At 44.9% G+C, this 71,191-nt stretch overlaps 3 protein-coding genes across 10 annotated transcripts; 1 reads left to right on the top strand and 2 right to left on the bottom strand.

Moving 5' to 3' along the window:
• Window positions 1-17,972: 17,972 nt before the first annotated feature.
• Window positions 17,973-24,099, bottom strand: LOC311508238 (beta-1,3-galactosyl-O-glycosyl-glycoprotein beta-1,6-N-acetylglucosaminyltransferase 4-like). The gene is made up of 3 exons (XM_084572937.1): window positions 23,388-24,099; window positions 23,203-23,263; window positions 17,973-23,039 (listed from the first exon to the last, which is right to left on the bottom strand). Exon 3 carries the CDS (start codon window positions 23,036-23,038, stop codon window positions 21,737-21,739), a length of 1,302 nt encoding a protein of 433 aa, XP_084429063.1. The 5' UTR covers window position 23,039; window positions 23,203-23,263; window positions 23,388-24,099; the 3' UTR covers window positions 17,973-21,736.
• A 3,592-nt stretch (window positions 24,100-27,691) lies between these two features.
• On the top strand, window positions 27,692-37,479 carry LOC311507848 (3-hydroxy-3-methylglutaryl-coenzyme A reductase-like). Of its 3 annotated transcripts, none has more exons than XM_084572381.1 (20): window positions 27,692-27,798; window positions 28,193-28,396; window positions 28,537-28,648; window positions 28,808-28,895; window positions 29,562-29,646; window positions 29,769-29,874; window positions 29,986-30,092; window positions 30,192-30,311; window positions 30,402-30,535; window positions 33,111-33,397; window positions 33,522-33,646; window positions 33,728-33,922; window positions 34,040-34,198; window positions 34,305-34,462; window positions 35,222-35,327; window positions 35,592-35,762; window positions 35,851-35,991; window positions 36,087-36,245; window positions 36,511-36,659; window positions 36,755-37,479. In XM_084572381.1, the coding sequence occupies exons 2-20, from the start codon at window positions 28,235-28,237 to the stop codon at window positions 36,786-36,788; spliced, it is 2,598 nt and encodes an 865-aa protein (XP_084428507.1). In that variant the 5' UTR covers window positions 27,692-27,798; window positions 28,193-28,234; the 3' UTR covers window positions 36,789-37,479. The 3 variants fall into 3 exon arrangements, with proteins under 3 accessions (XP_084428507.1, XP_084428505.1, XP_084428506.1); XM_084572379.1 differs by having other exon boundaries at window positions 33,516-33,646; XM_084572380.1 differs by having other exon boundaries at window positions 27,712-27,839; window positions 33,516-33,646.
• A 56-nt stretch (window positions 37,480-37,535) lies between these two features.
• LOC311507849 (ceramide transfer protein-like) lies at window positions 37,536-60,496 on the bottom strand. 6 transcript variants are annotated; one of them, XR_014699742.1, is made up of 19 exons: window positions 59,800-60,496; window positions 56,745-56,879; window positions 51,021-51,137; window positions 50,819-50,884; window positions 47,470-47,577; window positions 47,196-47,334; window positions 46,418-46,507; window positions 46,097-46,254; window positions 45,906-45,998; window positions 45,728-45,814; window positions 44,340-44,432; window positions 41,715-41,810; window positions 41,502-41,634; window positions 41,346-41,416; window positions 41,111-41,239; window positions 40,861-40,990; window positions 40,546-40,684; window positions 38,899-39,024; window positions 37,536-37,794 (listed from the first exon to the last, which is right to left on the bottom strand). XR_014699742.1 is itself a non-coding variant. In XM_084572382.1 (18 exons), exons 1-17 carry the CDS (start codon window positions 59,908-59,910, stop codon window positions 40,557-40,559), a joined length of 1,884 nt encoding a protein of 627 aa, XP_084428508.1. In that variant the 5' UTR covers window positions 59,911-60,496; the 3' UTR covers window positions 37,536-39,024; window positions 40,546-40,556. The 6 variants fall into 6 exon arrangements, 5 of the variants coding, with proteins under 5 accessions (XP_084428508.1, XP_084428509.1, XP_084428512.1 ...); XM_084572382.1 differs by having other exon boundaries at window positions 37,536-39,024; XM_084572383.1 differs by having other exon boundaries at window positions 37,536-39,024; window positions 47,196-47,331.
• Between the last annotated feature and the right edge of the window lie 10,695 nt (window positions 60,497-71,191).

Here is a 71,191-nt window from a genome sequence, read left to right as displayed (position 1 = left end):
TTACTGCATGGGTGATTATCTTTCAGCTGGCAACAAGTTATTTAACCTCAACTGATGCAATGAGTAGCTTCTCAGTTCTTAAACAACCATGTCTAAAGACACATCCTGTGGTCGTGGTAAAGATGTTAGTCTGTTTGAGAAGAGTCAAATCATTGGCATGCATCAAGCAGAGAAAACATCTAAGGAGATTGTAGAAACTACTAAAACTGGGTTAAGAACTGTCCAACGCATTATTAAAAACTGGAAGGATAGTGGAGAACCATCGTAAATCGAAATCAAATAAAATCAAAGCAACAGCAGAACTCAGGACTATGTTTAATAGTGAACGTAAGAGCATTTCCACACGTACAATGTGAAGGGAACTCAAGGGATTGGGACTGAACAGCTGTGTAGCCTTAAGAAAACCACTAATCAGTGAGGCTAACTAAAGGCTTCAGTTAGCTAGGGAGCATAAAGATTGGACTCTGGAGCAATGGAAGAAGGTCATGTGGTCTGATGGGTCCAGATTTACCCTGTTCCAGAGTGATGGGGGCATCAGGGTAAGAAGAGAGGCAGATGAAGTGATGCACCCATCATGCCTAGTGTCTACTGTACAAGCCTGTGGGGGCAGTGCTATGATCTGGGGTTGCTGCAGTTGCTCAGGTCTAGGTTCAGCAACATTATGTTGCTCAAAGAATGAGGTCAGCTGACTACCTGAATATACTGAATGACCAGGTTATTCCATCAATGGATCATATTCCAAGATGACAATGTCAGGATTCATGGGGCTCAGATTGTGAAAGAGTGGTTCAGGGAGCATGAGAGATCATTGTCACACATGGATTGGCCACCACAGAGTCCAGACCTTAACCCCATTGAGAATCTTTGGGATGTGCTGGAGAAGGCTTTGTGCAGTGGTCAGACTCTTCCATCATCAATACAAGATCTTGGTGAAAAATGAATGCAACACTGGATGGAAATAAATCTGGAGACACTGGAGAAGCTTGTGGAAGCTAAAGGAGGTCCAGGCCACTTATTGTTTGCTTTGAAGGTTGCATGACAAATAATGCAACCCTAAGTAATCTCTCCTGGGGGAAATGTATGTCTCTCTTTAGTGGCTAACCAGTTAGCTTGTTGCTAACTTCGTCTCTCTGCTCTTTGGTGGTGTTTGCTCGTCCATGGTTTTGGAAAAAAATACACAAATAATTTGCAGATTGACAATAACAAAAAACGAACTCCAACCCCTCTTTAATCACATTTCTGGAAACATTTCTTTAGTCGTTGGAGCTACTTGCATTGTGTTTCTGTATTTTCCGGTGTGGACGAGGTTGCACAGGTTTTTATTATTATTATTATTTATTATTTGCATGTGTTATATTTATTTATTTATTTATTTGTTTTTAAGTTGCAGTGCACACCCGTGCAAAACGCCTGCCTGCTGCTGTAAAGGACACTGACGAGAGCTGTGAGAGTTATGCAGAGCAGTAAAGTAAAGTGGACCTGAGAGGATCTGCACAACGGTAAATACCAGACACATCCTACTCATTAAACAAGGCCATTTGATCCAGTGTTAGAATTAAATAATAAAAATTAAAAATAAAATAAAAAGATCACTGCTGCTTTAAGTTAATTTTGTAGTAAAGTTCCATCCCTTTGAACCTGAGAGCATTAGAGGAGGCCTTCAGGCTCCAGCACCAGAAATCCCCTACTCGCATGAAACTCCAGACCAGAGCCTTTGGGCAGCCCCATACCTCTCCAGGTCCCTTGACCCCCCTCCCTCCCCCTCCACCTCCTCATCCCCTTATCCTCCTCTTTATCCCCTCCTCTGGCTCCACGTCCCCTCCTCTCTCCGTGGGGCCAGGTGGGCAGACGGTGGCCCAGGTCTGCAGTAATTTTCCCCCTGACTGGTTTTAATGTAAAGGGTAATGTGAGAGGAGACAGGCCGCCTCTCTCTCTCTCTCTCTCTCTCTCTCTCTGTGTGCATGTGTGTGTGTTTGCATGTGTGCGTGCATGTGTGTGCACGAGGATGTGGACCTCGGCGTCCACCAGTCCATTACCAGGAAGCTCTACATCCTCTTTATTTATTTCTTCTTTGCTCCCTCTGTTTACTCTCTAGAGTATTTTCCTCAATTCCGTTTTTTATCACTCCATCTCCTCGGCTGCGTTTCTCCAGCAGAGCAAGACACACACACACACACACACAAACACACACAAACACACAAACACACACAAACACAAACACGAACAGAGGAGGAGGGGGGTGAAACTGGCAGTGTTCTGGAATTAGCCCACTCTGTGAAAGTCCAAAACAAATCGGCCGTGTGCCTATACACACATGCACCTACACTTACGCACAAACACGCACACACACATGCACACACACAACCGTGCACTATAAGACTCGTGCACCGGTAAACCTCCAACGAAAACACCCTCCTCGGTAACCTTCACCTCCTCTTCACCTGGTAGCATCCGGTTATCACTCTCCCCCTCTCTCTCTCTTTCTCTTGCACACAAACACACACACAAATATATATAAACATGCACACACACACTTGTGCAGCCTGGGTAGCGTGCACGCACACACACATACACACACACGCACAGAGCCCATTAACATCAGTACTTTTGTAATGGATGTGTTTGCGGCGCTGCTGTGGTGGGAGAGAGGAGAGACCTGAAGTAGCTGTTATAAATCACTCGCTTGTTCCCCCTCCCCCCTATCGCACAGACACACACACACATACACACACGCAAACACACACACACACACACAAAGAAGCCCTCTATTGGCATCACTACATGGGGCTCCCATTCACTAACTCTGCAGCAAACCCACACTCTCTCCCTCCGTCTCACATGTGCAGGGCTGTTTTCTAGCCCCCCCCTTCCCCATCCTACCACCCCTCCTCTACCGCCTGGGGTGGGGAAATCCTATTACCCTATGAAGAGGAGGAACACATCATTAATTACACTCACATACCCTCTTGCACACACACACACAAACATGCATGCATGCCAGATTTCGTTGCATCACTGCAGCTTTGGAAAAAAAAAAGAATCCCTCAAATGAGCTGCATCACGCTGCACTATTTTCTCCGTCAGCTGCATCTTGACAGGTGACATTAGGGCCGGTTTATCTGATGGAGCGCGCATATACACACACAAACACACAGGCCTCCGCTTCGGCGAGAAATGTGTCAGAACGCGAAGTTACGATCGCCGAGAGAGATTTCAGGCGACGCGGACAGGCGAGATCAGGGACTGTCAGAGTGTCACCCTCAGATTTATTCAGAGTCTCAACAGCCTTTTCAAGGTTTACCAGATAGATGGGTGCCACGGAGTGATGCATGCGGCGCCGTAAAAAAAAGGGAAAACGGCGGGGAGAGGCGAGCCATGCGTGGCCGTGAGGCGGAGTGTTTATGCACCCAGGTGGGCGCCCTTATAGGACGCATTAAGTCATGGCTGTCCAGGCCGAAGCAGAACTGGCATCTGTTTTAAGAAGGGAGACACACACACACACACACACACACACACTGCAGGACAGGCTGCGATAGTCACATTTTATTTTCCACATTTTAACTCCAAAATCCACACTGATCAGCCACAACATTATGACCAGAGGAGAAGTAAATAACATTTAAACCATCTTGTGATAATTCAGTGTTCTGCTGGGAAACATTTGGACCTGGGATTCATTGGTGTGGATGATACTTACTTTTAGAGCACTGGGAACTAGATGCCGCAACCTACACACGCAGAAAATTGCGGAGATGGAGAAGCAGTCAGAAATGCTAAAGCAAAAACACGCGACAACCAAGCGGACCAATCACAGCTCTTGCGCTCTGGGGAGGTGCACGCCAGTTACGGCGCTAGGCTCTGTGTTGTCGCCATAGCTTCTGCGTCAACATAACGCAGAAGTATAAACTGCCTATTAGACATGTAGCACCCACCTAAACCAGACCAGGTCCCCCCCACCACTCCATAGCAGTGACACTCCTTGATGGAGGCACACACACAAAAACGCTTTAGGAACAACTCAAAAAAGATGAAGAACAGCACAAGGTGTTGACCTGGCCTCCAAATTCACTAGATCCCAAACTGATCAAGTATCTGTGGGATGATCCACAGAGGCCCCTCCACTCAAAGGCCCCCCCCACTAACAATATTCTGTTACCAGACACCACAGGACACCCTCAGAAGGCCCATGTCCATTCTCTGATGAGTCACCACAAGGGAGACCTGCACAATATTCGGAAGGTGGTCATAATGTTATGCCAGATCAGTGTAGGCCTACTCATGCATGCATTCAGCACAGATACACATTGTGAGACGTGTGCATGCGTACAAACTGATTCACATGCCAGAAAATCGTCAACGAGATAAACAGGAAGTGATTTGTCATGTGCACAGTGTGACCAGAGAGCAGCCAGTTTATTAGATTATTGTTAATGCAATCTATCTGTTACGCATTTGTTTAATAGGAAGACTAAAGACGAAGAGGTGTCATTTACTTGAAAACATGCGATAAACGACAATAAACAAATACGCACATTTCAAAAGAAGTGTTAGTGCAACATGCGCAGGTGGAATTGGTGTCAATTTTAGAATCAGTTTTTTTTTTAAGCGTGACGCTTAAAGAAGCTCTTTCTCTTCACCTTTCTTTGCTTTGATTGTGTTCACAGTCAAAGTTGTGAGTGTAAAAACCTAGGAATGTGTCAGTTTGTGTCTGAACTAAGACAAAGCAGAGCATCTCTGCAGGCCTCCTCCTCCTCCTCTTCCTTCACACAGCCACAGCACCACCAAGTGGATCCGGACGGCAGCTGCACGGGACGCCGATCAGGCCTGACCCTTGAGCTCCGAGCCTGCACACTGTGGCTGAAGGAGGAGAGAACAGAGAACAAGGAGAGAGACGCAATCTGCATTTAGCATTTTATGTCTTCATTGTGGCACCAAGGCCAGAGAACGAAGGAAAAAACAAAAGCCACAGTACCAACACACAATATGAATGGTCTAAAGAGAGAGTAAAATAAAAGGATTTGACATAAAGCAAAATAAATAAAAAAAAGCTTTTCTTTCTGTTGATAAGCAGGACTTTTAACATTTATCTACCAGAGAGAGCTGTTTTATATTTTCAGGGTTCTGATCTTTAACTATAACCTAAAAAATGAGGGTTGATTGTTTTCTATATTCTGTTGAACAAATAGTTTTATTTCAGGCCTTACTGTGTCTTTAGTGTGCAGGCAAACAACTAAAGGATAGTTGTGAATGGGATTTTCCAGCATCAGCTCTATTAGGTTCAGTAATATTCACAGAGAGAAAAGAGGCTTCGCTGAGTGACATGCCGCCGCATAATCGCTGTGAATTAGGAGGCAGCATAAATTAAAACACTGCGTGTAAGTAAATGAACAACGAGGTGTTGAAGCAAGAGAAACAGGATTATTCGCCTGTTGGAGGAATTAGTCGAGTCTCGTGTCTGTAGGATTAATACGGAGCCACATCTTCAAGCAGGTTAGCTTAGCATAGCATGGAGCGTGGAATCCATAGACTGTATAAAGATGGACGGTGGAGCTGCTCCTCTAAAGTGAAGCCAAAGCAAGTAGAGCTCCCCCTGGTGGCTGGCTACAGTATAGGTGATAAGCTCCACCGCCTCCATGTTAGTGGGCGGGACTTGGGCCGAACTAAAACACTAAAATACACGTCAAATAATTCTTTTTCAAGGATGGTTTCAGTCATTTTAGGTAGTTAATATAATGTTGATGAATGTTCGAGTGTCCATCTTTTGGATACGTTTCGTTTTAGTTCGTTATTTGATGCTATAGAAACAGGATGTGACCACCAGTTGCCATGCAAATGCGCTCCGTAAAATGATCCCGTGGGGTTTTAAGAGTTATAAACAAAAAGAAAGAAAGAAATAAACAAGTACAGTGTATAATCCAGCATTTCCTTGTAACTGGTGGAGGTAGAGCAGAGCGCAGCATTAATTAAACGAAAACGCGAGTGAGTCTGGAGGAAGTGTGGTCGTGTCAACGATATTGCGGCTCCACACTTGATCAGACTCTGCCTCCAAAGTTGCAAACTAGCATCAGTTTGGCCAATGCAAGGAAGTGGCGACACATTGTCCATATTTATTTACAGTTTATGGTGGAATCAAAGGGAAACAGGTAGTCTGGCAGCTTCCAGCATTCATGCTAGGCTAAGCTAAGCTAAGCTCTGTGAGTGGGGGCATCCCTAAAAGTTGAAATATTCCATAAACGGTGCAACAATGCGGATGAATCAAGCAGAGGTATCTCGTGCAAATTTACTTGCTTTGTGATCCTGTACCTGCAACAGATTGCTGGGTTTGACATTGTTGTCTTGAACTGTTGAGGCACCAAATTTCAATCCAGTCCAGTTCAATTTTATGTATATAGCATCAATAACATTGCAAATTAGGGGACACACAGTAGTTAACATGCTCAACAGGTGAGGTTGGTGCAACCCAGTTAGCCAATCAGACTGCTGGTTAGGCAGCTAAATATAGATAAATATAAACCATTTAACACCTGTCTTGTTTTTTGATCTCATTTTTTTTTTAATCTGAATCTGAAAGTAGGTTTCATTTTTCAGCCTGAATAGATCCAGCTTAATTGACACGTCTTGTCCGGAGTAATTGACAACTCGAGTCAGATCAATTCCTCTGGAAACAGGAAATAACTCTATATAGTTTAATTATTAAGCTGTAAGACTGAGGACTGAGGTTAAACATGTGGCGTGGGGAGGAAAAGGGGGAAGTGGAAGAATTTGACTTCATTTCTAGTTTTAGATCTACTTCTGTTTTCGTTTGCGGCTGCTTCCTCAACCCTTGTGGAAAATGAACCTTTCACTTCCAGGAGTCTTGTGATGTATTGCTCCACTGTTAAACGGTCCATGATGTAGCATCTATATTCCCCTGATAAAACAGCAGCTACATACCTAGAGCGTTTATAACATGTGGAAATCCACTGGGCTACACCTTGAGGCGGAGGTGACACGGCCTTAAGTGACACGAAACGGCAAAAACAATCAAATGTACACGAGAAACTTCAAAAAGTATTTGACCATGGTGATTTTTGGAAATATTTTTTACGCCCCTCTCTCTGCGCGGCAGCATCCGGAGCCCAAGCCCCAACTATGACCACCTTTTATTGAGTTTTTTGGGCATTTTAAAAAGAATTTCCTGAGAGTCCAAACACTGCTGATTAATTTAATACCGCAGATCATACTCCGAATGCCAAAATATATTGCGAAGATTTTTCTTTTCTCTCAGCAGAGGTCGTCGCTGAAATGCTATTAAAGTACAACATGTTTGACCCTGGTGAGGATTCAAGGATTGCCCTGGTAAGCTTTTCTTTATCTTATCTTCTCAGGGTGGAATTCACCGTTAGACATGTTTTGCCCGCCCCCCCCCGGTCTATAATAAACCAATAATAAAGAACCATAAGTATCACTGCCTACTAGACCATCTTTATCTTATATTTCTTTTTTTTATCAATGTAATCGGATGCAGCGCTGGATTATGTACGTGCAGCTTTCACGCATGTTATGTCTGACTATAGAACTTTTCTTCTCAACAGATATGAAAATCTGCAAAAAACCTGACAGCACTTCTTACTTTTTAACACATTAGTCAGTTTGCAAAGCATTCCGAGGCTTTTTTCACCCCCTACAAATAATAATAATAAAAAAAGAAACGCTTCCATGGAGACAGACATAAACCGTTTAGATAAATGGCGTGCGCCCTGCCGAGCCATTAATCTGTTAAGTGCGCTATACTCCGCTGGAATTTGCATTTTGTCTGGAGGGTGTTTGTTCTGGAAACTGCAAACACTAATTCCATTTGTCCATATCAAACCTTTTTTTTTATTAATGCAAAGCCAATAAACTGGATCAACACACACACACTGACATACGCTGGGCTGGATCCAACTGTGTCCAGCCAAACAAACAGCTTATTCTGTTAGGAAGTTAGGAGGTAGGACGATCTGATGTGCATTTGCCAAAACAAACCACTTGGAAATATATTTTAAAATATGCATACATCAGTAGTGGACAAGTATACAATCAGACCGCTGGTTAGGCTGCTAAACATATATCAATATATATGTAGTTAACACCTGTCTCGTTTTTTTGATTCCATCGAAAGCCACCAAATTTGGAAAGCAATGAGGTGGACAGTTTTGGTCTCTTTAGCCTTTATCCCTTAAAGGGGAACTACTGTTTTTTACAACCTGGACCTTATTTCTGGCATAAAATATGATCATTTACTCACCCATATAACTTTTGTGTAATTTGTAGTCGTTTGGGAGATAGATTAGATCCGCGTATATCCATATAGTGGGAGTGAATGGGGCACCGAAACGTAGCCTCTAAATAACGCATTATCTGCCGCGAAACCTGTTCATTTCACCAATATTTTGTTATCGTACGCTAGTGCTATTCCCCGTTGAGTCCGGAGTTACCTGTTATTATCATCTGGGGTCTGTAGGTCAGCCTACAGATCCCGGATGATGTCTTCTGACCTGGATGATGTCATCTCTGAACGCTGCGCACACCCGCAACGGTCGGCTTGTTTACCTGTATTTTGCTAATGCTAGTTTTTTGCAACATGGCTGAATATTTTTCCGATTCTGAGGTTGTGGACGAACCATAGCAGTGGCAAATTACAGGTAAACAAGCCGACCGCGTGGGTGTGCGGTGCGAGCCGTGCTCAGAGATGACATCATCCAGGTCAGAGGTTAGTAGGTCAATCTACAGACCCCGGATGATGATAGCAGGTAACTCCGGACTCAACGAGGAATAGCACTAGCATATCATAACACAATATTGGTGAAATGAACGAGTTTCGTGGCAGATAATGCTTTATTTAGAGGCTGCATTTCGGTGCCCCATCCACTCCCACTATATGGATATACACAGATCTAAATATCTCCCAAACGACTACAAATTACACAAAAGTTATATGGATGAGTAAACGATACTATTTTATGCCAGAAATAAGGTCCAAGCTTGAAAAACCAGTAGTTCCCCTTTAACTGTTGCCTATTAACATTTGTCCACGTAGAGGGATGCACGCCTATACTAGAGGTCACTGGGCGAGGTCGCCAGTCCATCACAGGGCAAACTACCGACCCCACTCACTGCCACACCTTCGGACAATTTACGTCTTTGCACTGCGAGAAGAAGCCGGAGAACTTGCAGAAGGATGTTGCACAGATAAGATAAGAAGGTTTTATTCGTCACATGCACAGCGAAATGTGAGAACACACGTAGAACCTGCCATCCCAGCTGAATGGGGAAAGAAATTGTACGACTCACCCGTTTACAAAGTACACAAAGGATTAAAGCAGTGGTGGCAGCCCAATCCCGGAGTTAGCTAGCCTGACCCAGCCGGGAAAACTTTCAGGTCAGTGACTATGAGCACTACCCTTGGTTGACAGGCTCTGAAGAGAACTCTAAATAGTTTCTTAAGTTCTGATGAGTGAAATTAATTATATTTACATCTTTTATGTATATTTTTGTCGTTTTATTGGGTCAACATTGATGCTTCTGCTGGATTTGACTTGATTTGATTTGGCTGCAGTGTTCTGTGTTCTGAATGAAGTTGGGGGTCATTGAAGGCCTAGGTGGAAAATGCATGGCCTGCCACTGAGTTAAAGTTATGCATAATTAAGGGAGGCGGTTGCCATCTCAGGTTGCTCGAGCTGCAACCCACCTCAGCTCCACTCCAATCCACCTCCTTTGCCGTTGTTCAGTGGGAGTCGGGGACTTCCAAGATGCCGACGGCTGGAGACGCCGCACTGAGCTTCAAAACTACTCTTCAAGAAACCAAAGAGTGACGAAGGTTTTGTCCAACCTTGTATTCACCCAAACGTACCGCTCTATCTCTTTGAGGTCTAATACTTAATGACAGTGGTTCCCTTTTGTAGATAAGAATATTTTGCACGACAGTTTCTGAACAAATCAACTGGCATGTCCTCATGCTCTGGTTAAACTGTCACCAAGTTTGTGGCTTAACTTGTTCGGTTTCAAGATGTCAGTTAATATGTTTAGACACCCAACACACTGTGATTTCCCCTCTTTGCCCACTGAGGGTTATATATCTGAAACAAACAAGAAGCCCAGATTGTCAGTTGCAGAGGATGACCCAGTGCAGTGAAGTTTTCAATTACTAAACGCAACGAGAAACATTTCAGGCTCCTGAACAAAGTCTAGGTGACGTTTCAAGTCGTGCTATATTCTGAACAAGCTGAAAGTTGGAATCACCAAGCAAAGTTATCCATTTACACATTCAGCAAATAAGGAACAACATTAATGAACGCACAATATTTGTTTTCCTTTTAGCTCTAACTTTGTGTCAATGAACTCTTTGGGGAAGTATCTGACCCTTTATCAGAAACACAGTTCACCAACTTTACCCTAGTTCACCCAAAATGTGACACTTTGAGTTCCTCCTTTCCTCCATGTATTTATTACATTATTAACATTGAAATGCTGTTTCCAGTAAGTGTGCTGCCCTTAGCACAGGTATATTTGACATGTGGGTCATGACTCAGGTGGAGCTTTGATGGAGCCGCATTCAACCTTTACCACCGTACATGCTGTTAACACTAAATAGGCCACACTCTGCTGCTATCACCACCCTCATATAACAATAAACCACAGACCGTATATAAATATGTACGGCTTTACAGACATACAAACGAGCACTATCGTCTCAAAAATGGGTTAAATATCTTCTACCTTCAGTTGAGATCAGCTATGCAGGATCCCTGTACATCCTCTTTATATGTTATTACTCTCAACGGGATCAACGCGGGGAGTGGTTTCTAAACTCTACAAACTTATTTCTGAACCTCACAAGTCACTGCCAGCGAAAGCTACATGACATAGGGATCTTTCTGCAATAAATGAAGATATCTGCTGGGACAAAACATGTCTAAGAATCCAGACCATCTACTAATACACCACACATTTGTCCATAGGATGTACCTTACAGCTAAAAAGCAGCATTCTATGAAAATCATTTCATCTTCCAACTGTGAACTATGTTCATTTGGTGTCCCGGGGTACTTTATGCATATGCACTGGGAGTTAAGGCTCATTTAAGGTATTGGGACATAGACATTTATACTTGTGCGCTCGTCAGTCTGGCTCGTTTGTAAGAAGACCACCTAAACGCTAGTCAGTGCTGTGTCTTTTCCCCTCAGTCAACCTTTCCTCCATGTGTTCCATCTTTACTGATCCAAAACAATCAATTTGAAAATTGTGGACATGGAGAATCAGGTGGAAATACTAAACATGCGGATGGTGTTAGTGTCTGCGTGTGGTCTGGGCTGATGGCGTACCCTGACGTGCGCCTCAACAGAAATGTAACCATGCACAGCGGCAATGCAGCCCACAAGAGCTGTGATTGGTCCGCTTGGTAGTAATTAGACCATCAGACCGCTGGTTAGGCTGCTATATATATATATACATATATATATATCTCCTTTAACACCTGCCTCATTTTTTAATCTCGTTTTTTAAAAATTCCATTGAAAGCAACCAAATTTGGAAAGCAATGAGGAGCTTGGGCGGACAGTTTAGTCTCTTTAGCCTTTATCCCTTAACTGTTGCCTATTACCGTTTGTCCATGTAGAGGGTTGCATGAGGTCACTAGGCGAGGTCTCGAGTCCATCACAGGCAAACAACCAATTCACACTCACTGCCACATCTTCAGCCAATTTATGTCTTTGCGCTGTGGAGAGAAGCTGCAGAACTTGCAGAAAACCGTTGCAGGCACAGATAAAATAAGATAAGAAGGTTTCATTTGTCACATGTACAGTGAAATGTTGTTGACGCCGTAGCCCTGCGTGAACCTACGTGCTTCCACTTTAGTATTTCCGGCTGCTTCTCCATCTCTGCAGTTTTCAAATTGATTGTTTTGGATCAATAGAGATGGAACACATGGAGGAAAAGGTTAACTGAGGAGAAAAGATGCAGCACTGACTAGAGTTTAGGTTGTGTTAAAGACAAGCCATACTGTATAAATGGCTCGCACAGGCGTAGGCTATGTAGGTTACGGCGTCTACGTCCCAATTGACGCTGAAGCCTAAACTGACGCCTATTATGGTCCCACTCTTACCGCTATTGCTTCTACTTAATGACGTATATTCTATGGGCTGATCTCACTGCAGCCAAAAACAATGGCTGGCTCTGAGATGGCAACCAGTTCAATGAGGACACCAACAAGGAAGTTAAAGCTGTACCAGAGGTTATTCTATTGTCTAGAGGTCCACCACAGCGTCTATTGTTTACAGATGCAAATGTCTGTAAACAATAGTTAAGACCAGACTAGCAGCATTCAGATTCAGCTATTTATTATCACATAATCCTGTCTTGCATTCTATCTCAAGTATCAGGGGAATAGCGCTAGCGTATCATAACAAAATACTGAATATTGAAATGAACGAGTTTCGCGGCAGATAATGCGTTATTTAGAGGCTGCTTTTCGGTGCCCCATTCACTCCCACTATATGGATATACGCGGATCTAAATATCGTTCGAACGACTCCAAATTACACCAAAGTTAGTAAACGATTGTATTTTATGCCAGAAATAAGATCCAGGTTGTTGTCCTTGAAAACCAAGACCTGCCCACTAACATGGAGGGGGCGGAGCTTATGACACCAGGCAGCCAGACACCAGATGGAGCTCTACTTGCTTTGGCTTCACGTTTGAGGAGCTGTTCCGCCGTCCATCTTTACACAGTCTATGATACATAACCTTTCATAACATTTCTCGGAGCATACAGTCGGTGAGGATCTCACAACACTCAGCAGCTCCTAAGGAAACTTCCTGAGAAGGCTGAGGAAATCTGGCATGTCAACCAGAGCCTTTGTAACCACATTTTACAGAAGTACAGTTGATAGAGACATCGCCTGCAACGTCAGCTGCACTGCTCACGCATGGAAGGTTCCTCTAACATGTGTGTGATTAAAAACTGCACAATTAAGTTCTGGAGGAACCCACAACACTGTTTTTACATGCCTTCCGTCACGAAGACACTACAGAAGTGTGAAACAAAACCACAAACAGATTCAGCTCACACACTGCCTCACTTCCTACACTTTTTTTGCACTTTATGAACTCTTATATAAAAGTTGGAACGGTCTGCACTTCTGTTTTTACCGTGCACGTGACAATAAACATCTTGAAATCTTGAAATTTTCTCCAGGAAATTGCTTTACGCACCAACTGCTTATGTAATCGTTGCATGATTCCCCCACAGAATTCTGCCTAAATCTCAAATGTGTGAAACAAACAAAGGACTAAACCATAAAACGAGGTGAACCCGTGCAGCTTTAACTTCTGCGGCGAAGAATTAAACAGAAAACATCCTCCTCTCTGCAGCTTTGCCCTGCAGACCAGAGCAAATGCAGTACACGCTGGAGCCACCGTGGGGCAGCGTGCCTTGGAGGCGGGATGATGTGAAATGAGGTAAGCGGTTTATTTTCGGGGTACAATGAGGCATTGAAACAACTGAAAAACATTGCCTCTTAAGGAAATCTGGATTTGATGAAAGATGCCACTCTGCAGGAGAGGGGAAAACACTTTCTGTTCTCTTTCATAACTCCAGGGGAAGAGGCACGTCTTTGTCAGGGGAAGCGAGTGAACTTGCAAACTGAACTTGAAGAACTGAACTTAACACTATATATTTATTAAATGACTCAGCTGCCAAAACCTTTCAGCTGCACCCTTCCCCCCCTCCCTAGTGAAGCTGATTAGTTGATAATCTGATCTCCCTTTAGAGCAGGGTGATGCTTGCAAAACTTGCAATTGTGCACATATAAAAAACAGAAACCTTCTTCAGTTCCACTCCATTTCCTGTAGTTGTTGTTGTTGTTGCAGTTTGTAAAGCAGAAGAGTCTGTTATATAAGGAATGGTGTCATCCTGGTCAAAGAGTTGCTCTCTTGAGGGGCGGCTAATGGGTCAATGGAGGCGGAATTTAAGATCCAGCACCAATGTGCCTTCTGGAGGGATTTCAAACTCCCATCTCAGCGGCCTCTACTGTATGTGCACAATGAACATTAGCATCGCTCTCCAAATCCAGCCATGCCGCCCGGGTAGAAACTTGACACCTCTGAGACACGTTGTTAGCGAGGGGCCGCAAGTGCTATTTAAGGATGCTGGCGTGGGCCGGCTCCTCCTATCTCCTCTCGCCTTGTGGTGAAAAACCACAGCAGCCCGATGCAAGCAGCGCATTCGCTCTCCTTCCTTCTCCTCCGTTCCCCCGGCAGTCGGCTCACCGGGGCCGAACAGACACGAGTCCTCACCTCTAACCGTCAGCAAGAGAAGAGCGATAGAGAAACACAACCCGGGCAGGGAACAAACGACTGCTTTGTGGGAGACACTGATGTTGAAATAGAGCTCAATTAAGAAGAGAGGCTCAAAAAGGCAAATCACACTGTTTGCATTATTCTGACACATATATAAACAAACAGGAAGGTGACAAATGCAAATGACTTTGTGGACATCTGGAGAGTGGATTGAGAAAAAAACATGAAGTAATCACAGGAGAGCTGAACTGAGCAGTCTGTCAGCCACATGACGTGACATGAGGACGGGAGGTTTTCAGGGCTTCAGCTCCACAGCGCTTGGCTTTAGCGGTTAAGGGCGACAACAAAGTGGTCACTTGAGATATGCCAGGCTAAATATAAGTCTCAAGTGGTGCTTTTACAGCGGCGGCATGAAAAAGTCCATTACTGGAAACCTTTTTAAAGTAAACCTAGATGTTTTTGAAATGTGCACATATCTGCATTCACCTAAACAAAGCAAACACAGAGTCTCCCTTGTGGTGACTCATCAGAGAATGGACCTGGGCCTTCTGAGGGTGTCCTGTGGTGTCTGGCAACTCAATGTTGTTAGTGGGGGGGGGGGGGGGCTTTGAAGGGAGGAGCCTCTGTGGATCATCCCACAGATACTTGATCAGTTTGGGATCTAGTGAATTTGGAGGCCAGGTCAACTGTATTTCATGTTTTTTGAGTTGCTCCTAAACCGTTTTTGTGCACAAGATGGTTTTAAATGTTATTCACTTCTCTCCTGTCAGTGGTCATTATGTTGTGGCTGCTTTAAGACCAACCTGGGTCATAATTTAATAACACGTTTGTTATTAAATTTTGTCACTGGTTGTCTTAAAGCTCAGGAAACGCTTGTCGGCCGGAGAGAGACTCTTTCCCCCCGGTCAGCTGACGTGGCTGCAGATAATTGACGGCTTCCTGCTGTTTGAACTCGTGTTTATTTCATGTCATGTGGGGTCAAGTGGTGAAATCCAAAAACAGGGCGCATCACGTTTGATTCACAAGACGAAACAAAAAGATTAAAAAAATAAAATAAAAACTTTGCTTTGTTTGCTTTAGAGGAATCTCTCTCTACTGTCCTCATGTTTTACACCATTCATGTAAAGCATAGACTGTATATAAATATGGAGTACACATCCCCACTTCCTTGCATTGGTCCAAACTGACGCTATTTTCCGACTTTTGCGACTTTGGAGCCAGAGTCTGATCAGTACCGTCCAAGAGTGGAGCAATATGGAGCTGCAACATCGATGCCCCGCCCACATTTCCTCCAGACTGACTCACGTTTTCGTTAAACTAATTCTACGCTCTGCTCTAATTCCCCAAGTTATAAAGAAATCTTGGATTATGCACTGTATATATTTACTTAATTATTTTTTTTGCCACTCTCACGACCCGCTTCACCGCGGCTTGTAGTCATCGTCGTGATGTCACATCCTGTTTCTATAGTTGTCTAACTAAAATGAGACTAAAACTAAAACCCACTTGAACAGGCATCAATACTATATTAACAACCTGAACTGACTGAAACCACCCTTGACAAAAACTTATTTTTTAGTCCCATTCACTAACATGGAGGGGGCGGAGCCTATGACCTATCCCTCACATATGCTCCACATGCTTTGGCTTCACTTTTGAGGAGTTTTTCAACAGTGGATGTTATTATTATGCCAGTAACGAGAACAGTCGAGTGCTGCTAAGGGTGAAGGTGAAAACAGGCTTTTCTTGCCACACTGGTTTCTGTTCTGCTTCCCCTCAGACAAAATCCCCTCGATACTCTGAATACTTACATCACAACTCTTGAGATATTGAGACAATGAGTTATTCTCAGTCCCTGTGCTGTACATTCACTGTAAATGCGTCACTGTGTCCCTCAGGATCGTCTCCACCCCTCCTCCCAGAAGCAGTCTGACTACATTTGTTGCTCCACCAGCTGAAACCACAAAAGTATTGAATCAAATCCGGTAAGGATTTGTACTTTTTGGTGTTGGCAGGGTGGGGACAGAAACTTCACCCGAGAGGCAAACCTCTTGTGGTGTTTTCTTGTTGATTCGTCCAGGTCAGAGGTCCAAGTCGTCTCATTGTGTTGCACAGTTTCGACTGCTACACATGAATAATTACAACAAAGATCTATGTTTTGATCCGATTCAGGCTGTAATTGATGTTGGATAACCTCGGATCAGTTCGCGTTCACAGAGGAATCGGGAAACAGTTCTGAAATAAGTTTAGTGTTGAGTTACGAGTTTATGGGAGAGACTGGATTCCAGGGAAATGAGAATCAGTCATCGGCAGCGAGTGTAGTCGCTGGTATTTTGTTCCTGGCCTGTGATTCATGCAACAGTTTACATCCTGTACACGAGCACCGTGTTCAGTTTTTTCAGTTTCTAGGCCACATGTAGAAAATAACTTGCGCTGCTGCTTCCTAAAACTCGTCACGTAAACCATTTGGGGATTAATAAAGCTTTCTGTATCTGTATCTGTATCTGTATCATTTGGTTTTATGATTATAATGTAGTCAGTTTCCGTGGCTAAAGTGTGTTCACACAGGAAACGCTAACTAGGCTCAGCTCGGACAATTTTACTGAAACAGACTGCGACTGCTCTGTTTATACCAGCTGACCGCACGTTCATGACCACTGACAGGAGAAGTAAATAACACCATGCAATGCGGATCATGTGGATGTTACTTAGACATGTAGCACCCACCTAGACCAGACCAGGCACCCCCACTACCCCATAGCAATGACACTCCTTGATGGCAGCAGACATCCCCAGCAGGATGCAGCCTGACACAGACACACACACAAAAACACTTTAGGAACAACTAAAAAAAAACATGAAGAACAGCACAAGGTGTTGACCTGGCCTCCAAATTCACTAGATCCCAAACTGATCAAGTATCTGTGGGATGATCCACAATAGAGGCCCCTCCCCTCAAAGGCCCCCCACTAACATCATTCTGTTATCCAACACAGGACACCCTCAGAAGGCCCATGTCCATTCTCTGATGAGTCCCAACTGTTTTACAACAACAATATTAGGAAGGTCATAAAGTTGTGGCTGATTGGTGTATTTTCGGTGAATCCAGGTATGGGACACTGAACTCTAAGATGCATTTACTCAGGTCTACCTGTGTCCTCCTCGACCCCTCGGACTTTCCACCTGGATCGCTCTGAGGCGGCGACACAGTCAATGATTGACAGCGGTTAAGTCCGGATGCACATACGTATATAATCACCTGTGAAGTAAACCTACACCCTCCGTCTCTCCTCACCCCCTCCCGCGCCACGCAGGTGTAGCGTCCCGCTGCCAGGTCATTTTACCCCACCCTCACGTGTGCGACGAAAACATCCCATATAAATTAATAATTTACCGGAACCTAGTAAGCCCACCGTCGAACGCCATCTGCTCAGTGTTGTGTAACTAAACCTCCCATGGCAACCGGGATGAAGCGGCTAACGTGACGCAGAGGCGCTAGCTGCGTTTGTCCATTCTCTGATGAAACACCTACACAATATTAGGAAGGTGGTCATAAAGTTATGCCTGATTGGTGTAACAGAAAGATAAATTCTAGTAAGCCCCCCGTTGAACGCCATCTGCTCAGTGTTGTGTAACTAAACCTCCCATGGCAACCGGAATGAAGCGGCTAACGGGACGCAGAGGCACTAGCTTGGGGCGCTAGCTGCGTTTGTGCGGGCTGCTGCTAAAAACAGGTCGGGTTCGGATTTTTCCTCAAATTTTTGCCGCCGGCCCTTCAGTCACCAGCTTCTCAGCCACGTCCTCATCTCTTGTGACTTTTGTTGTCACTACCGGAGCAAAGAACGCCACTCGGCCTCAACCATCACTCAGTGTAATCTCACTCCCTGCGCTGTTATGACTGCTGGTGAACTTGGCCTTCCTCTTTCTTATCTTTCACAGCCTTCTTGCTCACACGTCCTTGAGGACAAGTGCTTCACAATATCTGTAACTTAATATTTTTCTCCGTTGTCAGCGCTAACAATAAGTAAAACAAGTTTAAACGGAGCTCATGGATGTTTCCCTTCCTTTTTTTTTTTTTTTTTTGGACGTGCATGCAAATGCATCCTGCCTGTCAACTCTGCAGACACCAAACAGATGAAGAGATATAAGATCTGCAGGTGGTGATTAAATGTCCACAATGGATACCTTGAATGCTGGCTCTGTTCATCCCTTCAGTCGAGCTATCTGCCATCTGTCATGCGCCACCTATTATAATAATGTAATCTTGTTTGTATCTTGCACAGTGAAGTATACATCCACACTGGACGCGTGTTTTATGTTTTAGCCAAATAAGTACGGATTGATCTGCTCGTTGCTCTCTTCTCTTCTTATTTTTGTTCCTGTCTCTCTACCTGGGGAGCCTCAAGCAGATAGGTCCCCCCATATAATCAGGCTCCTGCTCAAGGTTTCTTCCTCTTTAAGTGGATTTTATTTCTCGCTTGCTCTCCCGACCCTGGGTTCTGCACAGATTAGCTAATGCTGCTCTATAAATAAAACTGAACTGAATTTAAATAGAATTCTTCACGCTGCCCGCCTTATTATTAGATCAGCGAAAAAGATCTGCACGCTTTTTTTATAATTTTTCCATGTTCTCATCGTCTCGGAATGAGCACACCTCACGAATGGAGATAGCTAAAGACGGAAAGCAAAGGTTTAACCAACGAGAGGCTGTTTGTTAAAGACTTAGTGGGTGTTACCTTTTATGTATTGTGCATCAGTGCAATGCAAATACGCCGCTATGTACACTGGATAGTCAAGTTAACAATGTACTCAACGTGTCTAACGGAGGGTAAAGACTTTAAAAGAGCCGTTGGCTGCAAAGAGGAGGAGAAATGTTTAATTCCCCCAACCACAAACCTTCCTGTATTTTTTTTTCTTTTTTTGCTCATAGGTAATTCACTGGAATGTTTGAGTTTCGCTGTGAGCTGGACACCGGAGGACTGCTTTAACAAGGGGGAGGTTTTTTTTTTTTTTTTTTCTATGCGCATGCCTGAAATCTGAGTTTAATTGAGCACATATGAGAGTGATTTTCAGAAAAAGAACGCACTTTATTGTCCAGTTTGTTACACTGAGGGAAAGTAAAAGCAAGTAATGCATGTGCAGAAACTTAAATATACACCGATCAGCCACAACTTTATGACCACGGGACAGGAGAAGCCAATGACATTGAGCATCTTGTGGACTATTCAGTGTTCTGCTGGGAAACTTTTGGACCTGGTGTCTGTCAAGGTTCTCAGTCATCCAGGTCATGGTATATCCAACAAAGGTTAAAAAAGGCAACTGGACTTGTAGAGTTTTTTTTCTGGTTATTAGCATAACAAGCAAGTTTTTTCAAGAGGAGATCCTATTTAAACCTCAGACTTCCCATCAGTCCCCTAGAACTGAAGAAGCTACTCAGATGAGTGGTGAAACGTCTTCTCAAAAAAAAAACTCCAGGTCCAGTTGCCTTTTTTAACCTTTGTTGGATCTTTTGGACCTGGTATTCATTGATGTGGATGTTACTTAAGACATGCAGCACCCACCTAGACCAGACCAGGGCAATGACACTCCTTGGTGGCAGCAGCCATCCCCAGCAAGATGCAACCACAAAAACAACTCAAAAAACATGAAAAACAGTTGACCTGGCCTCCAAATTTCACTAGATCCCAAACTGATTAAGTATCTGTGGGATGATCCACAGAGGCCCCTCCCCTTAAAGGCCCCCCTACTAACAACATCCTGTTGCCAGACACCACATGACACCCCTACAAGGCCCGTGTCCGTTCTCTGATGAAACACCAACACAATATTATAAAAGGTGGTCATAATGTTATGCCTGATCGGTGTAACAGAAAGGTAAAATTCTCAAAATGTCTGGTTTAAATGTAGAAGTTGAAGGTGCCACGTGCAAAACATTAACGGAACATTGTGCACGCGTGAACTGTCATAGTTTAACTGACAGTAACACATCCAGACAGACCGACAGACGCACAACACGGCCTGCATGCATCAGTCAACCTTTGGAAGCATATTTGCATATTATTTGTGCGTGTGGTGAGGCACCTCCTCGGTAGAAAAGTCTGTGATCTATGTAAAACCTTCAACACCCCCCACGGCGCACGGACAGGATGCTTCTGCAGACAGTTATTAAAAAGGGAGAACTTCCTCCTTCCGTCCGGTTTGTGACATGATTCTGAATTCTCAAACACGCTAGTTCACACGTCAAAAAATAAACTTTTCAGGTTTGGTGTGCCTTCGATGGACGACATTCTTGAAATGCTGAACATATGACACTGCATGTGCTGCACTCATATACATCCCTTTTTTCTTGATTGTCTACGTGCTATACAACACGGCTGTTCAGCCTACAGGCTTTACCACGGATGAGACAAACCAGTCTACTTAGCTTTTATTAACTCCTCGGGCGATCATGTATATTGGGCCAACATCCAAACGGTGTTTTCTCATAGTGGAGTACGTGATCACGCCCGCTAGATCAACAGGTCAGAGCATGTTAGCATAAGCACTCATTAAAGTCTGATTGCACATAATTAGGGAGTCATTCAAACTTTTCAGGCCTCGGATCTCCTGTGAAGTGATGACTCGTGTTTACACCTCGCGGCGTTCTGGACAATATCTTTGGTAAGAGAAAGAGGAAATGCAAATAAAAAAAATAAAAAAAGATCACAGTGAGGTCTCCAGAGCGCCAGAGATAGTGGCCGAGTTTATGTGGACTTTATTATCTCATTAATAATCACGTAGCCGCCTCGGGCCCCAATCAGATATCAAAAATCTGTTTTCAAAATCCTCTCTGGTTGGAATAAATCCTTTCTCTCCGAGCGAGTTTGAAAAGACAAAGCTGGAGCCCATCTAGTTATCTTGCAAGTCAAACGAAACCCTTCTTTTGTGTTTTCTTGCAAGTTTTCTACGGTGAGATCTAGATTCGTGATGATTAAGATCTCGGTCAGTTTCAGGACATACTGTCCATGTTGAAACTGTTTCCGCTGACGTGTGCTGACGTATCAGGTAAATTAAAATGAGTTTGTAGTGCAAAGACAAAAAAAAAAAAAAAAAAGTAAAATATCCCAAAAACCAGAGTTCTGTTACTGCTTACTCCTCTAGTCGGGCTAAAGTCTTCTCTTTGTATAAATTATATTCTCAACTAACTGTTTAAATGTTTGATTTTATAAAACACCAGAGATACACCCTTCACCGCCGCATGTTCAACCAACAGTGCATAGTTTAAAGACAATCAAGTGACTATGTGGTAAGACTAGAAAGAGAAAAACAAACGTTCAGTTCCAAAAATGACTTTTCATCTTCTGTGTTACCAGTTTCAGATTAGTTTCCTGTCAAACGCCTTCCGGCACAGCTCGATGCTGCAACTTTTTATTACAGTTTAACCCTTGCGACAACCCAGGGAGCCTCGTGGCTGGAACGACTTCTGCTTCTCCTCCAGCTTCTCCTCAAGGCACTGGATGAGGATGGGGTCCACCTTGGGGTCAAACTTGTTGGCGAACCAGTGGCCGTACTTGAGCAGCCAGCGCATTTCCGCCGCGCCGAAAATGCAAACGCTCCGCACGTGGTCCCCGGTGCACTTGGGGTACAGGTGCTCCTCCAGGTACTCCCACTTCACCAGCCTGGTCTTGCTCATGAGGTCCGTGATGTCGGGCTGGGATCTGGGCACCTCCCCTGGGACGCCGGGCAGTCGCACAAGCGTGGCCCAGAAGTGCTCGTCCGGGGAGTAGGTGTCCTCTGACCACTCCAAAAAGTCTTTAACGATGGGCGACGACTGCATGTGCGCGACAAACTCCCGCGACAGCACAAAGTAGGCATTGCCGGAGAACATCTCTATGCCGTGCGGCGGCGGCGCCTTGGTCTTCTCCGTCTTCACGGGCAGCTTCTGATACTCGAAGCTGACGTCCCTGAGCTCGTGGTGGTAGGTGTACCGCTGCTTCTTGAACTCGGTGGGTCGGCTCGTCTCCAGCATGTTGGCTCCCTTTAACTTCTCGAGCTCCGCAACCAGCTCGATATTGGACTTGAGGGGGAAATCTTGGCCGCAGAGGTTGATGACGTACCTCCACTTGACTTCCGATGCCAAGAGATCCGACAGGCAGTTGAGGTCAGCGTTTAGTCGGCTGATGCTGGCATAAAACACAGACTCCTGCTTGCTGACTATGAAGATGTTGGGCAGACAGCGTGCCAAGCCCTCCATAGCTGAGATGAACTGAGCCGAGGACTTTTTGTCATAGTGGATGCAGTAGATGTTACTAGGGGAGTACAGGACTCTGATGAGCCTCTCTACCATCCAGGCAGATTTGTGCACAACTAAAGAATAGGCAATGGGGAAGTCCATCTCCTCGTCTGAAACACACACTTTGTCATAACCGCGGAGCTGCACGAAGGAAGAGCAGTTGGAGGTGAGGTTAACCAGGCCTTCATCTTTATCATCAGCAGTGTGTTTCCTCCTCATGATGAGGGACTTCCCCACCTCCACCGGGTCCATGTCATAGATAGCCGAGCAGTCGATGTTGTGCTTGTGAAAAGTCGGTACGTCCAAAACCGACGGGATTAGGAAAGTCTCCGAGACGAAGTTGTACTTGGCACAGACCAGCAGCAGGAGAAATGCAGTCAGCAGTGACAGGATGGAAGGAATGAGCCGCTTTCTTCTCAGCCATGCTGGTACACATCTTGCATTCATTCTGCAGGGAGACAGAGAAAGAAAGAGAGAGAGAGAGAGAGGAAGCCAAAAGTTCTTATAAACAGATTACACAAAAGTGGCAGATGCAAGAGCTGAGAAAAAAAAAAAAAAAAAACCCAGTGGATGTGACAAATACTGAGCTGCTCTATTAAACAAACACTCACATGGCTCCATACGCAGGTGCTGGTCTGCCAAACGCCCGGCTAACCGCTTCATCAAACCAGCCTAAAAGTTGTAAAAAAAAAAAAAAAAAGTTAAAGGTTAAATACAGCTGCTTCTGGCCTCAGCCGCTTGGACCGCGCAGCTTTTTAACAAGTCATCGCTTCTGGGGAACTGGAAGCAAACTTACCGATGTCAAAAGAAGTAAGGAGTGAGCATTGATCTGCTCCGGTGTTGTGCTTTTTACGCACCGCTGGCGCGACATGTGTCGACGGCGCAAACTCTATCCGCAGCAGCAGCAGAAGCAGCAGCCCGAAACTGAGTTCTCCACATTGTAATTCCAAAGGCTAATAAATATTGCCAGGCGGCTCAAAATGCGCAGAGTTTCACAGTCTGTGATCTGTGGGACCAAGGTTCTCGGGAAAGGGGACAGCGCTGAGAACCCGGGAAGTGGGAGGGGTCCGTGAAACTAAATACTGATAAGTCCAGCAAGAAAAAAAAAAAAAAAAATGTTCCTGGGTGACCGCCGCTCCGTCCGCTTTCTTCTTATACGCGTGGAATATGCTGCGAGCGAATAAAGGGATAAACCAAGCGAGCCGGGAGAAAAGAGAGCGCACAGGTAAACTTGGAGCGGAGCCGAGAGAAGCGGGATGAATGAGGAGCCGTCATCCGAGCCCACTGGTGGCAGAGAGGTTCAAGGAAACCGTGGCCCTCGTGAGAAGCCGACGACGCGCAAAATGCGGAACAGTGGGCTGCGTTAAATCTGGATTTTGACAAGAGGGATGAAAGAAGTAAGCAAACCTGTTTGCGAACCAGATCCTGCTGAATGTGGCCCAGCGAAGGGGGGAAAGGGCCGCGGCGACTCAATACCTTCATTGTCTGTGCTCGAAATAACCCAGAGATGTCTGAGAGGGACAGAAAACTGACAGGAGCGAGTGGCCGTTCTCCAAAAGTTAAGATTTATCAGCAGCTCTGTGTTTCGGGGGGGGGGGGGGGGGGGGGGGGGGACTTTTTCCACTCTGTTTTCCATCAATATACAGGTTCCACTGGCTCCAGAAACGTTTCAAATGACAGGGACCCGAGGGAGAATGACAGGGCTCAGTCTTTAGAATGGCTTTATGACAATAAAAAGAAAGGAGCAGAGACTGTTTTTAGTCTGGCGAGTCGGGGATAAACTCTGAGGGGGTGGAAAACTGAGATTTTTCAGTTTTACTTTGGGGAGTTTCATAGCACAGAAAGTAGGCTAACTTTTGACTCATAGGTTTCTAACTTGTCTAACAGTTAACGTTTTACGTAATGAATGTGTGGATAACAATGACAAAAATAAGTTATTTTTTTTGTGTGGATTAAAATAAAATCTAAAAAAATAAAATCTTAAAAGTCCAGTTTTTAATCCGAGACCAAATGGAGTCATGCAGAGGTCATGATTTGAATTGCAAACTCACTGCAGAACACAGATGTGTAACACAATCTCAAAGAATTACTGAGCTGTACATTTACACCAAGATATGAATTGGAATGTTGGTATTTTATGTTATAAATTTAATATATATATATAGTATAAATTCAACAAAAAAAGTAAAACATCTGCAGACCATAGACTAAAAAGATGGCTGGCTCCTCTAAAGTGAAGCCAAAGCAAGTAGAGCTCCCCCTGGTGGCTGGCCGCAGTATAGGTCATAAGCTTTACCCCTTCCATGTTAGTGGGCGGGACTTGGGCCAAACTAAAACACTAAAATACACGTCAAATAACTTTCTTCAAAGATGCTTTCAGTCTTTTTAGGTAGTTAATATAATGTTGATTTTTTTTGGATAAGTTTCATTTTAGTTTGTTATTTGACGCTACAGAAACAGGATGTGACGTAATGGCGACTGCCAGTTGCCGTGCCAACCGCTCGTAAGTAAATAAATACCCTCCTTAAATACTTCCTGCACTGTAACAAATTGACTGTAGGATTTACAGTAAATACCTGGCAAAAAAAGTTGCCAGTAAAGTATTGTAAAATTGCTGTCAATTACTGTAAAAAGGATTACAGGATATTACAGGATAACTTGTACAGGTTTTTATTGTATATAAATTACAGCAATTTGTTGTTTTCAGAAAAAATGACTATTAATTGTAATCTAGTTTACAATATTATTTTATATTCTATTCAAATTACAGATTTTACCTGGCAACTAAAGTTGCCAGTAAATAGCTGTAAATACTTCACAATACAAAATGTTGTTGTGAATGTTTTTACAGTTAACTTTTGTTTTTCACATTAGCAGCTTTGCAAAATATGCATGAGACCAGGCTTGCTGTTACTCCAAAATTCTTCAACATTGCATTAGATTTTCTTCACCTGTTAAAAAACAAAACAAAAAAACAGAGTCAGAGCTGCAACAAAACAAAACTTTTATTAAAATTCAAAAGTTTTACAACATCAGAACTCAGCTTTCATATGACATGGTGTTTTAATCCAACATTTCCTTGTAACTGTAACTGTAGAGCAGAGCGTAGTGTTAATTAAACGAAAATGCGAGTGAGGAAATGTGGGCGGGGCATCGATATCGCCGCTCCATGTGGCTCCACCCTCAGACCGTACTGATCAGACTCTGGCTCCAAAGTCACAACATGGCGCCGCCTGTATCCCCGGGAAAATAGCATCAGTTTGGACCAATGCAAGGAAGCAGGAATGCGTAGTCCATATTTATATACAGTCTATGCTGCAGACTCATCTGGTGCCTGCAGGGCCAGAGTCTCACCAGACAAATTTAACATAGTAGCCACAACCATTTGTGCTCAATTCTGCATTTTGGAGGATGTGGCTAAGCGGTTTGAGTTTCATGTTTCTTTATCAGGTCAACACAGTACAATGCAGCAGGGCTAAAAAACCACAACCTCCAAAATGAAAAGCTGAGTTAACATCTTGCTCCGTTATTTGAAACTAATTTTAGTGCAGGACTGTTATATTAGAATGCATTTGTTCTCACTAGTGTAACTAATGAACTGGTGCGTGAGTGTAACTTTAACAGAAGTCCAAATATTTATTTTTGGGAGCAGCAGCATCAGGAGCAACTGAACTGATAAAGAATTCAAATAAGAACAGGCGACGAGGAGCACAAAGCAACATTTTGACTCAACCCTGAGAAATAAACAGGTGTGCGATCCTCTTATAAACAAATTAGCCTAACCGCAAGCTTACATGCACAGACCTGAAACACTCTGAAAGTATGTCAACTCTTTTTTATTACTGTTTGTCAGCTGTTGTAAAATACTGCATGACCTAAGCTGATGATCAGATATCAGGATGAGTAATACACACATGGATATTGTAAATAAGGCGACCCGTAAACCCAGGGTGGGGCAAAAGAAATAAATAATTTGGAGCCCTTTTAACAAACCACCCACCCACAATCCAGCCTCTGTGCGCCTTGAATGCTCGGCCTCTGCCAAGTTCCCATCGAGCCCAGTCTGGCTCCAGGTTTTCCTACATAAACGCAGCTCTATGGAGGAAGAAGGACCATGTGATCACAGTGTAAACAGAGATATTTAGGGGCTTGTGAAGTGCTAGCTACAGATCAGGGGCTGTTTTAACAAAACATGCTGAGGCTGAGAGCAGCTCCTGACTGACTGAAACTCCAAATGTGTCAGCCTTAACTTTAGGACCTCCACTTTTTGGTTTAAGATGAATTCTGTAACATTAAACGGCTCCTAGAAATATCAAATCAGTCAAATACAGCTGGCAGTTCAGTCCTGAAGACCTTCTGGGACTCCGTAGTGGCATCAGCCATCCTGTAAGGAGTGGTCTGCTGGAACAGTGGCATCACAGAGAGGGAGAGAGGAAGAAGCTGGATAAGATCATCAGGAAGTCCAGCTCTGTCCTGGGCTGCCCCTTGGACTCAGTGAGGGAGGTGGTGGGTGACAGGAGAGTTCTGGCTAAACTGTCCCCCATGCTGGACAATGAGTCCCACCCCCTGCATGGTGACCTGACAGGACTGAGGAGCAGCTTCCGTCACAGACTGCTTCACCCTCGATGTGTGAAGGAAAAGATACAGAAGGTCTTTCCTTCCTGCGGCTGTTAGGCTCCACAACGAGCACTCCTAATATGTGCAATAGTATTACACCTTATGGTTCAATAACACCAGTCTGTGCAATATGTCTGTTTATATCTATTATATGTCTGTCATTTCTGCATGCTGTTGCAAACTGCAATTTCCCCATTGTGGGACAAATAAAGGTTTTCTTATTCTTATTCTTATTATTCTTACTTTGCATATAACTTACATTTGACAGTAATTTTATTTATATAATTTATTTTATTTTTTATTTTAATTTATAAAAAAACACCATGTGTATGATCAAATATATTATAAAACCATATAAAAAGAGGATATGCTGTGACTGTGACATGTCCCCTTTCCTCTGTGCCTTTCGGAAAATGCGTCAAGGGGCGTGGTCACGGTTGACGCATTTCCGTACGCGCTGACGTCGCGCTACGACTTCCGCATCGCCATATCGGCTGCGTTATATCAGTGTTGCTAGTAGCCGAACGACTAGGCGGATAATTGCCAGCATGGGGAGGACTCTCTGACAGCTGTGGAACTTATATTTTGAAGTACGTGGATTTTATAGCGTTAGACGTTAACTATGACGACGGTGAGGAGGGTTATTGAGCTTGGTGACAGACTGTCTGAGGTTTGTCTTGGTGTGACAGCTAACGTGGCTAATGCTAACTAACGGGTAACCTCACTAGCTTAAGCTAGCAAACAACAGTTTAGCAACAATATAGCTGTAATATATTGGGCGTAGATGTATGTACTGACTGTTTATGTATTTTTTTATGTGTTTACTCATATGTTTATGAGTTTGTTGGTCTGGAGCGGTTGTTATTGATCAAGAATAAGCTGTATTTTGGGGGTTACGGGTATCTTCTAAACGTCCACGAGTCGTTTCTTGATGTGGGTTGGTCCGCCATTTGCCAATAATCACTTTATTATTTTGTAACGCAGGTGAAGGTGTGACCTTATGTAGCTGGAAGGCATCCCGAGACCATGTTGGCACGTCTGTTCAGGCTCCACGGCCTGCTGGTGGCCTCCCACCCATGGGAGGTCATAGTGGGGACCCTGGCCCTCACCGTCTGCCTCGTGTCCATGAACAGCCTCGCAAGCGGCGGCCAGGTGTGCAGGTGGAACGAGTGTCCCAAGACAGAGGAGGTGAGGTCAGGTCAGGCCAGGCCAGGCTAGCTCAGGCCAGGCCGGCGTGGGTGTGGCGCTCCATGTGAGCACAGAGGAGATCCTGTTGTTGCTTTTAAAGATGCTGACGAGAACACGTGTCTGTCCCTGCTTTCTCACAGAAAGTCCACAGCAGTGATATGATCATCCTGACGATCACCCGCTGCATGGCCATCATTTATATCTATTTCCAGTTCAAGAATCTCCGACAACTGGGATCCAAATATATACTGGGTCAGTATGAGAGGTGGCAGAGCGAAGGCATGCCGTAAAGTCACTGCCTCGTAAACCACCCAGCCAGTCTGAGTCATTCATTTCAATATGTGTTTGACTTTAACGCCCCAGGAAAACAATTCCAACATTTAAATGCTCATTTCTCTTCTCTTTCTGCAGGTATCGCGGGATTATTTACAGTATTTTCCAGCTTTGTTTTCAGTACAGTAGTCATACACTTCTTTGGGAAAGAGCTGACGGGCCTTAAGTAAGTGTTTTGTAATGCGCTCGCATGCACGCTCAAGGTTGTGCACATACTTTCTGATCTGGTTTGTTTTCTAAAAACACAAAGATAAAACAAGGTCAACTGGACTCGTTGGGTTTTCATGAAGACGTTTCTGTGAATAATTTGTGGGGAGTTTAGTTATTTTTCTTTCCAGGTACTCTGATACCTGTAACCGGGAGATTTTGTCTTGATACCGGCCCGAAACACCAGACGTAAAATGTGAAACTTTTTGGCGACAGATTTTAGGACTGTCTCAGTCTTGTTCTCTAGTTTTACATAGATGACTTCTTTCATATCAAACCGTCTGTCTTGTGTACCCACCAGTCATTTCGAGCTGAAGAAGTTTGGATGAGCGGTGAAACATCTTCTAGTTTCCTTTGTCTTCGCTTTGTTCTTGTGGCTATACCGTGACCTGGATGACTAAGAACCTCCACGGAGACTGTGTAGTGTTTCAGTTTATGGCTCATATTGCAAATGAGGTCCCTGACTCTCTGACATTTAGATTTAGAGGCTCTTTCAGAAGTAAAATGTGGCCGTCTCTGTGTTTGGAGAGCTTTAGATTGTTGCTTAAAACACCAAACCAAGTTTACCCACGTTATATTACACTCCACTTCTCTCCCTGACATTCCCTCCCTCCTGTCCCTTCAGTGAAGCCCTGCCGTTCTTTCTGCTGCTCATCGACCTGTCCAAAGCCTGCGCCTTGGCTAAATTCGCCCTGAGCTCAAACTCTCAGGTAACGTCTGATCTCAGCGTATGTGTGAAGTATGGAGCGTTTAGATGAGACGTCAGAGACTAATGATATGGCCCCGCCTCTTGTGTTTGTGTCTGTGTGTGTGTGTGTGTGTGTGTGTATAGGAGGAGGTGAGGGAGAACATCTCCCAAGGCATGGCCATCCTGGGACCCACGTTCACCCTCGACGCCCTGGTGGAGTGTCTGGTGATAGGAATTGGCACCATGTCAGGTAAAAATACTTGTGAAGCTTTTGTCATGAAGGGTTTGTGTCTTAAAGATGTTGTCGTGACGCTGAATCGAGTGGAAAATGAGACCAGCTGTGCTTTGTGTTGTTTTCCAGGTGTGCCTCAATTAGAGATCATGTGCTGTTTTGGCTGTATGTCCGTCCTGGCCAATTACTTGGTCTTCATGACGTTCTTCCCTGCGTGCGTGTCCCTGGTCCTGGAGGTAAGGGCCGTGTTAGGTCTCACAGATCGAGGAGCCGAGCTGCTCGGATGTTGTTCTGATGCATTTTCTGTTTTGTCCGCGGCGTGTTTATGTGTGCAGCTGTCGAGGGAAAGTCGCGAGGGCCGTCCAGTTTGGCAGCTGAGCCACTTTGATCACGTCCTGGCTGAAGAGGAGGATAACAAGCCCAACCCCGTGACCCAGAGAGTTAAAATCATTATGGTGAGCAGCTGTTTTTAGTTTTACAGCCCTCTTGATTTATATTTTTTCCTGAATTGATCAGATAATAACTGAAGTGAACTTGTCTTCCAGTCTCTGGGCCTGGCCTTGGTTCACGCCCACACTCGACTAACGGCCGAGCACTCGGGTCAGAATCGCACGGTGGAGGGACCGGTAGAAAAGAGACTGGACCCTGTTGGCACCATGTGGCCTCTGAAACTCAACAGGTAAGAATATGGAAGACTGTCTACAAACAATAGACTGTAGGGAAAAAAAAGCAAGTAGAGCTCCTCCTGGTGGCTGGTTGTAGTATATGCTCCGCCCCCTCCATGTTAGTGGATCTAATCTAAAACTACATCCCTCTTCGCACGGGTCTAGTTTTATCTGGTGACCTCCGGTAATTTATAATAATATCGGAGGTCATCTGTCCTACTTTACTTATTTTTCAGACTTTTGTTTGATTCGCACCTTTTGTTTTTGCCTCTTATCAGTTCAGAATCATGATGGACCTGCTATAAATCAAAGTTTGGGCAGATGTTGGGGTGCAAGGTCCAGATGTCGCCGACCCATTCACCCATTTAGACGGACGAAATCATTAATGTGTTAATCGGCAAAGGTCGTTCGTAATTCCATCCTCTGGATCAGTAGCATCAAAAAAAATATATATATATTAGGGCTGTCAAACAATTAAAAAATGTAATCTAATTAATCACAAGGTTTCTTGAATTAATTTCGATTAATCACAATCCTAAATATGACTGAAAAATTCACATTTTCTGTGTGCTGTTCTCAGAACAGAAAGATAAATGACAGGAAGCGGATATTACATTTGTTTTTTATTAATGACAAATCCAAAAAAATAATTTAATTCTAAACAATTTTGGCAACTTAGCCATTTATTTTTTTTTTTTTAGCAAATACAGGATAGGTGAATGGAGCATTTTTCTTTTTGAACAAACAACTCCACTTTCACACAATTACATGTGGCAAACTAACTGGTTAACATTTTCAGTTCCCAGGTAGTTGTTGTTACTCACGGAGGTCCAGTGGTCTTCTGTCAAAGCAACATATTCCGCTGAAGCCAAATCCTCTTCCTTCGTTTTCTTTTTAGCGTCATATAGTTCGTTGATTTTAGTCCTCACTGTGCCAAAGTGGCGTCTAAAGTTGCCGCTTTCAAAACTTCTGCAAGGCCCGTGTTTTCGACAGCATTAATCGCTCTGCAGTCCTTGGCTATCCGTCTGGCAATTGTGTCTGTCAGCTTCTCAGATGTAGACGTACCTAATGCCCTGCGTTCGGTGAGGGTGGTCTGACGCATGCCAGGCGTAAAACACCTGAAGCTGAAGCCCCAACAAATGAATGCTTGGCGTTAAGACGATACTTAAGGCTCGAGGTGCTTCGGTGAAACGAAAAGTCCTTCCTGCAGTGTGAGCAAACCACAACAAGTTTGTTTACTGTTCCATCTTTGTTTTTTTATACTTAAACTGTCCATCCAGAGGGCCAAAGGGTTCTTTGGACTCTTCCATCTCGCTCGTGTCAGCCATGTTGTTTACGCGACGAGGAATGAACGCGGCGGGGGTTGAATTGTAGCCTGGATACCAGACTCTCTGACTTCGCAGAGAGTCTGGCCTAGCTCCATTGGCAAACGTTTATTTCCTGGTGGGAGGGCACAGTTTGAGGTTTAAAATCATCGGAGTTCCTTTAACCAATCATGACGTATGTTATGCGCCGGAGCCTTCAGGCTCTGCTGCCTCGTACTTCCGCTTTCAAGAACGCAACAAGTAAACAAATCGCTACTCTACCATCCCCCATTGCAATTCAGGACGCGAAATTGGAATAAAAGTGCTGTAATGCCAGGAAGCATATCCACAACGGAGCGAATGGCTTCAAGTATATCCGTCTCCGTTCGTGTAAACATTTCACACTCGGCGCGCAACTGAAACGTAATCGCTCTCAGACCCGCCCTCTGTTCGCTGATTGGTTCCCCAACCAGTTGGCCGGAGTAAACGTTAGCGGATCAAGCTATTCCAGACGGAGTACTGTAGGGAATGCAAATGAGCGGAAGTACGTAGGCAGGCGGAGCCAGGCTAGTTGAATTGTGGGAAAAATGCGGGAATGCGTAAAAAAAAATTATCGCCGTTAATTCCAGAAATTAATCATCTCGTGTATAGGCGTTAATTTTGACAGCCCTAATATTTTTATTGTCCATTAGAATTTGCAAAGTAAAGCTGTTAAAAAGTGTCAAACGTCCTCTGACATGCAGCGGAGTGAGACGGAGAGTAGCAGAGACAAAACTGTGGATAGTAAATTAGAGTAAAGGTTTGTTTGTCCCGCGTGAACGCGCCACATGGAACACAGACGTTTCTGAGTCACAGGACGTCCCAAGATAAGATTAAACTAAACTTAAAACACTGAAATACACCTCAAATAAATTTATTTCAAGGATGTTTTCTGTCATTTTAGGTAGACGACAGTGAAGAGGGAGGGGAGCGCAGGGCAAGAAGCTTCTTATAGTCAGTTATAGTGAGTAAGCCAAGTTGAACAGATGAGTTGTATGTGAGGGAGGAGGGAGCTAGTCCAGAGTCTGGGTGCTGAGCAGCTGAAGGCGTGAGGTGGGGATGGGGAGGAGTCCAGCAGAGGCTGAGCGAAGGGTGCGGGATGGGGGTGTACTCCTGGAGGAGGTCAGACAGGTGAGTGGGGGCCAGATTGTGGAGGGCTTTGTAGGTTAGGAGGAGGTTCTTCTTTTTGTTATTTGACATGTCTCAGACTGAAGACTCCGTCCCCTTGTCTCTCTCTGTCTCCCAGCATCGACCTTGAACAGGTGATAACCCTGGGGCTCGCCCTGCTCCTGGCCGTGAAGTACGTCTTCTTCGAGCAAGCCGAGACCGAGTCCTCGCTGTCCCTCAAGAGTCCCATTATCAGCTCTACCCCGATCCCGAAGCCCCTAGCGGCGGGGGACTGCTGGAGGAGAGACTTCCCGGTCCCCAAACCCCAGAAGGCCGCCAACGGTGTCATAGCAACCAGCCCTACTTCCTCAGCCATGTCAGACTTTAAGCTCCCCCCGGAGGCCGGCGTAGAATTCAGAGAGAAGGGTGAGACTTATAATTGCTGCTTGTAGCTGTAATAACATCGTTAGTCACTGATGGCAGACAGGGAGGAGACAAAACAAGTCTTATGCAACTTGTGAGTCACGTCTCTCTGATTCCTTAGCAACAGACGTGGATAACAGCCCCTTTGGTTCATGTTCTGGGGACTGTCCCGCTCAGACCGCCGGCGCTGCCCTGGGCGTCTCAGAGCCCCGAGCGCTGGAGGAATGTCTGACCGTCCTCTCAGACCCTCAGGTGATTAGTCACGTCCGACAGAAAGCATTGATGCGTCTTGTTGTGTTCACTGGTGACTGATTTGTGTACGATGCTCTCCAGCGGGGACCCCGTTACCTTAGCGACGCGGAGGTAATCAACCTGGTGAACTCGCGCCACATCCCCGGCTACAAACTGGAAGCGGTCCTCGACACTCCGGAGAGGGGCGTGGCCATCAGGAGGGAGACCTTATCGCCCAAACTGCCTGTTGCCACCGCCTTGTCCCGTCTGCCTTATAAGGGCTACGACTACTCAAAGGTACCAGTGACAGATACCACATCCGCCCCTGCAGGACATTTATTTTTTTTTTTTTTTTTTAAATGTTCCATCTGGAGCACCTTGTTTATTTATCTCGTGCGTCCTCCTGTCCCGTAGGTGATGGGCACTTGCTGCGAGAACGTCATCGGGTACATGCCGGTGCCGGTGGGAGTGGCTGGTCCTCTCCTGTTGGACGAGAGGCAGTTCTACGTTCCCATGGCGACCACAGAGGGCTGCCTGGTAGCCAGCACCAACAGAGGATGCAGGGCGCTCTCCGTAAGTGACGGCCGTCCGGTTCCGGCTCCGGGTGCGGTCGCTTTGTCGTTTCGTGCGTCGGCATGCGGCGCTGACATGACATTGTTGTCCTTCCTGTCCTGTCCAGCTGAGCGGGGGCTGCAGCAGCAGGATGTTAGCCGACGGCATGACCAGGGGTCCCGTGGTGAGGATGCCCTCAGCTTGCCGGGCGGCAGAGGTCAAAGTCTGGCTCGAGACCCTGGACGGGTTCAGCTGGATCAAAGAGGCCTTCGACCAGACCAGCAGGTCAGTGTGTCACTGGTCAAAAACTCATTGTTTCCTACAAGATTTGATGAGACCCTGGTGTTTTCTGTTTTAGGGTTCATAGATATTTATAGTGCTGTCCCAACTGTTAAGAGAGTTTATACAATGCACATCAAATAAGAGCATGTGTCTTGTTTCAGTTCGTCTTTAAAGGAAGGTCCATCCGTCATTCAGTATATTCAGGTAGTCAGCTGACCTCATTCTTTGGGCAACATAATGTTGCTGAACCTAGACCTGAGCAACTGCAGCAACCCCAGATCATAGCACTGCCCCCACAGGCTTGTACAGTAGACACTAGGCATGATGGGTGCATCACTTCATCTGCCTCTCTTCTTACCCTGATGCCCCCATCACTCTGGAACAGGGTAAATCTGGACTCATCAGACCACATGACCTTCTTCCATTGCTCCAGAGTCCAATCTTTATGCTCCCTCGCAAATTGAAGCCTTTTTCTCCAGTTAGCCTCACTGATTAGTGGTTTTCTTAAGGCTACACAGCTGTTCAGTCCCAATCCCTTGAGTTCTCTTCTTATTGTACGTGTGGAAAGTCTATTCAATTCATTTTGGGGAGGGGATGGAAGGAAGGAGAGATGCTTTCGGGAGCAATAAGAAAAACAGCCCAGGCACAACATTGTTTTTGAGGTGTGCAAAAACATTTCCGGTTCGTTATGAGACCCTGGTGAGCCGCCGTGGTTTTAACATTGTGTTGGAAAGACTCTGAACAAATATGTGCACTTTGCAGGTTTGCCCGTCTGGAGAAGCTGCTGGTGGGCATAGCTGGGAGGAACCTGTACATCCGCTTCCAGTCTCAGACCGGAGACGCCATGGGTATGAACATGCTGTCCAAGGTACGAGCTCGTCCTCTAGTTTCACATCTTACATGTACGTCTTTCCTCTCAGAGTTGGAGCTTGTGTCGTGTGTCTTTCATCTCCCTCACATGTGGACTAATCCTGTTGCGTGGTCTTGTGAGACCTTGTCTTGTGAGACGTGTCATGCGAGACCTTGTCTTGTGAGACGGCAGCGAGGTCTTCCTAATGAAAGGAAGCAGGAAATGACAGATGATGACTTGTTTTCCAGTAAATGCTAAAACCTGTCTTCGTGTCTCCTCCAGGGCACCGAGCAGGCCCTGCACAGACTCCAGCAGCAGTTTCCAGACATGGAGGTGCTGTCGGTGAGCGGCAACTACTGCACCGACAAGAAGTCCGCTGCCATTAACTGGATCCTGGGCCGGGGCAAGTCCGTCGTGGCCGAGGCCACCATTCCTGCCAAGGTGGTCCGGGAGGTAAAATAGAAAAAACAAAACACCACCAGCGCTTTGGGTTTCACACCTTTCGCTGCTTTCTGTTTGTAACTTGAACCTGATCTTGAAGGTGCTGAAGACCAGTGCAGCCGCTCTGGTGGAGCTGAACATCAACAAGAACCTGGTGGGCTCGGCCATGGCCGGAAGCATAGGAGGCTTTAACGCTCACGCCGCCAACATCGTGGCAGCCATCTACATCGCCTGTGGGCAGGTGACGCACCGCTCCACCTCTTTAAACGACATTAGAATACAATCAGGTAGAGACTGCTGGCTAACATGGCTGCTGCTGCTGTTGTTGTGGTGTAGGATCCTGCTCAGACCGTGGGGAGCTCCAACTGCATCACTCAGATGGAGGCTGCTGGTCCAGATGGAGAGGACCTGTACATCAGCTGCACTATGCCCTCTATAGAGCTGGGTACAGTAGGAGGGGGCACCAGCCTGCCCCCACAGCAGGCCTGTCTGAAGGTAACTGTTATATTATACACCCATCAGGCACAACATTATGACCACCTACCTAATATCGTGCATGGACATGGGCCTACATGTCTAAGGAACATCCACACCAATGAATGCCAGGTCCAGAAGTTTCCCAGCAGAACATTGAACTGTCACAAGATGGTTTAAATGTTATTCACGTCTCCTGTAAGTGGTCATAATGTTGTGGCTGATCACCGTATACCTCTCTTCTCTGACTCCTAACCTGACATTAATCCTCTGATCTCGTGGTCAGATGCTTGGCGTGCTGACTCCCAAGCAGCCGGGTGAGAACGCCCGTCAGCTGGCCCGTATCGTCTGCGCCACCGTCCTGGCCGGGGAGCTCTCCCTCATGGCTGCGTTAGCCGCCGGACACCTCGTCAAGAGCCACCTGACACACAACAGGTTAGACGTCTCACCCGTTGCACTCTGTCCAACATTTCTTTCTCCTTCCAGCGGTGTGTGTGTGTGTGTGTGTGACCTCCTTGTGTCTCCTTCAGATCTAAAACCAACCTGTCAGAGGCGACCGCGTGACGTCTCTAGCCTCCATGGTTCTTCTCGAGCGGCGGCCCGGAGCGACTGAGCGCTCCAAGCCGACAGGAGGCGCACGCCGTCCCGTCCCGAGGGGAGCGCTGCGCTTGGCGGACTTGCGCTTGCTTCGTGTGTCCAGCTGCCGACTCAACTGCGTTTTGGGTTGACGTTGCGCTGCTGCTGCTAATAATAATAATTGAATTTGTGCCATTTTTGTCTGCAAATAAACTCGTCGTCGTCGTCGTCTGAGCTGACGTTTAAGGACAAACTGTGAATCACTGACGGTGTTTGGATTACTAAGGACCTGCACCACGTTCATGCCTCATTCAGTTTTACTTGCTTAAGTTCCTGACCGTGCTCTCTGAAGGAAGGAGCTGCTGTATACTGTGTATACTGGAGATCAGACTCTGACATCCAACGCTAGATGTTACAGCCGGGTTTCTTCTTTTCTTTTCTTTTTTTTGAGTCAAGGTAAACACTAAGCCATATTTATTTAAACTGTCCTGGTTCATTATGTGTTGAACTACTGGAAGGAGGGCTTTTATGGGAATGGATTCATGCTGCAGGTTCCCCTGAGCTCAGACGTGGCCTTTACCTCCAGTATGTGTCAGAGAAGCTGAGCGCGCTTTAGGTAGAATAATCAATTCATGTCAAACGAGTGTCTTATTTAAAATAATAAAGAAATAACACTTCATTCTCTTGTCGTTTTGTCTTTGTGCAACTCAAAGAAACAGAAAACAAAAACGTAACTTGGAGGATAAACTTATTTATTTCACCTTTAAAACAGGGCAGAAGAAGTGCCACGTCGTCACAGTACATGTATGAGTTGATCCCACAGCGTTAGTATGAACAAATTTACAAAAAAGAAACCTTAATTACATTCAGCTCTAAACGTCACGCCGACGGCTGGACTACCAACGTCTCGGTAGCTTGTGGGTGAAAGAGCTTCTTCAGCCCGGCGTCGCTCCACTCAGCCGCGAGGCTCAGCATCATCTGGCTTCACATCGCCCTACAGCACACACGCAAAAATCAAACCGATCAGACGTTAACGGCTACGGAGAAATCTAGAATAAAAGAAAAAGCTGTTGTGCTGTCAACAGGCTGAAACGCGACGGACGCGAAGTCTGGTCTTGGACCATGTGAAGCGAATGAAAACGGATCCTGTGTGCTTGGAAAAACCTGACTCCGTGTGCTCAAATGAAACACCTGATCAGGTATTTACAGAAAAAACCTCAGAACTGACTGGATCCTTGAAGCGGCGACGACTTAAATTAGACTGAAGTGACATCTTCATAACACTAGAAAACATCCCGTCAGCCCTCTGTGGGATAACTCAAGTAACGAGCCACCTGTTTCATCCATCCATCCATTCATTCATTCAGTAAATAAGACTAAACTGAGCTGAGAAAGCCGGACAGGCGTGAATTGGGGAGGACGCAGCCACGAGGCACTTCTCTAGTGATCTCTAAAGGTGCGCTAACAGCCTTTAACTCGTCTGCATGAATCTGGAGTCTCCTGTAACACTAAGGCATCTGGGCTCCTCTCACGTCTATTTACAGGTCGTTAAACATTCAGAACGCGCTCCAGGACCAAAGCCGACACGGATCCACGGCGGATACAAAGCAAGGGGGAAGTAATGTACACGAGAGAGAGAGAGAGAAATGAGAATCTCCCGTCCCTCCTTCAGCGCCGGGAGGAGGCGTTTTCATGAGAGGGACGAGGGAGAGGTCAAGTCTTACATCATAGGGGTCACGGCTGACGGCGTGACGGCCCTCTGGACTTAAATGTTGATTTGCGAGCGACAAAGAGCTTTACAAAGTCCGTACACGTTTCTATGTGAACTGATCCGTCCTCGGCGCGAGCGTGGGAGCTGTGGCGTCGGACGAATTAAAAAATAAAAAAAACTCTTGGCTTTAAATAATCTGAACAAATAAAGTGTAGTATCTTATAAATTAAACCGAGCAGTCATCTGTCTTGACGTGATTAAGCTGAGCCACGGAAGAATATCCTCTCACATGTAGAATGTTTCTCAGAGGTCTGGGTCTAGTCTCGTAGATGTTTGAAAGCAGCAGCAGCAGCAGCAGCAGCTAGGTGGCGCTGTTAGGACCCTAACCTGTGGCTAAGGAATAAGAAGGGGGACGACTTTGAGGACGTTGTCTCTTCGTGGCAGCAGAACAGTCGTCTCTCAGACGGTGCGTCCTCAAAGCTTATGGTGCAGTTCTGTCCTCATGGTTCAACACTGGAACGAAAAAGAAATAAATACAGTTTACTACAGCAGACATGTTACAGACCATCAGACACTGATAGCTCAGGTTTACTGGCTCCTACACAGCCTTTAACTCACGGCACCATGTCTAGAGATCTTCTACAGATCTTTTGGCTTCCTTCACTACAGAGCTCTGGTAGCTGACGTCACCCTGCACCAGTAATCACAGCGCCGCCATATTGGCAGGAAAGCGTGCTTTTCAAATCACTATGCGAGCAACTAACTAACTTGTTCTAGTGTCAGTTGCATCCAAAAATGATCGATCTGTTGTGTCCCAGGATGCCCAGGGGACAAGCAAAGTATAAATGTAGGTTTGGATAACTGTCACTTAATAAATAAACTCATCAGTTAAAAACTGCATAGTGTGTTCTCTTGGGTTATCTTTGTCTAATATTTAAATTAGTTTATTTTTTCCCTCCTCAAACACTTGGGAACAATAGTAACTGATATAATATTTGTTTTTATTTCATCTCCATTAACTGGCTCTTTAGATAAATGTTTTGTCACTTTATGTTTTATTTCTTAAAATAAATTCACTGTTACGCTAAATGTATTATTATTGAAAATATTATTAAAGAAAATAATTCTGTATTTTGTATTTTATTGGTTTACATCCATATGTATATACATCAGTACTGCTGTACTGTGTAACATATATTAATCATCTGCTCTCACTACATAATACCACATCAGCAGTGATTTCTTGTCTTCTCTCCGTTTACCTCTACTTCCTGCTTTTTATTTATTTATTCATTTTTACTTTTTGTTTTTATTTCTTTGGTTTGCTATTCTATTATTTTTGTCACTGGATCTCTCATTTACAAACTCATACTTCCCTCCAGACTTAATATTCACCCACACGACACAACACATAACCTTCTATGTCGTTCACTGTCCTGCACCAAATGACTGTCCCTGTCCCGGAAGAGTTTTGGTTGTTTTTCTTCAATAATAAATAAACTAGTTTTGATGATCTGAATCGTTTAAGAGTCATGAATATGCAACAAATAAAAATAATAATAATTAAAAAAATAAATAAATCAGGAAGGGGTCAAATTTAAACCAGTTAAATCAGGCGTCAAAGTATCACAGTATTTCAGAAGAAGAACATCAAGAGTTAAATGAGGTGGTGGCAGTGTGACGTTGCGGGGCTGCTCTGCTGCTCCAGGACCTGGACGACTCGCTGTGACTGATGGAACCGTGAACTCTGACCTTTAAAAAGGAGGTTCATGCTCAGAAACCCTCCAGTGTGACTGAATTAAAACGATACGGCAAAGACATGGAGGACCAGAGTTCCTCTACAGCGACGGGAAAGACTCACTGGCAGTGGAGGGTGGCACAGGAAGTTATTAGGTTTAGAGGGCGGTTACTATTTCACATACGGCAAAGTGGGTTTGGATAAATTTCTTCCCCTAATATATATAATATTTAAGTTATATGCAAAAAAAGGAGGTAAATATTCAGCATTGACAGGTGAGGAAATAACTGTTTTACCTGTGTCAGTGTCAGAATAAGATGGGCTTGCCAGCAGTTTTGTCCTGGACGTAGGAGGTGAAGCGCTTGAGGAACTTGGGGTACTCCCTCTTAGCCACGGCCCTGAGCACGGAGGCAGGAGCCCAGCCTCCAGGATTCACTGCAGCACAGCAAAACACAGAAAACATGAGTTATAAAAGAAAATATGTATCCCCACAATCAGGGCTTCTGCTTAAAGATTAATTAAAGACATTTTAGGAGATTTTAGTGGCATGTTCCCAAAAAAAGGACCAGAATCTGACTCATGTGATTCACAGACTGCAGATAAACACACACCATTGGCGACGTAGGTGATTTTACAGGTGATGTTGTCCCTGCTGATCTCTTTATCTCCCTCTGGTGGGCTGACCAGGGTCTGACAGATCATGCCGATGTTGATCTTGGCACGGACGCACCTGCTGCTCGGCTGTGGAGAGACGAGGGACGGGGTCAGTGAAAGAGCGAAAGAGCGGCGGCGTCGCAAATAAAAAACGCGGCCTGCAACGTTTGTGTTGAAATACAAAAGCGAACCCTGGCAGGGACCCACCTGGGCGTCGTCGTGATCCACGGAGAAATTGCAGACCAGCCAGGTGTCTGGGTCGTTCTCGTTGTTGGCCAGGACCTTCCTCATGGCGGAGAGGTACAGCACGTCCCTCTGGGATGCGGGCCACACTCGCTGCAACACAGATTCAACTCTGTCAGTTCGGGTTCAAGCGATATAAAAGCCATCGAGAAACTTTTTATTTTTTGTTAGTGAGGGCTCTTAAACCCGTAGCTCTTACCTTGTGCAGCTGATAGACAATCGCTGCGTTGTCAGACAGCGTCTCCACCACGTTGAAGTTTTCAATCGTGGCTAAAAGAAGCAAAAACATGTCAGTATTATAGTAACGCATTTAGATTTAATGGTACTTTAGTTGACTTCTTGTTCCCAGACGTACTCTCCCAGTCGTTGCGGTAGGCCGTGTCCCAGAAGTAGTGGCAGACCTCGTGACCGGTCACCCCCTTCACCGAATGGGTGGCCTTCAGCGGGTCCAACACGATCCCGTTCTCCTCCACCTCTCTCCTGTACACCTGGACACACATTTGAATTGAGTTGAGGCTCAAGGAAACGGACTCGGGTCGTGAATAAGCTCTGCTGCGTGTCCTCCTACCTTCATCTCTCCTTCTTCTACAACCAGCTGCCAGTTGGCGTCTCCACCGACGTCCTGCAGGGAGTAGGTCATGTGATTCTGCACCATCTCCTCCACCTACAACACAAGGCCCCGGGGACACAAAGAGGATATTGATCACGGAACGGAACACGATAAAGTGCTCGTACATGAGCGTGGGAGAAAAAAGTCGACGTGTGAACTGAAACGTCGCCTTAACAGCCGCGACCTCCTACAGATTCTACACCATGACAGAAATCACACACACAGGTCTAGAAACGGCTAAGGTGAAAGGTTGAACTATTTAAACAGAGACAGATAAACGATCACACGCGACCGAGCAGCTAGCAGCTCCTCTACAGAAGCAGATTAGCTGCTTGGTCTGTTCCTCTAATGAGCAGCATCTTGTGCCCGTAACGTCGTGTCTCTGGCTGTAATGTTATGTTACCAGGTAACGGGGGCGGCCTGCATCCACAAATTAGACACGACTGTCAACAGAAGAGATGAGACGAAGCAGAAAAGCATGCAGGCCGGCTCTCTGACATTTAGAAGGAGGAGAATGACACAGCTAACGTTAAATTCAGTGAGAGAGTAGATGAACTCTAATAGAAGGAAGTATGGGAAAGATAACTGAATAAGGAGGATGCTGGGAGATGAAGGAAATGAAGGGAACTACGTTTAAATGTTAGAAAAATGACAAACGTGGACTCAAGGTTTTGACGTATAGTGGCAGAGAGACCTCAATGCTAGGGAAATACTGATGGGTAGCAGGAGATCAGCATCCAGGCATCTTTAAAATGATCTTATCTGTATCGGGCTTTAGTCAAGACTGATCTTTTGTAAGCAAATTTTTAATTTTATCAAAATAGGCAATTTTATTGGTCATTTTGGCAAAGATATTTCAAGTGAGGACGAATCGGCTCCAGCTGCAGCCCCGCTCATTGATGCCACAAGTGCGCAAGGAGGCGCCACCGCTGTAATGACAACACTCTGCGGTCATGGAGGCTTGAACTTCTCAACAGCCTGCGTTCTCATCAAGTTCTCATCAGAGATTTCGGCGAAATCTACCCGGAGCGGGCTAAACTGGCCAAGACAGTCTGCGTCAAGAGATCCCCGTCTCCAGTGTGCCAGCAGAGAGAGGTTTCTCTCTGCACTGAATCAAAACAGCGCTGCAGCAAAAATTCAGCTGCCGGTCACGTTGTCCGGTGCCGATTTTTTTCTAGCGGAAAGCCTGGTGGTTCTGTATTTTAGGTTTGGCATAAATAGAAACCACGTCCCTGTAGCGTCAAAACATCTTCTTCGTTGCCTAGAACTAAAATCACGTGACTAAACATGTCTGCTGTGTCGAAGAACTTTACTCTGGAACATGAAGTCAGTCAGACAGAAAGAAATTTGTACATTATGAAGAGTGGATGTTTGCTGAGGTAATAGTAGGAGATCGTCATTCAATGCTACCGACCTGATTTGCCACCGAAATAAATAAATAATAAATAAATGAATGGAATACGACGAGTCCAAACCACAACAACAAACACTGAACGTTTAAAAGAAAAGTTTCCTGGAGACGGCGTCAAGGAGAAAAGTCTTCCAGAGAGGGTTAGGGAGTTTATGGCAGCGTTGGATGACCAGAACATTTCCGGAGCCACGGTACAAGCTACCATCTCCTCGCTACGTCAACTTTGACAGAAATACTTACTGGACTTAATATAGTCACATGGCGCACGTAAAAGCCTTTATGAATCTTCAGGGGAGGAAATTTGTTCATATAAAATGGGACAGGACAATACAGAATATTTAAAGATCGGTATCTGATCGGGGCATACCTACTCTACGGACTGCAGCTTAAGAAAACACAAAACAAACAGACAAAACAGGAGCACCAGCAAATGTTAATGCTGTCAATCTGAACATCAATTGTCTATGTCAGATGTACGTCAGATTATTTGAATTGACTAATAAAAAGCAAAAAGGCTCCTAAGGAATCACGTAATCAGGATTTTAATGTAAAAAAATAAACCTAAATGATTTCCAACACCACTGAGGAGTTTGTGCTGCAGACTATATGCTGGTGTTGTGAGTGTTTGCAGCCAGTGCTTGTGTTGTCAAACTGACGAAGCTGTTTTGTTATTAGCGTGTGTTTTATTGAGCTGCAGCGCCTGGAGCTCTCTCGTCCACCATATTGATGTTTCAAACAGGCCTATAGTAGAATATTCAGCAAGGCAGACCTGTTAGCATTGTCTCTATGCATTATTAAATTCTATTTCACCTATAAATAAAACGGGAGTTTAAGCTTGAAGCTGCTGCAGCAGCGTGTTAAAGGATCCTGCTGACTGCTCTTGAATGCGGTTACTGTAGCTACATGCAGACGAGGCGACGGTCTGAGCCTTGGCAGCGAGTTACCTCTGTGCTGAATCTGTGGACGTCGTGAGGAGGGGCCCTGACTACGAGAGAAGGGGAGGGCAGACTATGAGGCTACAGGGAAGACGAGAAGACGGAGGAGGAAAAAAAGAAAAGGGAAGGAAAAGAAAAAGTTACAAAAGAATGAGATGTGCATGCAATGAGAAAGAAACGGAGGGGAGCGATTAGAGAAGCTCGCAGCGTTTTTCGAGGAGCGGAGGCTTTAACAACCTTGTCAGAGAATCTGTGTGTGCCGGTGCAGGAGTAGACGTCTCCGGGGGGGACGGGGCTGGATCTCTGTAACCTCGTCTTCTCAGTTTGACACTAGACGCAAACAAACAGAGGCAGTTTCATCATAAACTTGGATTCAGAGACATCCTCATTTCGATTCAGAGCACACGCTTGCTTTCAGGGACACGTTCAACATCGCCTTGGCATTTATAGTGACATAAATATTAGGGATGCACCGAAATGAAAATTCTTGGCCGAAACAGATGCACGCTTCTTGAAATTTCAGCATCACACGTTTTGCAAATCGCTATCAGTGGGTCTTTATAAATATTTATATAATACTTTATATATTGAAATACGTCCACACGGCAGACATGCCCGTGCTGGCTGCGGTTGTGGCTTGCGTCATCACAACATCCTGTTTCGGCCGTGTTGTTTTGGCGTTAAAAGTCTTTTTTCGGCCGAAAGACTTTTATCAAAACATCCTGTTTCGGCCGAAAGACCTTAATCGCCAAAACAACACGGCCGAAACAGGATGTTCTGATTAAAATCTTTCAGCCGAAAAGCAAAAATGCACTTTTGGGCCATTTTCGGCCAAAAGATTTTTATCGGCAACACAACACGGCCGAAACAGGATGTTTTGATAAAAGTCTTTTAGCCGAAAACCGAAAATGCCCTTTTGGGCCATTTTCGGCCGAAAGACTTTTATCGCCAAAACAACACGGCCGAAACAGGATGTTTTGATAAAAGTCTTTCGGCCGAAAACCGAAAATGCCCTTTTGGGCCATTTTCGGCCGAAAGACTTTTATCGCCAAAACAACACGGCCGAAACAGGATGTTTTGATAAAAGTCTTTCGGCCGAAAACCGAAAATGCACTTTTGGGCCATTTTCGGCCGTGTTGTTTTGGCGATAAAAGTCTTTCGGCCGAAAATGGCCCAAAAGTGCATTTTCGGTTTTCGGCCGAAAGACTTTTAACGCCAAAACAACACGGCCGAAACAGGATGTTCTGATAAAAGTCTTTCGGCCGAAAACCGAAAATGCACTTTTGGGCGAAAGACTTTTATCGCCAAAACAACACGGCCGTAACAGGATGTTTTGATAAAAGTATTTTGGCCGAAAATGGCCCAAAAATGCACTTTTGGGCCATTTTCAGCCCGAAAGACTTTTATCCCCAAAACAACATGGTCGAAACAGGATGTTTTGATAAAAGTCTTTCTGTCGAAAACCGAAAGTGCACTTTTGGGCCAGTTTCGGCTGAAAGACTTTTATCGCCAAAACAACACGGTCGAAACAGGATGTTGTGATGACGCAAGCAACAACCGCAGAAAAATTTCGGTGCATCCCTAATAAATATATAAATATACACTGTATTTTATCTCTTGTTTACCTGTTCTTCTATTTTGTCCTGTCGGTCAAGAGCAGCTTCAACAGCGTCAAAGAATTCATCCTCGTTGATGAGGCTGTTGGGACCTTCCTGTCAATAGAGCACAAAAAAAAAAGGATTATTTGAATTATTTGAGCATTTCCTATATAATTTCAAATGTGTTAATTTCACATAACATTACCTCGTAATCAGGACCTCCAAAGTGAGACTTTTTCTTCAACTCATTGAGTGCCGATTTATAGCTCTCCTCTATCCTTCGCCTCTTCTCCATCTCCTACACAAACAAAAAGCAGCGCCGTTTTAGAAACATCATTATTTTAATGGAAATAAATGAAACAAAGGTTTTTGGACGCTGCGGCAAACGTTCCAGACCTTATCCACTCTCTTCTGCCAGCTGTCCTCTCTCTTCACCATGAGGTCGATGCAGTGGGACAGGGTGGCCAGGATCCCAGCGGTGGTCGCCTTGAATGTGATGGCCTCACCCTTAAAGTCTATGCCATTGATTCCCTTGGGGCTCAGGGACTGGAACACTGCACAAAAGGAAAGCAGAGGAGGAATACAGTGTGAAGTCACACATGGCTGACGGTCAAGATTGCGAATCTTAAAGTATACAGAGAAACTCTACGGCTTTACGAGCTCCGTTTCTTACAGCGGCTTTGAGCTTTTATCTCTTCCATAAATAAAATACTTTACGTTTCTCTTTGCTGCCGTTGTTGTTGTTGTTGTGCATGAACTCTCCATCGGTTCGAGTGTTGGGGAAATCGTCTTCATCATCCTCCACGACTGAGAGAAAGAAAGAAAAAAAAAAAGACTCAGAGGGGGCACAAAAACACTAAAAGGAGGCTCTGACACACATTTCTTTCCTTCTGAGTGTCAGGGTTTCAGGGCAGTGGCCCATAGCGGCCCATTCACAACCGCAGCGCACCATCAGACTGACAGACCTCTGCTGTGCTGGACAACATGACAATGGTCTGGGTTCATCTTCAGAATGGAGAGAGAGAGAGAGGGAGGAGAGGAGAGGAGAGGGAGGTGAGGAGAACAAAAGCAGGGCTTCATTCACTGCTGCCACGAACAAATGTTCATCCAGCCGACGTGGGGTGAGAGGGCGAGGGGGTTTGGAAGAATAACTGCCCTCTGAGTCAAACACAACCCTCACAAGATGAAGAGCATATTTCTCCTCAACTCTACATAGTTTCATACTTGATATATAGAAAATGCATGATAAAGACACTTATTTTATTTAGAAAAAGCCTGAAATATGCTCATTGTTTCATGTGACAAAAATCCAAACCCAAATGTGTGTTTTTTTTCTATGGCAAGGAAAAAGAAAATCAAATCCTCTTGTTTCAGCAGCTGGAACTAGTGAATGTTTGTGTTTGAGGTTGTTCTAAATTATCACTAGAAACATCCAGATCTGTGATGAATCTCCAGAGAAGTGTTCAACGTGGGTGCATGTGTCAGCGGTTCTTACTCTTGTCCCTCTGCAGCTCATCCTTGGACACGGCGTCTGCGCAGCTATCAAAGTACTTCTGCAGAGTGTCCACCTGCCTGCACAAGATGTCTCTGAACGTCTCCATCTCGGCCAGCTTCTCCCTCAGGCTGTGACCCTTCTGACGAGACAGTGGAGAAACAAGAGCGGCCTCTGTTTACATTTCCGCGGACCACCGCACGCACACATGCCGACGCGCCTCTCTTTAAACATCCAAACATCTCTCCCGCGAGTCAACAAAAGCCGGAAAGCTCACCTTGAAGGAGGAGGTGGAGGTGGCGGAGTAGCCGCTGGTGGCCGACGTGAGGGACAGCATGGAGCCATGTCTCCTCAGACTGGACTCTGAGCCGTAACCGGAATCAGCCTGCAGAAAAACAAATCGGTTGTTGTCAAAAAGTGGCTTAATGGAATACTTTATAATTAAATCTCAGTGATTAAGACGACATGCAATTTGGCGGTGATTTATTAAGCAAATCCGGTGAAGCAAAACAAAAGCTCAACCACCTGGTTTGCTCAGCTTTGTATGTGACACATACGCAGATTGTTTTAATGCACCTGTGAGTTTGATCTACTGTTTTAAATATCGAAGATTCGTGGATGTATCTTCCTTTTAGTCCTTTTTAGTTAGATTACATCTAAATGTGTACGCCTGATTTTAGGACAGCCTTTATAGCAGCACCGTGACAGGAACAGATTCACTGACCAACCAAGCACGACTGAAACAACAACCGACTTCCTGTAATCCTAACCGGTTCCCCTTTCCTCTTACATAACCTGGCCTGCCCCTCAAAATAGACGGTGCTGATGATGACAACAGCGCCCTGAGAGGAAACAAAGACGTGTCGCTTTAAGAGACGCTTGCAGTTCCGGTCCACCAGGGGGCAGGACACGTTGAGCGCACGTGACTGGCATTTAAAAGAGCCAGGGGTAACTGTCGGTCACTGACCAGAAGTGGCTCCCGTCTGCGCTCACATGGATTTCAGTCACTGCCGCTTGCCCCTTTAGTCAACACACTGCTGCCCCACTGACTTCATTGGTACAGATAGCGCTTATCTGGCTGTTTGCATGAGTGATACTGAAATCTGTTTGATGACAGAAAGGAATCCAAACAAGCTTTGTTGCAGCTTTAGTGCGAGATAAAAATCTGGAAATGCAATAAAAACAAAGCAGAACACACACACACACGGGTGAAAGTAGCAATTATCAGATGACGTTTCAATGGCCTCAGCTTTACAGTAATACCCACACACGTGCACATGTTCTTAAGCTGCATGCAGGTGATTAAGGCGGCACAGAAAACCCCGGTGCATTCTCGAGGTGCATCCCAGAAGCATGTGATGTTTTACTTTCTTTTTTCTTTTTTTTTTCTCTTCACACTGTAAGACGAGTGATGTGTTAGCCGTAGTGTGTTGTGTCTCCCTGGAGACGCCGTCTGCTGAGTGCAGTGAGTAATATGGGTTTAGAAAGGAAGCGGGGGCCTTCTAGGAAGAAGAGTCCTCAGCAGTGACTCATAGTGGGTGGGATGGTCGGTATGTGCACAGGACCCACTCCCTCCTGCTCTCGTGTGAGTCACCGTTGCTTGGATGAGCGAGGAGGAGGAGGAGGGGGGAGAGGGGGATTTCCCAAATCAAGCACCACGAGGCAGCGGCATGAGTTAATGCAGGAAGACTCAAATGTGTGGGCTGCGTTCTCCTCAGCTGAGTCTCGCAGGCACCATCTCTTGTGGATGTTATTTGGAAATGACTTCCTCTCTTCCCGCTCTGACGAGAATAAAGCCACAAATACTGAATCCACACATGGGATTCTGTGCATCAATAATGCAAGACACCATTAAGACGCGTGAAGATTGTAGCTCTAATGTCTCTTAGTCAGCTACAACCTGCTACCTCCGTCCTTCTCACAGAATAAACACAAGCGGTGACTACTTTTTTCCCCTCTCTCCTGCCACTCACGAGGCTTTTCATACGTCATGTAAACAATGAACCTGCGTTCCTGCAAACGGGAATTCTCCCGCTGCACTGATCTTTTTGGGCAAACATTAAAAGCATGCAGACCTTGGCTGTAGCGGGAGGACTCAACATTCACGGACAGGCTAACCTCGACTTCTCTGGGAGCTGTTCAAACACAGTTATCTCTTGGCTTTCAATCAGACACGTGGTAAATGTTTCTGGGTGAAGAGCGATCGCGCCGACCCTGAGCAGCGAGCTCCAAGGTTAAGATAACTTTGAACTAAGAGTGTGTATGTGCTAACAGCGACCACAAGAGTTTTTATTAGGGGCTGGTGGCTATTATACAGCACAGTATATGTCAGTATTGATGCATGCACTTTATGTTTATTGTACGGATTCCAAAAATGAATGGAACTTTTTGGCACTAGAGTTTTTTCATGGTGGGGTCTACAGATGTTAGCATGCTGGAGGTCGTCGGAACAAAGTGTGGTGCTAAAATATACGTCACCTTATTTTGAATTTGATAACAAGGAAGTGGAAGGAGGAACTTGCAAGGAAGGTCGTACGAAAACACAATGTCAGAGCTGACGTTAAATCAGCTGCACACGCTTCGTTAGACACAGCTACCTGTACATTCAGAGGGTTTAGAAAAGACCTGCTAAAACCTGCGGCGTGCCATCGACTTAGTGGAAAACAAGGGTTTGTTTTTCACAAGCTCAAGATGTTGCAATGTTTTTACAGACGCAGGTGTACAGTACTCTTTTGCAAGATTAAAAACTGATTGACGTGAGAACTTTATCTTATTGGATTAATCACAAGTTTTCCCTTTGAGACGTGATTTGCAGTGGGGGAAAAATTGCAATATGTGTCAACGCTACTATAATCACAACAATAATGTATCATGACTTGAGTATTGGGATCCCACGCCTATGTAGCCTGGTCGTCACCATCCTACGTTTCCGCCCAAAATTTGATTTCGGTCTCGCACGGAGTCTGGCCCAATTGCACTTCCGTGGTTCGCGTGTAACCGCGCCAATCAGCGAACAGTTGAGTGATGACGCGGAACTCGCCTGCCGAGTTGCTTGTAGTCCAGCGAAGCTTGTAGTTCAACAGCATAGCAACAATGGCGACGGAGGAAGAGACGCTAGAAGCCATCCGCGAAGTTGTCTCAACTCTCGAGAGCATCACGGAATTAAAACCAGAACAAGAGGCTTGTCTTGTCAATTTTATAAACGGCAAGGACGTCGTAGCTCTCCTTCCAACTGGCTTTGGGGAAAGTTTGATTTATTTAACTGGAAGCGGAAGTGGTAAGCGTAAGAGCCTGAACTCCAGCGCACAATATACGTCATTACCAAACGTTGCTGATTGGTTACGGGAACTCCAATGATTTTAAACCTCAAAATAAGCATCCGCCCATTACGGAGACAGATTCCTATTACATTGGGCCAGACTAACGTGCAGACCGAAATCAAATTTCGGGCGGAAACGTAGGATGGTAACGACCAGGCTAACGCCTATGTGCCATGCAGAATACGTGCTCCAGCAAAACAATTCATGTGTGAGCGCGAGTCAGATGATCACAGATACTTGCTGCAGCAGTGTACGGAGCTAAACACCACAACTCCTACAGTCCTACAGACTTGCCAAAGAACGCACCAGTGGTGGAGGGATGATTATTGTTCCCTGGACTCCTCCCTTCTCTCTCCTGCCTTCTCTGATACTCTATTAGAAATACACACACACACACACACATATACAATAAACACACATTCCCAAAGCCAACCTTGTATGAGATGACAGTAATTTGAAGAAGTCTGGTTCCTTTTGACCAGGTTTATTATGCGTGTGAACGTCTTACCCTGTGAATCTCGATGGAGTCGATCCACTGGTGTCTGTGCTCGGGGTCTTGAGCTCTCAGGTACCACACGCTGTCGTTCACGCTGATGTCCAGCCGGCACTCGTCGAACTCGTGAGGCTAAAGGGATGTTCAGAGAGAGAGAGAAAAAAAAAAGGGACACGGGGACAGAAAAACAAATCAGGTTAATAATCAGTGTGTGAGTCTCAGTGTGAAATGAGGCCAGTTATGGGAGCACAGCTGCGACGATACCGACACACATATCTCAATTTGGTGTCATGTTGTTTTTTTCTGATGGGATGAGAAAAGCGAGTCCCTTTTTTTTTCCCCCTCAGGAGAGCAGCGAGAGCCACCAGCTATTAAAATGACACACAATACTGCTAATCCCTCCCTCGTATGTCACATGGGGTGCGACAATCTGCTTCACCAACAAGGCAACCCGGCACACACTCGGTAATGTCTCCAATTTAGGCCAATCCACGGCTCTCAAAGGGACGAAAGACGAATGCACCAGACAGCGTCCCGTAGGAGGAGCGGGGGCAGATAACTGGCCTTTTAAAGTATTTTGCAGAATGAGGCATATTCCTAATAGCCCTCCAGTGTACTGTCAGCATTGTAGAACTGCTGTGCTGGCGTAGCAAGCAACCAGCATCCGTTAGTGTGTGTGTGTGTGTGTGTGTGTGTGTGCTGGGGAGAGGGTGGAGGCGGTGATAGCAGTAGGTATTTACCTGTGTAGTATTTACCAAACGCCTCTTGAAAGGACACCTCCGGAGCGAGTCAAGGCTAGACCGCACTCAAGGTCTAATCGCGGCGAAAGAGCCGGCTGATGTACGAGTCTGGCACGTTCAAGCGGAGTCGAGGACGGAGAGACGGAAAGGAACCGAACGTTTAAACCGTGAGCAGGAGAGAAGTCGTTCCCCGACATTACTGCGTTAGCCACAGAACAATATCTTTTACTCTGAAGGGCGGAGGGCCAGACGACTGCAGCGCCTGCAAGAACCTCTACAGGCCACTCACTTCACACTTTGAGTCAGAGTAGTGACAATAAATAACAAATGTAGTGTTTAATTGATGCAATCATTGATTCTCTGCCTTTGTAAAACAATCACGGTACTGTGAGGGAAAACATTGTAATTATAACGTATTGATTATTCTTGTCTAGCAACTCTGTTTAATCCATACAAGATTAACGCTACTTAGAATGTTATATTCTCTGGTAGAAGCTATTATAAAACAGGCACGCTGGCAATTCAATATCAGCTGTAACCATTACTGCAGCGTGTTGGCAGAGGAATAAACGACCCGCTATAGCGTCTTTAAGAATGTCCGATTGCTCGGCTGCGACTTGGCCGCGCTGCCCCGACATCTGGGTGACGTCGAGGCCAAGACCAGACGCTCCGTGTCAACGCAAGAGCGAAAAACGAAGTGCCCTCCGAATTGGATGCTTCATTTAGGAGTTTCCAGTCCAGCAGCACTTGGGCAAGATCCGAGAGCAGACGAGAAGAGGAAGAACGAGCGGGGAACAAAAACAAGCATCTTTAACCCTTTATCTGTTAGAAGGACGACAAAGGAGCTGCAGCGTGCGGCTTCGGCGAGTCATTTTAAAATTCAACGACGGGTCGAAAATGAAAGCCACATGAATTTATTTTCTAATCCTCCTGCATCTAGAAGAGGCACGGTACGGGACGGGAGCTCACCACAACAGAGAACTCTCAGGTTGCTGTATAGCTAAACCCGCGGCGCTGAAGGCGTTCATTCGCTCGCTATGATTTGCTCTTGATCCTCTAGGGTCGTGTCTGTTACCGACTGGTAAGCAGGGCAGAGGAACGGAGGCCAGCACTGGGCTTGAGAGGGTTAGAGGGATCCAGGGCAACGGTGGAGAATAATCCGTCACTGGAAGGCTACGTTACGAGTCAACATGAAATCGGTCTGGGCTCTGTGTGAAAAGCAAGCAGACAAGAAAAGTAAAAGAGCGTATGGGGTGTTTAGTTTGGGAGTCTGTCTACTGGTGCTGTCCAGCTGGAATATCTTGTAGCCTTAAGCGTCCATGCACAGGACAAGCAGGGTAGGGATATTTTAGATGTGAACGCAGTTGCTTAGTACTTTTCTATGTCTTTGTTTTGGATAAGTTTCCAATTGTAAAGGAGAAAAGACAGGACAGAAAGGGAGGGGGTCAACATTTATATAAAAGTATTATCTTGTGTCTCTGTTTTCTCCACGTGTAAACATCCTACAAAGCTTCAAAAAGACTCCTGTCCTGTCCTGTCCTCTCCCTTCCACGCTCTTCAGAGCTGGTGTACGTGTCTGTAGTCACAGAACCCCCGACCCGACCTGAATGGATGGGATGGGAACACACACACCCAGCAGCAAACAACAATAAGGTCACTGAGAACCCAGCTCTTTACTACCTAAAACATGCAGGGACTGAAACCAGCGCAAACACAGAGAAACCCCCAAAAACCCTGAGTTTATTTCCCCCGCTAATTTAAACTGTATAATTAAGATATATACGCAGAGTAGAGGAGATTCAGACAAATATAGAGCCTTGTTCCTGCGATATGTCGCCAGGAACGTCTTTGCGGAGATCCTCTGAGCACTAAATTGGGATTTCTGTGGAAAACACTGACTCACCAAGCGGTCAGAACGAAACGTAAGGAAAGGGAAGTAGTAGTCAGCAAGAGTGAACGTAAGAACGACATTCTGTCTGTCAAACACACACACACACACACACTAAAGACAATAAGACATGTGGTTTTTGACCTCCCCACTACAGAGGAAGTCACGCACGATGAGGAAGAGTCACATTTCCTTGCCAACGACACTTGACAGATTTCTACAGCGTCCGACGTCGCTTCAACCCGTACGTGACCTTATTTCCCTCCGTTTCTCTTGAACCGTTACCAGGTAGTCCGTTGTGACAGACACGGTGAGGTCACGGTCAGGAGGTCACATCCAGTGGCTTTTTCTTTTCTAGAACGGTTCGGTCAAAACCTGGTACGGGTCTAGTCTGAGCTACTCCCTGATTCCAGTGAGAGAGGGACTTACAAGTAGGCCAGTGTGCCCTTATTAACGGACCGTGGATCTAAAAACGGCAACGGCGGCCGTCTGCCTTTGTGGGTACGACTGAAAAACCCACATTTACGCCGACAGGAAATCTTGCAGTGGTTAACATGATAAACATCCAAGGCAACCGTCGCCACGCAACATCAGACACAACATTGTGACCACTGACAGGAAAAGTAAATGTCGTTGACCGTCTTGTGACGATTCAGCGTTCTGCTGGGAAACTTTTGGACCTGAAATTCATGTAGCACCCACCTAGACCAGACCAGATACCCCCCGCCCCATAGCAATGACACTCCTTGATGGTGTTGACCTGGCCTCCAAATTCACTAGATCCCAAACTGATCAAGTATCAACAACATTCTGTTGCCAGACACCACAGGACACCCTCAGAAGGTCAATCTCCATTCTCTGATGAGTCTCAACTGTTTTGGAGGCACAAGGGAGACCTACACAATATTAGAATAACGTTATGCCTGATTGGTGTATCTCCTAAATGTTAATGACATCTTTCTTCTCTTAATGCAGTCAGAAACAAACAAGGCATCGTAGGAAAAGCCTCAAGAGAGAGAGGGCTCTAATGCACGCTGGCAGGGAATAAAATGATCCTGAAAGCCTTCGACAACTTCTGCGAACTGATACTTAGTCCAGCAAAGCAATTAAAGAGAAAACTGAGCGAGTTAATGAGTGACTAACTGGGAGCCGCTGAAAGAAAAGAACACGGGGAAATTAATTATTAACATTAGCCAGCGATAAAGTTTCAAACTCCGGCTAAATTTCCCAATTAATCCACTCAGTGATAATGTGGCTTTACTCGATAAACTGGCTTTAATTAACTGGTAGATGACGGGGCGTCCGGTTCAGCTCAGGTTCTCCAGTAAGATCCAGTATCCAGGGTGTGATAGCAGCCAGGCAGTGGAACCACTATAAACATGACAAGAAAAACTGAAACAAGCTGCGGGAGGTTTCGTTCAGTCCATCCCGAGCCTGGATTATTGGATATATGGATTATTACACCGCGATGACTTACTATTTTGAGAAAATGCCCTGAGCGCTATCATCCTGTTGTTCTTCTGACACGTTCTCTTACAGGTTTCTACAAGTTTCTCAACTGCAATAAGCGACAGCTGAATGACTCACGTTGCAACTCAGATCACCGAGTTCCCACACGTGTGTCTGCGCCGCCGGCTCGCGACGAAACCCTTCGAACCTGCCTCAGAACTGGATTTTTCTTTCCTACTGCCGTGCTTATGATAAGACTCGGATCCAGATTCAAAACAGTGTGTCCATAAGTGAGCGGGAAAGTACATTTCAAAATCATTTCTAAGTATGACGTAAATGGAAAACGTCTTTCATAACGGATGAGAACACGGCTTGTGTCGGCACACTGTCGCAAGTGACTTGAAGGTTTAGGTGAGACAGGTAGAAAAAAAAAATGAAGAATGCTCGCGTTGAAAGAGGCAATAATAAGTCACTCTGGAGCTATAACGGTCCGTTATTATTACGCCTCAGACTTGTGAGGCGTATTTCTGCTGAAATGAGAAGCGGCTACAGCAGAAAACCGGCACGCAGGTTAATATTTACATACGCCGGGAATGGATGAAGCTGAACAAATACAGCTAATAGAAAAGCCGGCTTTACACTGCGTGGGAACAGTCACTTATTCATTTCCCTTGCTACTGTTTGGAGAGAGTCACAGCCTGAGCTTTTGTCGGGGACTGACCGGAGTTTCCACAGAAACATAATGAAAGGTGAAGCACCGCACGTCCAGAGCTAAACGCCGTCGACGCGTACGGATTTCATTTTTCTGCGAACGGCGACAGCTTTGTCGGCTCTTCGGATGAGTCCTGACCGCACAGCACGCTGTTTTTAAACTAGAAAAGTCACCTGACGAGTCGGTTTTCCTCCGGCGAAACTTGGGACATAATCAGGAGTTGTTTGCTTAGAAAAAAAAGAAAAAAAGAAACTCCAGGGCTCAGCTTCTCCCTTCTGAACTCCTTTATGAATTTAAGAGAAACATATGTTGGATGCCTGACGTCTGCATCACATCTTATATATATATATATATCAGGTGCCAAACTTCTCAAAAGCATGTGAGGGGCTGAGGGAGAAAGGGAGGGGTGGGGAGAACGCCTGTGGTGGCGCAAAGGTCTTGGGATTTTTCATACGTGCTATCGACGTGTTTCCTCGAGGGCTGATTTCTGTCGCATAAACATTTGGAAAATTATAATTTGGGTCGGTAAAACGGAGATTTCTTTTAATAAAAATCCTGCCTTATCGCGATTCTGCAAGTGCACATGCTGAAAGCTTTCTGTGAGCTCATACGGGATTATTGAGTTTGGTGAAATGTCACTCCCACAAGAGAGGAGCTGTTGCAAGAAAGCAAACCAAATACATTGAGGGCATTTTACACAATGTGTACTCGCCATGGCATTTCCCAAGTCATCTTAATGCTCGCCAAGAAGCACTTAGGCTTAAACAAACGAGCGCGATGGCTCCTCTCTCTCTCTTGGCTAAAATGCAGCCGTCTTGCAAAAGCAACCGTGCTCGTTCTAGCAAGAATGTGCTTTTTTTATTTTATTTTGTACGTGCCAGCATTACACAAGTGTAACAGAACGGTGAGAGGAGGACTGCTTTGAGGGAAAGGATGTCAACAGCACTCACAGTAATAACAGCTTTGGTGAGGCAGAGGGAACCCCGACAGCCGTACTCGGTTTCATCCTGAGACTTGTAGTAGCTCAGTGTGTTGTTCTTCAGCACGACCCAACGGTCCTGCCAGCCATGGATGTAGTTCGTCCACTGAAAAGAAAAACAACAATATCATCAGTTTCTCTGTGTGTTGATGGAATATTACATCTTAGCGTTAATAGTTACCACCTTACTGAAAATGCACATCTTGTATGTTTGCAGGCTTGTGGTTTATTTACAGATAAGAATGATTTCTGTCTCATCTAATATGGCTTGGTTTTCAAAAAAAAAAAATTGATTTTCTTTCACTGGAAAGATAAAATATCGACTCCTAGTCCACACGGGAGGGGAGATCCAAAACCTGATGGAAGCTACCGCTCAAGAGAGCACCGTCAGGCACTGAAAGCTGCATTTTGGATTTAAAAAAAAAAAAGAAGTACGACAACAGTAGCCTGACGAGCCAGACCCACGTTAAATGTAGGGGTCTGGGCACTCTCCGTAGACGGGGCTCAACCGGAGGGGTGGGATAAACGGTTGTCCTTTTCAAACTCCCTCTCCACGCAGTAGGATAGCGCTACAACCAATCAGAGCAACGAAGAAAGGTGACGCAGTCAGAGCGACGGAAAAGAGAGTTCCTTCCTCAGAGAAAAGCTTAACTTCCAAGTCTTTCAGAGCGGCGGCCAAAGCCGATTCGAAAGAAAGCGGTTCGCTAGCGGCAGCCGTCGCTCTGGCAGTTCTAGCAGGATGGGGGGAATTCACGCGTAATAGGCTTATGTCTCACTTCCTGCTTCCGGAACGCCGAGTAGGGAAATAGAACTTCCGGTCGTTGCTAGTAACGCTACTGTAACGATAGCAACAATGGCAGCCTCCACCCGCAGTTGTTCTTGTAGTGTAATAATAATAATAATTCTCAACTAACATACAACTAACTCAACTAACAACTAACGTAACAACTTCACGTAGTGACCTGGAGCTTCTCTGACATGCTAGCGACATTTACATGTACAGCTGCTACCTAACTATGCTACCAATCTTGGGGCTCGTCAGGCAAGGTTTCGGAGCCACTGAGAAACTAAATATGTATTCCCACCAATGATTGTAAATAAAACAAAATTCGATTAATTAAAAAGGATGTTTTATCTGACACATGTATTACACTTATCTCTGCTATATAAATACACTTGACTTTGACATTCAAGCTAGCTAACGTTAACGAAGGTGAGTCAGCGTAACTGAAAATGAATTTCTCCCAGAAGAACTTGTATCCCTTCTTAAGTTTGGACGTTTCTACTTGAGAGTGTTCATTTACAATCCGAACCACGTCGTCGTAGGTGACTTCAGGCAAGTTACGGAGAGACTTGGTCCAGTGGTATTTATCGGCCTGCGCCATTGTAAAAAGCTAACCGGAAGTGTCGTCTCCCCACTCAGAAGACGTTCTTCGATATTCAATTGTTGCGTGACATAGGCCTATTCACGGAACTTATGGTCGCAGGTCAGTCGTCATCATGTTAAGCCCGCCCACCGACTCGTGATTGGCCCGGTCCATCTTGGATTTTTCGAAATCTCAAGTCAACGGAGATTTGACGCGCTCCTAGCTAGGGTGCGTCTAGATTCTAGGCTACGACAACAGAGATGAGCTGGACAAAAGCAAAGCCATATGCATTAAGACGTGTCAACGTAAGGTAAATATTGTGTGTAAGTACCGATAAGTTCCTGAAATCGCTTGCGTTGAAACTGAAACACGTCTACGTCGACTGAATTGATTCAGGAAATCAGTCATGACACCCAGCCCTACTGGTCTAACGCAATCTAACACAACAGCAGCTCAATAATTATGTCAAAGTTGAATCAACACATCTAATACAGTGTCATCCGTCAACACTGCAAGTTCCATTCCAGAAACTCTAGCAAACATAAAAAAGTAAAGGCTTAATCTGAGTCTTCTGCACTTGTGGGGGGAAAACCTCAGTGCTGGATATTTTTATGTGTGGACTCATTAATCCTCACAAGACCTGTGACGTGCGCGCGGATCAGTTCGATGGAACAGGTGAGAGCCTCTCTCGTCGTCGGTGGAAACCGCCTAACTAATCTCACAATGTGCTTGGTTAGCGGGTCAGCGTGCAATCTGTTTACCGGGGCGAGATTATTGCCACATTAGCTCGGCAGCAGCAGATTACCGAATTAAAACCGTGGTCACCTCGGCCCCCGAAACGAGACAGTCTGACACGAGCGTGGGCAGGGGCATATGGCAAAATAGGTTACTGTGACTCTGTCTAGCGGCAGACTTAACGGCCTGTTTACCAGACTGCAAACCAATATTTACAGTACGACCGGACAGCTGACCGTGGCACCGTGCTGCTCTGTTGAATGCGGACGTACAGGAGGCCTGCTTTTTAACCTTTGAAATGAGCCCTTTCATTGTCAGCAAACCACAAGTCTGTGTCGAGGACGACAATAAAAGCTTCCCCAAACCATTTACGCATTGCACATCTTGCTGCAATTGCCACAGTTCCTATTAATCCGAGTTCTACAGTGCAAACGTCGTGTCCTGATGTTGATTTACAGTCACTGAGTGTGTGCACACTGGTACACAGTGTTTTAATTCAGATTATCCTTGTTTATGTGTACATACTGTACATTCTCTGCACCTGAACATGTGTAATGACAATAAAGTCCAGTCTAATCTATTTATATCGGAAAGGATTGAAGGTTATTGCAATATCATGAAATGAATGAACAAAACAACAGGTTCAGAGGGATCTTAGAGTTTCTGCAGCTAGCTGTGCTTTAACCCCTCTTATTTATTTCAAATGGGGGCTTTCCTTTTTGCTTCAGTGGGGATTACCGCCTCTAACAGTTGCTGCAACCTGGATCTGTTGCAACACGGATTCTGGATACCTCTTTCCTGAAATAGACATGCCATGATTTGTCATAACATTACCGGATTACCTCCTTCCTCCGTGACATGTAGACTGGGCGCCTCCCTGGGCTTTTTAGAAGTGCTATTCACCGGCCTGGGCACATCTCTTACCTTACTGAGGACTCCGCTGAACTCCCCAATTCCAACGGGATGCACGGGCTCCTCTCTCGGCTCCAGGTCTTCCTCGGAACCGGAGGAGTTCCAACTCTGGTTGTCTGACATGTTTCTCAAGCGCTATTTGACGAATTGTTTAAAAAAATAATAATAATAAAAAAACAATACAAACGTGGCATATGACTTAACTTTTGACTTGTGTTAGCCGAGCTGCGTGGACATGAGTGACAAGCAAAACAGAGCAACAGTTCACAGAATCATGCTGCGTTATATATCGACTGGCTAATAGCTCCGAGTGCAGGAGGAATTAACCGTAAATAGCCGGAGCTCTTGACTGGATCGATAACTATCTCCCACCGGGTAAATTAACGTGCGTTAGCGAAAGAGGCGGCCACACATTTTGCGGTTAAATAGTCCAGGTTAGCCGAGCCCGTAACGGTAGCTGTCAATTCGGCTACACCGCCCCTTTTTTATATATATATATATTTATATCCTCGGCTTACACCGAGTCCCGGAGGCAGCAAGCGAAAGGATGAAATTTAGATGAAATGTGCTCGGGAAAAAAGCTTCGGCGGCGTCGGTTTAATCCCCGTATGGCTCCCTTCAGAGAAACGCCGAGGCCGCGGTGGCGTTTGTTTTGCTCCGTGGACTTGTGACAGCTCTCCAGCCCAACGCCATGTTCAACTGACGTCTCTCGAGCTGCTTCTTCTCGGAGGGTGTTGCGGCGCGTGTTCAAACTTGTGTAGTGCGCAGGGGCGCTGGCTCCGGTGACGTAACCGAGCCCGCCCCTTATTTGGCAACGAGCCCCGCCCCCTTAGTTTGTAGTACTGAAAATAGACTGAGGAGTATCCTGCTGGAAAATACACGCAGGAGTACTGGGAAATACACCGAGGAGGGGCTTAAAAGGAAGTAGATTGAGGTTAGCTATAAAAATCACCATTTTCTTCATTAATTTTGGCACTAATTAAATGAATTAGTGTGAAGCTCTGGATATCTAAGATAAGATAAAATATGACATGTTTATTAATCCCACGTATGGGAAATTTCCTTGTCACAGTAGCATGGAATTTGGCAAAAAAAATATATATACAGAAAACAGTGACAACTAAGACAGGGAAAAAGTTACCAAAAAAAAAAAACACAAATACAAAATTTTGAAAAATAAACATGTAGAGAGAAAGAACTAGAAATATAAAGACATTCTGTATATACAGTGTGGTGGTGGAATAAACTTTACAAATAAATACTTGCTTAAACTTTGAAGAAAAAACAAAAAAAGCAGATTAATTTGTGCAAAAGTACAGTTTTTATTGACTGCTGGTGCAACATGTGAGCCTAATTTAATTAGTCACAAAATTAAGCAACAAAATTGGTGATTGAGCCTTTAGAGTCAAAGAGTTTATAACAGTATAAAAACCTTAGAAATATAATATAAAAATATAATATAGGGCACACTCTTGATATAAAAAGTCTTTGCATTTGCAGTATTCTGAAGTGGGTGTCTGTGTAGACATCCCTATATTGGCAACAGGCTCCGCCCCCTGTGTATAGTACTGAAAATAGACTGAGGAGTATCCTGCTAGAAAATACACGACGCAGGAGTACTGGAAAATACACCGAGGAGGGGGTGAAAGGAAATAGATTGAGGTTAGCTATAAAATAACCATTTTGTTCATTAATTTTGGCACTAATTAAATGAATTAGTGTGAAGCTGTGGATATCTGCTGGTGCAACATGTGAGCCTAATTTAATTAGTCACAAAATTAAGCAACAAAATTAGTGATTGAGCCTATATATTCAAATAGTTTATTGCCACCCAACTGCCTAACAGTATAAAGGATGCACCTGCACGGATCAGTATAAGTAGACATCCCTAAATTGGCAACAGGCTCCGCCCCCTGTGTATAGTAGTGAAAATAGACTGAGGAGCATCCTGCTAGAATATACCCTGAGGAGTAGCTGCTAGCTTGAGGTGGTGTGACTAGTGTAAAGGTCTCGATAACTGCGGGTGCAACTATCTGGCCTAATTTGGCCTAAACTAAAATTTCTAAACCAAAATCCAATCATTTTCTCCACGTATTCACACCAAAACAAATAAGAATTTATGCTCTTAGCTCAGGATTGAAATCTGTCACACGGCTGATTCATCTTGTCATTTGGCTCCGAGGCGGACGTCACCAATAACCACACTGACTACCTCTTTGTTGTCGTTAAAGTGGCAGTATTAAAATATATATATATTGTGAGTGAGCGAGCCGATGGCATGCATTCAGTAATTTTGAGGTCAGGGCCAGCTATCCCAGCTCCAGTTTTATTAGTTTTTGTATATTAGATGATATGCTCCCCTTGGCCGAGTGACTGTTGACTTTCTAAGCCTCTAAAACACCGTCAGGAGTTGGTGCGGTTAGGTCATTTCGCTGATATTTCTGGCGACACAAGCAGAAACTGCAACCGTTGTGGCTTTTCAAATCAAACATTGCTAAACTCATGAGAGCACGTGGCGTGACTTCATCCAGCCAGCTTTCAGCAAACCCCCCCCCCCCCCCCCCCCCCCCGGCCTTCAGTGCCTACGTTCGTCATTGCGCATTACTCTGCACGCCGTTTAATGTGAATTAGATTTCCTTCGTATGAATAAAAATTGTAAATTACGGCGGAGAGAGGCGAATCAGATGACTCTAACTCTGCAGGGAGGGGCCTCTAGAGCCAAAGCAGCATTGATAGAAGTCTCCAGAGTCACTTAAAGAACAGCAGAGACGGCAGTCGTGATAGTTTATGAGGCCTGTCCACAGGAACATTAGCATACATATATATGTGAGGTATGAAAGGTTGCAGGCTGAGGGCAGCTGTATCAGGCAGTGGAAGGCTAATTTAATACACAATACACACGATGTTGTCACAATGCCGAGAAAAACACGGAGTTTAAGTGGTGAAAAGTGATATTTGTTTTAATCTTGGCAGCAGGTGAAGACGAGGCTGAGCTGGACTGTTGGCAGTGGCTGGTTTTGGCACTGAGGAGCGTGCAGGTAGAAAAGCGAGGGGAACTGGCTGGCGGGGGGAAGGTGGAGTGGCGCCGACCCGGGCTGAAGATCTAGCGGCTGAGCTCGACGAGTGGAGGTGCAGGTTACAAAAAGTCGAGCGTGAGTACGAGGACGAAAACCGTCCGGGAGTCTCAGAGGGTTACCGCACAGCTGATGTATCACAGGGCTCGACTGGTGGATGGGTTTCAAGTGTACATGTTGATCGCAGAGCAAAAGCAGAGGCTAGAGAGTTTATTTTGACCAGGTAAAGTGGGGGGATGGGATGAAGGGGTTGAGGAGATGGGATGAAGAGACGAAGGGGTCGAAGGGATGGGATGAAGGAAGACGTGGAGATGTTCGGATGGGCGTATCTCTGGAAGCTCTGGCTCTGTGTCCCGCTACGGTTCCTGCAATGACGTTGTAAAGAAGAAGAAGAAGAAGGAACAGAGAGGGTTTGGGGAGGGGTTAGACACACCTGTGTACAGCAGGCAGGTGCGGGTAAGTGGATGTTTGAGGCGTGGACTTGTTCCTGAACCTAAGTTACATAACTTTGCTGAATTTGCTGAAATGGCCACAAAGCATTTTTAGAAAACACTGCAGTATTTTTACACAGAATAACTCTCACTAATACTTTCCTAATTTACAATCACAACCAGTAATACATGCACATAATAAAATAGCTGCTGACTGGTAGGGGACTGACTGTACATGAGGCATTACGCTCTAATTCCAGGTTATTTTGCTCAAAGCAACATAAGACGTTCATTCATGAAAGCGTCCCCTCCCTCCCCCCCTCCCTCCGTCTCCTGCCCTCTTTGACATAAGCCTGTACCCGAGCCTGACCATGAGTCATGTGATAATCTTCAGGCGAATTAGCACACACACACACACACACACCCACGCGAGCACACACACTGTACTGTACCGAGCCTCTCGAGCCGTGACACACACCTTGTCTTGTGCAATTGGAACGGGACAGAGGGAGGGGGGAGAGGGAGGGGGGAGGGGGACGGCTGTCAGCCCCTGTCATGGGTTGAGACCATGGGACCATGAGACGTGGAAACGGAGAAAGCACAAGACTTGCATTAGCAGCACAATCCAACTCTTCTCCTGTGAGTGAGCGGAGCGGGAGGCAGAGATGGCCTCAGTGAGACACACCGATCAGCCACAACATTATGACCACGGACTGGAGAGGTAAATAACATCTTGTGACAGTTCAGTGTTCTGCTGGGAAACGTTTGGACCTGGCATTCATTGGTGTGGATGTTACTTAGACATGTAGCACCCACCTAGACCAGACCAGGCACCCCACTACCCCATAGCAATGAAGAACAGCTCAAGGTGTTGACCTGGCCTCCAAATTCACTAGATCCCAAACTGATCAAGTATCTGTGGGATGATCCACAGAGGCCCCTCCCCTGAAAGGCCACAGGACACCCTCTAAAGATCCATGTTCATTCTCTAATGACTCACAACTGTTCTGGAGGCACAAGTTAGACAATATTCGGTCATGTTATGCCTGATCGCTGTATATAAAACTCAAAGAATAATAACTATTTGACTGATCCTCTTCATTCTCAGGTGTGGCGACTTCATTTTAATCTGCATATTACTTGTGAGACTGAAGGAGGAGGATTGTTTTCCAGCATCCTTATATTCTGGTACCGGAAAAGTGTGATGAAAACCAGACGAATCTCTTATCTCTCAGACTTTCCAAGATAAACCGGCTCCGGTTTCTCAACCAGCGGCCCACCCCTTCGTTTAACATCCAGTCCTCCTGAAAACCCAGACGGTGGCTGGCTCGGCTACGTGCCGTCTGGGGAAGGGCTCTCAGATTAACCTGTTGTTTGACTTGGGAGGATTTAAGCAACTGATTTAATCCCAGCGACACAAACACACACACACAGACACACACATATGGTCCCTGACTCAGTGGATCTGTGAGTCATCTGGAGGCCAGGAGTCAAGGAGCATGACTCAGGCCCGGCTGATGAAGCAGTAACGTGATTAAATCACATCCTGGTCTGAGCTGCATATTCCTCACTGGTCAGCAGCTCCAAGTGGGCAAAAGGGGAGGAAGCAGCTAGGTCATCAGGAAGGAGTGTTTTACTTCGTATCAGCGACACACGCTTCCTCTGAGACATCTGCTCTGTGCGGTTACGTCAGGGAAAGTGGTTTTAATATTAAACATATTCTGATAAATAACTAGAAACGGGTTGTTTGGTGGTGCTGACAGGTACAGCTGTTTATTTAAAGCTGAGTGTGATATCCTCATCCAGTGTTGAGGACGTGTCTGTGGAGCAGATGTGTCTCAGTCTCTGGAAAAAAGCAGCGGGGCCCTCTGCTGGTGGCTCCTGCTGCTGCAGACACTGCAGGCAACAATAATAAAGAAAGGAAATGTGTGTGTGTGTGTGTGTGTGTGTGTGTGTGTGTTTGTGGTAGTTTTATCTCATCAAGGTGCAACAGCTGCGCCACTAATCCCGATTCCATGACATCCCCCAACGTGACGACTAGGAAAGAGTCTCCAGGAAACAAGGGGGAAGCATTAAAATGTTTACAGGCCGACAAGTGGCTCTGCATGTGTGTGTGTGTGTGTGTGTGTGTGTGTGGTTTAATTAAAGCATGGGACAGCACAGCCCACTCTAAAGCCTACTTTTAATCAGTGGAAGTTTTTTATTTATGATGCAGACTCTATATCAAATAAAAATACAAATAAAATAATAAATCAACTTTTGGTTTATTTCAAAATGTTGTGAATTTAATTACAGTTAATATGATAAATAAATAATATTACTCACATTACACATTTGCCAATTCATTAGGGACACTAGTCACCATATTTAATAGCATTATATATTTAATATCTTATAAATCTTACAATTACATATCTTACATTTGTCACTATATACTGTACACAATAGCGTTTATATTACATGTATATTACCACATATCTTCATATAAAATAAAATAAAATAAAATAAAATAAAAGAATCATTTTATATAATATAAATATAAATATTTATTTTATTTTATTTTATTTTATTTTATATGGAGATATGTGGTAAAATAAAATAAAATAATAATTTTATATAATATAAATATTTATTTTATTTTATTTTATTTTATTTTACACAAGGGATTGTAACATCTAATCCTGTGTATTAACGAATGTATATATTTGTATATTATACATTTTATATATAAATACTAATTTTAAATATACTTTGCATATACTTTTTAAAAATACATATACTTTGTATTTTATATACTTTGTATATTACTTGCTTTCACTTTTGTATATTTTATAAATATACTTTGTGTATTGTTCATACATACCTTTATATTTTATACATACTTTTATAAATTCTAACTCACTATACTTTTATTTTTTTCAGGGTTAGCGGTTGAATCTATTTGTCAAAAATCCGTGTGACATCCATACTCCTCTCAGCGCTCTGGTCCGACACTGATCGGTCCTGCTGTGATGATAATCTGTGTTATTAAACTACCTTTTATCAGACTCATCCATGTCCCTGTTATCTGCCTGCTGTTTTTTTTCCACCGGGCATTTTTCTGTGATTGCTCCAACGTGCAGGTACATCCTGTGCTTCTTGAAACAGACAGGATGTGTGTTATCTATTCCAGATATTTCTCCCTCGTAGTGTAATCCCAGTGTTATTGTTCAGGCAGCTGCTCAGAGCTCAGCTGAGCAGACAGCCCTGTAAGGAGGTAAAGCACCACCAGTCTGATTATGGATCAAGATGATGAGACTCACCGAACATTTTCAGACAGACAACCATTAATCTGTAAGATTTGCTTCAGTCTACTGGGAAGAGATCAGAAGACAGAATATTTAATCATCCCTGGATGGGACAGGTTTCACTGCCAGTTCTCTTCAGGTATTTCCCTTCCACAAACTGGTCGTCAGTATCTTGACTTCTGCTGCAAGTTGGAATGAAATGTGTTGTGTGGGCTGGACTTCATATCAGAGCCTGCATGTGATCAGTTTATGAAAAAGCAATTGAAGCAGAAATGGTAAATATTTATTTGTAAAGGTCAAGAAGTGGTTATGTGTTGGATAGCATGCTACACTATAGTCAATAACACTGGAGGGAGTCTATGTCTGTATCTGTTAGGGCCACTAGGAGGCAGTGTGGTGTTTTGGTAAATGATCCCTGATCTCTTAAGAGCATCTGGAAGTGAACAAGAAGGAATTACACTTTACACTTTGGTTAATAATAATAATAATAAAAACCAAATATTAGTGTAAATAATCACAGCTGTAATAGAATCAGTTCTGTGGAAAAAAAATAGCGCAGATTTACATCATGACTGCTGAAAACATCCATTCATTAGAACAATGACATTGTTGATATTTTCAGTATGTTATTTTATTTTTATATAATTTTTTTTTATTTCATTGCAATATTTTTTTATTTTATTTTATTGTAATATTTTTTTTGTTTTATTTTATTGTAATATTTATTTTATTTTATTGTAATACTTTTTTGTTTTATTTTATTGTAATATATTTTTATTTTATTTTATTGTAAGAAAATAAAATAATAACTCTGCTATAGATTATGCCAAATACAAAGGCCCTGGTTTCAATAAATAAATAAAAAATTATGCAAAGTAAATTTTGCATGTTCAGCTGAAATGCACAGATAAAGGGATCTAATGTGTTCATGTGAGCAGTCAGTGGCAAAAGCGATGAAACGCAGCTAACAACCAAACAGGCTGATCATGCATTTTCCAAAAAATAATTTAACAACCTAACAACTAAAGACGCAACAATCACATTAATTAATGTCTGGGGCAAATATCAGTGGTATTATTGTGTTTAACACTCTAAACCAAGGACGGTGCAGCTGCTACTGCAGGAATAGATGCATACCATACACAGAGCCTACAAGGGCTCAAGAGTTCATAGGGTCCCTGGTCTTATACCCAAGAAAGAAACACAAAACAACCAGAAAGGTTTTCTAACTGGGCACAGGATGGCTGGTTTCCCAGAGCCTCCAGAAAGCCATCTTTTTCAACTGTATTCAACTGTGTTCAAATCAGCAATTTCTTCTAGACGCCTCACACCTAAAGCATTCATTTCATTTTAGGATGCTGACTGTCTTAAAGAGGCTGTCGTGCAGCCTCACATACAGAGCTTGAAGGCTGACATGACGGATTCAAATGTGATCTTAAGGTCTTCCAAGAATCCAGCTCTCAAAAGAACACCCCCCCCCCCCCCCCCCCATCCTTGATGGCAGCAGCCATCCCCAGCAGGATGCAGCCTCACACAGACACACACACAAAAACACTTTAGGAACAACTAAAAAAAACAAAAACATGAAGAACAGCACAAGGTGTTGACCTGGCCTCCAAATTCACTAGATCCCAAACTGATCAAGTATCTGTGGGATGATCCACAGAGGCCCCTCCCCTCAAAGGCCCCCCACTAACAATATCCTGTTACCATCTCTGATGAGCCACAACAAAGGAGACCTCAATATTTTAGGAAGTTGGTCATAATCTTATGCCTGATCGGTGTATAGGAGGAGGCCTTTCACATGTCCGTGACCAGGGCCCTGTTAATTTATTATCCATCTATGGCTACAGTGCATGAAACACACTCACACACACTCAATCATTCACACCTGCAGTCCCCCGTTAGAGTACTCCGTCATGCTACACTTGCTGAGCCATTTCCATAATTGATTTACAGAATCCGACTTGTCTCCTGGAGGAGGACACACCGAGCCACTGAACTGTTCAAAGCCTCATAATGGAGACACCTTTTCACGCCTGCCACAATAAGCTTGGCTGTGCCGCGGTCTCAGAGCTGCTATGACTCGACGCGAGATTAAGACTCTTATTTCCCCTCCCCTCATTTACCACGCAAGCTCTGTCAGAGCTCACAGAGACAGAAATTCAAACGTTAAAACATTTCAACACAAATGAATGAACTGAATTTGAGCGCCACACTGGACAACACCCCTAAATGAAGACAAGCCTTCAGCAGGTTCACTGCTCCAGCTCGCAGGACTCTGCCAGTCACAGATCTGGCATCTCTTCTCTGCTACAGTCACCAACATTCACAGCCTCGTTCTTCCATAGTCAGCATCACAATAGAGGAAGGGACAGTCCCTCCAGCTCCAGCGGTCAGAGACAGGGCCAGTTTGGACTAGACTCCTTGTCTTTGCTGGATGCATTCCCCTACGATGAATATGAAGTCCTTACTCACAAACTCATTATGTCTGGAAACCTCTGGTGTGAATCAGTAGGGTTTCAGACTGTGGTGTGGGGGCTCTAGTCTAGTGGTTAGAGATGGTCGATGTTATTTACTTTCTCCTGTCAGTGGTCATAATGTTGTGGCCGATCGGTGTATTTCTTAAGTAGAATTTCACATTATTCCAACTGTCTAAGTTTTTATTTTCCTGCCCTGTCAATAATTTTTAAAGGTGCATATCATGTCATTTTATTTTAAAGGTTTCATCAAATTGCCACATTGTTGTCTAAGGCTATTGGATTAGAGCTAGGATTTGAGTTATATTTGTTTTCCCCTTTAAAGGGAAACTACTGTTTTTTACAACATGGACCTTATTTCTGGCCCATATAACTTTTGTGTAATTTGTATTCCTTCGGGAAATATTTACATCCGCGTATATCCATATAGTGGGAGTGACTGGGGCACCGAAACGCAGCCTCTAAATAACGCATTATCAGCCTCGCAACTCGTTCATTTCACCAATATTTTGTTATCGTACGCTTGTGCTATTCCTCGTTGAGTCCGAAGTTACCTGTTATCATCATCCGGGGTCTGTAGATTGACCCACAGCTAACTCCGGACTCAACGGGGAATGGCAGTGGGTGCCCCAGTCACTCCCACTATATGAACATACACAGATTTAAATATCTCCCGAAGGAATACAAATTACACCAAAGTTATATGGGTGAGTAAACGACCGTATTTTATGCCAGAAATAAGGTCCATGTTGTAAAAAACAGTAGTTCCCCTTTAAGATTTCTTTGGCCTTGACCTTTGGATGTGCACTGTGATGGATCGTATACAACATATAAAAGCTGTAAACCTGTTCTTTGGTGCAAAACGTTCAACGAAGGACTTGCAGCATGCAGCTGGAATGTGTTGCATCTATGTAGTCGGGTGGATTTATGTCTTTTCTCATAAAGATGGTAGAGCTGTTGTCGACATGTCCTGCAGTGTCTATGTCCTCAAACTTTTCTTTCATTAAAAATAGTCCCAGCAGAACCACGAGCTGTTTTGGAGACAAAAAGTAGTCCAACTCATCATTAAGCCATCCTGCACCGTATGTAAATGTTTTCATCTTTTCAGCCGTCCACTTTTTGCAGGAGTTCAAGTGAACGTTTTGAGCCAGCTTGGACCACTTTGTGTTTATTCTCAGTGATATCTACAGAAAGTCTAGTTCTTCCCAGACCTCCCACTTTGCCTCGACCCAACGTCGTTACAGGGCTGCTGCTGCTGCTGCTGCTTGTCTGCCTTTCATGAGGGGGGAGCCATCCTCACTCATGCGGGCGACGATTGTAATTCTGCTGGAAACCGCTGAGTTGGCAAAGCCTGCCTGTCTTGGGAAGGTCAAAGCGCTCCTGCGTCACTGACAAATGAGCTGTATTTCAGGCTGCCGCTCGCCACCGTTCTGCTCCGGTGTCTTTAAAGCAGCAGGGACGGAGGGAGGAGGAGAGGACGCAGCCTCATGCACAGGCATACCGGGGAAAATGTCCTCGGTACGTTCGCGTTCCTCCGTCGCTTCTGTGCTTCTTCTGAATGTACAGAACACAGACCGATGTGCAGATGTGCCAAGTGTTGGAATATGCAACAAGTAATCTGACCTGATGGACCATGTTGGTTGGTTGTGGGTTTCCTGAATCAGCACCTCTAGCAGGACATATAGCACTCATACACCGATCAGCCACAACATTAAAACCACTCACAGGAGAAGTAAATGACGTTCACCATTGTTACAGGCTCAGGTGAAGCTGATCTGGGGTAATCACAAGGATCCAATAAATAGGGGGAGGAACCTCACATTGTCTTCTCCCGGCCAGTGTAGCAGGAGCCATTGTTTATGCAGCTTTTGTTGGGTTTCTCCAGTTTCCTCCCACCATTATCAAAAAACATGGGTGCTAGGAGCCGGGTCAGGTTGGCTCACAGGACTAACCCTCCATCCAACCATGCAATTTGATTGTACAGTGTACAATGACAAACGAAGCACTTTGCCTTACCTTGATGGGTTCGGTAGTCTCTCTTTTTCTGTCTTATTCCTGATTAGGGTTCAGTCTGGTATATTTAGGGCCAGGGGGAAAACACCACGTCCTACGGTCCGTTGTGGGCCGGCCTG

Source organism: Chelon labrosus (genome assembly GCF_963514085.1).
Source record: "Chelon labrosus genome assembly, chromosome: 22".
NCBI classification, from domain to species: Eukaryota; Metazoa; Chordata; class Actinopteri; order Mugiliformes; family Mugilidae; genus Chelon; species Chelon labrosus.
The sequence above is the reverse complement of the archived record's forward strand: the minus strand, read 5'-3'. Positions and strand labels throughout refer to the sequence as shown.

Coding starts and splice junctions, on each gene's coding strand:
- LOC311508238 (XM_084572937.1), bottom strand. CDS start 23,038: ATGAATGCAAGATGTGTACCAGCATGGCTGAGAAGAAAGCGGCTCATT.
- LOC311507849 (XM_084572386.1), bottom strand. CDS start 59,910: ATGTCAGACAACCAGAGTTGGAACTCCTCCGGTTCCGAGGAAGACCTG. Junction 47,578..51,020: donor ACTCCATCGAGATTCACAGG/GTAAGACGTTCA, acceptor GTTTTTCTGCAG/GCTGATTCCGGTTACGGCTC. Junction 45,999..46,096: donor GGCAGAAGAGAGTGGATAAG/GTCTGGAACGTT, acceptor TTGTTTGTGTAG/GAGATGGAGAAGAGGCGAAG.
- LOC311507848 (XM_084572379.1), top strand. CDS start 28,235: ATGTTGGCACGTCTGTTCAGGCTCCACGGCCTGCTGGTGGCCTCCCAC. Junction 28,649..28,807: donor GGGATCCAAATATATACTGG/GTCAGTATGAGA, acceptor CTCTTTCTGCAG/GTATCGCGGGATTATTTACA. Junction 29,647..29,768: donor CCCTGAGCTCAAACTCTCAG/GTAACGTCTGAT, acceptor GTGTGTGTATAG/GAGGAGGTGAGGGAGAACAT.